Source organism: Ziziphus jujuba, chromosome 5 (genome assembly GCF_031755915.1).
Source record: "Ziziphus jujuba cultivar Dongzao chromosome 5, ASM3175591v1".
Classification (NCBI taxonomy): domain Eukaryota; kingdom Viridiplantae; phylum Streptophyta; class Magnoliopsida; order Rosales; family Rhamnaceae; genus Ziziphus; species Ziziphus jujuba.
Window position 1 is genome coordinate 25,858,646 of NC_083383.1, and position 72,089 is coordinate 25,930,734.

General features: G+C 32.8%; 5 protein-coding genes and 1 pseudogene across 5 annotated transcripts in view; 4 read left to right on the plus strand and 2 right to left on the minus strand.

Annotated features, from left to right (window-relative positions):
- The first annotated feature begins 10,227 nt into the window (after window positions 1–10,227).
- On the plus strand, window positions 10,228–11,281 carry LOC132803784 (probable leucine-rich repeat receptor-like protein kinase At1g35710). The gene is made up of 2 exons (XM_060817309.1): window positions 10,228–10,283; window positions 10,351–11,281. Exons 1-2 carry the CDS (start codon window positions 10,228–10,230, stop codon window positions 11,279–11,281), a joined length of 987 nt encoding a protein of 328 aa, XP_060673292.1.
- On the plus strand, window positions 11,282–13,138 carry LOC132803785 (MDIS1-interacting receptor like kinase 2-like; annotated as a pseudogene).
- Window positions 13,139–27,910: 14,772 nt separating this feature from the next.
- On the plus strand, window positions 27,911–31,348 carry LOC107421520 (probable leucine-rich repeat receptor-like protein kinase At1g35710). Its single transcript, XM_060817040.1, has 2 exons — window positions 27,911–30,472; window positions 30,792–31,348. The coding sequence occupies exons 1-2, from the start codon at window positions 28,072–28,074 to the stop codon at window positions 31,166–31,168; spliced, it is 2,778 nt and encodes a 925-aa protein (XP_060673023.1). The 5' UTR covers window positions 27,911–28,071; the 3' UTR covers window positions 31,169–31,348.
- A 3,588-nt stretch (window positions 31,349–34,936) lies between these two features.
- On the minus strand, window positions 34,937–39,850 carry LOC107421543 (ras-related protein Rab7). Its single transcript, XM_048474974.2, has 7 exons — window positions 39,591–39,850; window positions 39,459–39,485; window positions 39,133–39,232; window positions 38,828–38,974; window positions 36,376–36,456; window positions 36,154–36,299; window positions 34,937–35,403 (listed from the first exon to the last, which is right to left on the minus strand). The coding sequence occupies exons 1-7, from the start codon at window positions 39,647–39,649 to the stop codon at window positions 35,340–35,342; spliced, it is 624 nt and encodes a 207-aa protein (XP_048330931.1). The 5' UTR covers window positions 39,650–39,850; the 3' UTR covers window positions 34,937–35,339.
- A 2,864-nt stretch (window positions 39,851–42,714) lies between these two features.
- On the minus strand, window positions 42,715–45,819 carry LOC107421549 (uncharacterized). The gene is made up of 5 exons (XM_016030807.4): window positions 45,337–45,819; window positions 44,858–44,991; window positions 44,434–44,581; window positions 44,115–44,221; window positions 42,715–43,052 (listed from the first exon to the last, which is right to left on the minus strand). Exons 1-5 carry the CDS (start codon window positions 45,584–45,586, stop codon window positions 43,011–43,013), a joined length of 681 nt encoding a protein of 226 aa, XP_015886293.2. The 5' UTR covers window positions 45,587–45,819; the 3' UTR covers window positions 42,715–43,010.
- Window positions 45,820–71,193: 25,374 nt separating this feature from the next.
- LOC125423009 (protein DETOXIFICATION 54) overlaps window positions 71,194–72,089 on the plus strand; it is a 4,783-nt gene continuing 3,887 nt past the window's right edge. Inside the window, exons 1-3 of the mRNA XM_048475974.2 lie at window positions 71,194–71,523; window positions 71,823–71,912; window positions 72,056–72,089. The exon at window positions 72,056–72,089 is cut by the window's right edge and continues 920 nt beyond it. Coding sequence (XP_048331931.2) covers window positions 71,868–71,912; window positions 72,056–72,089 — 79 coding nt within the window. The 5' untranslated portion in view covers window positions 71,194–71,523; window positions 71,823–71,867. The remainder of the gene's footprint in view (window positions 71,524–71,822; window positions 71,913–72,055) is intronic.

Here is a 72,089-nt window from a genome sequence, read left to right on the forward strand (position 1 = left end):
AAATTGTAAAATGTGATTACCATTGGGGTTTCGGTAATACCGATGAAACCTACGCTAATTTTTGCGGAGAGTATAAATTAATTAGCGAGGGTTTCATCGGTAATTACCGAAGGTCTACAGTCATCGTAAGTTTTTGACAATATGAGAACATTTTAAGCAATTTTGGGCTTTTCTCTCATTAGGATCATTTTATAATCCATATTTTGCATGTTTTTGCATTGAACACACATTAGGGTACTTGTGGGGCCCAAAAAAATGTGTAAAATGTGATTACCATTGGGGTTTCGATAATACCGATGAAACCTAAGCTAATTTTTCCGGAGAGTATATGTTGGTTACCAAAGTTTAAATCGGTAATTACCGAAGGTATACAGTAATCGTATTTTTTTTTCCAATTTGAGAACTTTTTCAGAGATTTTGGGGTTTTCTCTCCTTACGATCATGTAACTATCCATATTTTCCATGTTCTTGCATTTAACACACATTAGGGGACTGGTGGGGGCTATAACATTGGTAAAATGTGATTACCACTGGGGTTTCGGTAATTACCGATGAAACCTACGGTAATGTTTGAAGCAAAAACAAATTGAACGTTTTCACTTATTAATGTCATTTGATCTCTTACTTTGTCAGAAGTTATCATTAGTAATCCTACATTTAGCATATTATTGGTTGGAACACACATGATTGAAGTTGTCAGATGGAATTGTGATGATTCTTTTATGACGGTGTAGAAATGTCAATTACCGACGATGCATCGGTCATTACCATTGGGCAGTAATATCATCCGTGCAACAGTCAGAAACATACAAACAACTAAACCAAAAACTGAACACAGAATGATATGTTATCAAAACAATACGACAGATGAATTTAACAACAAAAGAACACATAAAACCAACGTCTATTATGCCAAAACACATGTTACGCGATTAAGCAACTCATTGCATTCCTGACTACATTGCATACACACGCATACCGCATAACATGGCCCCATTATCTTAATATAGCATCACGCAATTGATGGGCCTTCTGTTCAATGGTGCTATTGGTTGGTAGTGTTATCAAGAGGTACGGCGGCGGAGCATGATCGGCTGCTGTGACCAATCTATTTGCACCTCCCGCATATATATTGATGACGCTCCTCTCCTTGAGATTGAATCGTCTTCTTTCTTGATCTTCCTGACTGTTTGCTAATTTAAGGTGGAAGTACAACCTGGTTTATGACATCATATGGAGCATGCCACTGACATTTATCTCCAGGTGGATATATGGTCTCCGAATATGCATCACAGAGTGAGTCAACTGAGTAATACGCCAAGCAAAGGATATATGGAGAATATGTTGATGCTTACATGCTGCAATTGCATGGACACAAGGAAATCCATCAATGTCAAATTCCTTGCATGACCACGTCTTATTTTCTAAGTTAACAACTCCAACGAACGTGCCATGGCCAACAACTTGAAACTCATATAAGTTCATTGGAATAACACGTAAGCCTCTACCATTATATGAGCGCTGTTGCATGATATTTTCCAACCAATTAGTAATAGGAGTTTGCATTGCAGCTGCGTTAGTTCGACATTCATACCAGCACCTTTGCAAGACATCACGAATGTGATCTAGTAATGGCAAAACAGGTTTATCCCTAGCATCAATAAGCACAGAGTTCATGCTCTCTGCGATGTTAGTTGTCATTATGTTGTATCTATTGCCAAATGTGATCTAGCCCATTTTGCAGGACTTGCATCCTTGAGATATTGTACAACTTCAATACTAACCCCTTCTAAAAGCTGCATGGGCTTATCAAAATCCTCAACAATATATGCTCTAACTGCATCATTAAAAGTTGATATAATCGCATTGACATTACCTTTAAACGTCGTAGCACCTAAATTTGTACCAAGATGATATGTGCAGTGGCCATGGTGATTATTAGGGAAAACTGTACGTATTGCTTTTGCAATGCTCTTGTGTCTATCCGATATAAAAGCTATATTTGAATCATCCCCAAACACTTCTTAAAGCTCTCAAAAAACCACGTGTAAGCCGCAACCATCTCCCCAGGGCCTATTTCTTAAGCAAGTGGATAAATTTGATTGTTCCCATCCAAACATGATGCAATATATAATAAACCTCTATATCTATTCTTCAGTGTAGTTCCATCGACAGCTACGACTCTCCGCATATGCTGAAACCCTCTAATACTATCTCCAAGTGCCATGAAAAAATATAAAAATCTGTTTTGATCGTCAGTTTCAATTTGAGTAAACGTGCTCAGATTTTTGCTTTTCAAAACGTGACTCCATAAAGGAAGTTTTGCATATGAATCTTCTGGCGTGCCTCACAAACCTGATAGTGCAACTTCCTTAGCGGCCCATGCTTTGTTCTAGCTTATGTTTACTCCATAATTAGAGTGAATGTCATGCACGATATCTTGAGGTTTGTATTGCCTTGAAATCCCATCAAACGTTGGCTGGATGATGTCTCCGATAACTAAACTTGTTGCTTGACGATGATCCTTTTTCATGATATTTAAAAAGTGAATATGCTCATCCTTGAAGGCCCTAACAATGAAGGCCTCTGTATTATCACCATGTAGTTTGGTAGCACGCATTCGCCACATACAATTGTCATTTGCACATACAACCTCATATCGGACTCTATCTGACTTCTTGACCTTGAATTCAAAATTTCTCCTTAGTGCATAAAGACTAATCTTCTTCTGTAGCGCATTCTTACTCACAAAGAGTTGGTTGATTCGAATGATTTCATGGGCATTGACAGATAAGAAGCGACGGTTAACCCTAAGTTCAGCCATGGATGCGGTAGAATCCTGTCGAATGTCCAAATGGTTTTCGGTACAAGGAGAGGCAAGCACATCATCATTCACATTATCAATTGGACTATTACCATAAGGAGACTCACCATGTCGACTATCACCAACTGAAAGTCCCGAATGTTGGGTCCAACAAATGTCACGTAACCCGTCTTCACTACAATCAGTGTTGACCTCAACCTCAAATTGTTCATCTTGATCATAATCATGTCCATGATATTCATTCATATCATTAATGTCGAAGCACTCATTATCATGATCATGTTCCACAGATTGCACATTGTTTTCATAAATTTGATTTTCGGAGAATCCAGGTTGAGTTTCTGGCACATGAAGTTCGGTCGCTAGGGACTGCATGTCAGCATCAGAGGTACAAGTAGCTGTCTCAGGAACTGCAGATAGTGGGGCAATAGTCATAAATCCTGAAATTGTAGGTATCCTATTCACAACACATCCAGCAGTATTAATACTCTGTGGAACCCTGGATAACACATCAACAATAAGTGGAGATCTGTCTTAAGGTCTGTGTGAACTATACTCTTCTATAAAACTTTGTAGGTCTTCATCATTTTCCACAACGTACGGCTCACATGACAAACACACCTGGTATATGAACTTGAAGATTAAGTGATGTTGTGTAGAATCTAAGTTGAGAGCATTGTAGACAACATCTTCAAGTTCTGCCAACGTACAATTCCTTTTGATACTTATAATCTTGGTTCTTTGACGTTGGTATCTCCAAGTACCTTCAGAATATACACTCCATGTTCCATCATAGAACAGTAAAACTGAAATTTGTGACATTGAGCACAAAGGGTTTACCAATTCAAAACATACTAAGTATCTCCTTGTCACAAACTTATGGTAATTCATGAGGTCGTGTGACTAAAAATAATTGCAATCGTAGAATCTTTGCTGGAAGGTTTAACTATAATCCTGAAGCAAAAGTAATGAAAAAATACAAATGCATTTTCAGTAAATGAGTACAGAAAATAAGCTAAACAATTATGTTATTAACGCCTAGTGGAATATCATTTTAAACGCAAATGAGTAGAATAGCATTTTAAATACAAATACAAATGCATTTTCAGTAAATGAGTAAAGATAAAATACAAATGCATTTTCTATAAATGAGTACAAATGCATTTTAAATGTTGCATATTAACACCTAGTAGAATAGCTACTCTTGACAGACATAATGGATCAAGTAGATTAAGATGTCAAATTTGTGGCACATGTGCTAAATCATAACATAACGTTAGCTTGAATGGATGCAATGTTGACAATGTGGTGTTCTGTGGATTATTTTGTTAAACATCATAAATATAGTTACATTTAGCATGTCATTCGTTTACAATAACATTAGAGAAGCGGACAAATTCGATTGTCCAATCGGTTTGCTTTTAGAAAATGGAAAAATTAAATATTCCGATGGAACCGCCTTTAAATTTCCAACAAGCAAGTGTTTCATAATTACTGATGGACCATATGTAACAAACAAAGGTTGTAATTTTCAAATGGAAATTTCCGAACCATTTATGGATTGTTTTACATAAAATAGCACCAATATAGAACTTGCACTTATATATCATGTCAAAACGTGACAAACAATGAATCCAATATAAGGGAAAAATGTATACATATCTGTACATATATTTATATATATATATATATATATTTATATATGTATATATATACACATACCAAAAAATCTTTAACTCTGATCCGCAGAAACGTACAATTTAATTATACCCTTTTGAAGTGTATGAGCTCCACAATGAAGATTTTCAGTCTTGTTGTTATCACAAAAGGTTGGGGGTATGCAAGGAGAGTGAACTGAATTGAAGGTGGTATTGTGTTTTCTGTAATGGTTCGTCAGTGCGAAGAAAGGCTGAAAGGTACGTAACCAACAAAAGAGAAAGAGAGAGGAAGACACACAGGATTCATTTAATGTGGTAGCAGGGAGAGTAAGAGAGAGGGATAGAAGTTAATGAGGGTAGATGAGAAATGAGAGATGGTAAAAAAATTTATTTTAATATTTTCCACTTTATTCGACAGTTAATGAGAAATGAGGGTAGATGAGAAATGGGAAAATGTTACATTTATTTTACACTTTCATATCCATTTATTTGAATAGTTTTCATAAGTGCACAATTAATTCCCTCCTAACAACTTTGGTTTGGACATACTACCATGGAGTTGCATTTTAAAAGTGATTGGAAGAAGCTTGCAAGCTGGGAATAGTCTACAATCTAAAACCACCTACATTTCAATGCATACCATTCAAACAAGTTCTAATGGTTAGAAACTAGAGAGCCAATATTTGAGAACTCAATTACGATCCATTTAAATTCTCATCCTTCTTATTTATTGCTTTTCCACATATCAAATAATATGGAGAATTTAATAATGAAATTGGGTCCTTACACATCATCTTGACATGAGAATCATGTATAAAAACTAAAAACAAAATCTGAATTAGCAAGAGGAAATTGTACAAGTGTTTTATGAATAAAAACTAGAGAATATTACAGCTCCTACAACAACCTCTGTTGGTATCAATCCCGAATTGACCTAATGTTCCCCATCAATGTCAAAATCTCGAACACCAACTGGCACCACAATTGGTATAATTCAAAACTTTAGTAACAGCATTGAAAGCATACGGGGCACCTCCACTAAAACGGAGACCGATTTGATACCTGGATGAAATCAAACGAAATATCTGCAGTTAGTTACAATATTTAGCATACAAGTTTCAAAGAAAATAATTAAGTACCTAGAGTATCCATAAAGAAGTATAAAGGTTCAAATCTAACAATTGAGGCAATAGCTCATACTCAGTAATATCCCTTACTCTCTATGAATTGTATAGACCAAAATCCAATCTCATAGACTGATTTGCTGAAGGATGCCCAAATCTCCAAAACAGCAAGAAAAGGAAGAATGTGAAAATGTTTTCCATCAAGTTCTTTTGCTACTTCCTTGTCAACCTCTGCCAACCTTCCAAAGTGCAGCATCAAATTCATCCACCAGTAATCTAACAAGTACAAAACATGTAGCAGAGAACAAACTACACACCACAGATGCAACAAATCAAACAAAACATCAACATGATCAACATTCAATAATGCTTTGGAATGCCAATAACCAAAAATTAATAAAAATTAATAAATAACAAACAGTAGAAGAATAAGAAAAAGCATACCATTACACAACACAACTACGGTAATGAAAAGATAAGCAATGACACCAGGCAACTAAGTATAGCAAAGACATACATTAAATAAGTATCACATGCAACTACGTAAAGCAATAAATTAAATAACTATCACATGCAAAACCGTGACTAATGAACAGTTGAAGTTTTACCCTTATTTTGCAAGAGCTCGTTTGTTCTATCTATGGAGAAACCACAAACATTACTTAAATTTAATAGCATCTAGCTACCATTTTTAGAGCTGTCAAGGAAAAGATTCATACAAATCTAAAAGACCCAAGTATCCATGCAAAACAACGTACACCTAAATACAGATAACAAAATTGCCACTACAGTATGCATCATATTTGCAATACCAAATGCAAATTATCAAACACGCAGGAACCTTAAAGGCAACAGATTTTGCATCATAATTAGATTCATAACCATAAGCAACTAACCATCATTACTTAATCAATTTTTCATACCAACCATAAATTTCCAATAAATGGACAAAATTATTCTAAATTTCATAAAATGTTTTAGAGCCTTTAGCATATATGTTGAAACATTCCTTACATAATTGCCAATGAAGAGTTCACGTTAATATCCAATTTCATTTCTGCTTTGTCATTTTCCAAATAGACCTTTCAACAAAATAACTAACAAATCTTGGGTTCTTATTCAACACATATTTTGCTCGTTAGCCTAAAGCCACTTAAAAAAATGATTACATAACCTGTTGCACCTTGATGTCAGTGGAATAGGGTAAGCCGTAAGTTTCAATAGCTCCAAAATTGTCCATGACCCTCCAAATAGAAGTTTGAAACATCCATCTTTCAGACTAACTATTCAAAGGGCAATCTTTTCTTTTATGGAGTTGGGGAACCGTATTACAAACCCCCAACTTTAACCAGTTCAGCCATCAAGCTCAATAGGGAAAAATGAACTCTTGTCCTAATAAAGTTAAAATTACTTTTACATATATATATATATATATATATAATGAACAACAGACAACAAACAACAAAAACCAAATGCAACCCCTAAATCATCATAGGAGACGCTTTTGATGAGTGAGAAATAAGAGATACGAGAATCTAAACCTTTTGGTCGTTGTCTTCTCTCCTGAGATAGAAGAAGAACTCCGTGTAAAGTGAACAGCAGACCCAATTCCAAAAACTCCAACGATTTCATTCACATACAATCAAGATTTTCTGTTTCTTTCGACATAAAAACAGAGGGAAAACCTCGCAAGACTCAGAATGACAGGCAAACCAATCCAAAGCTTTCGCACTGGAAGGCACAGCAACCTTTAGAAATCCTCACAGAATCACATATGAAATGAAAACCAAACAAAACGACATAGTATCAAAACAGCAAAGTCTTACGGAATTTTCCAGTACCTGAAACCGAAAGAACCCATTGGAGGTAGAAGAAGGATTCAGCTTCAACTTCCCCATAGCATCTTTGATACTCTCTAATCCTTTCTCAAGCGTCAATGTCGGGGGTAGAGTATGTGTAATGCAAGTCTCCACCATAAAATCCCCATCCTCCATTCCCAAATCCTTGCTGATTTTCATTATCAGACCGTTAAATCGCACACCGAACACCACCTAAAACAAAAATTACAAAAGCATAAGGAAAAAAATTATAGAAATAGCAAAAACAAAAAAACATAACCCTAATTTCGATTCCAACTTATCCCAAAAGCAATCAGAAAAAAAAAATAAAAAACAAAAAATCACACACCACAAATGTTTTAAATAAACCCTAGAAACCACTCAAATCGAAAAGTCAAAGGAAAAATGAAGCAAACAGACTAGGCATTTTATCATAGAGGCCAAGTGAAACATCAAGCTTAGGCATCTACTTCCGCCATGCAGTACCACCTTTAAGCTTCTTATACAAATCCACATCCTCCTTCTTCATAATACCCTAATTTCGAATTCCAAACCATCAATTTCTTTCTTTGTATGGAATTTTGGTGACCAGAGAGATGAAACAGGGCTGTTCAGCAAAAGGGCAACTAGGTGAAGAAAGCTTGATGGATGAATGAGAAGAGATGAGCCAGCTTTAGGGAAGAGTGATGAAGGAGACGAGAACAGTCGGGTGAAGAAAAGAAAGAAATAACATAAAATAAAAAAAAAATAAAAATATTTAATTTGGATATAAGAGTATTTTGGGATTATTAAAAATTGAAAGGGTAGAAAAAAAAAATAGCAAATGAAGGGGTAAAAATCGTGAAGCTCATCCCTATGGGGGCATTGGGCCAAATTCCCCGGATATTATTCATATCAATAATTGGTTGGTATTTACAATTTTTTTTTTCCCTTCGTATGGTTGCTCTCAATGGCGGACTCAGAAAACTTTTCAAAAGGCACCGTGATATATAATAAGATTTATATTATATTTTAATTTATGGCATGAAAAGATACAAAAGTATACAAAAATAAAACTTTTACTGTGTTATAAAAATAAAATTTTTACTATGTTGTAATCCAACTAATTATATTATATACTAGCTGTTAATTTTTAATTTTTTCTGAATTTCTTTTAGAGAAATTGAATCTCAATGTTCAGACAAAATTTATAAAAATAAAATAAGCATACTTCTTAAGGTAAAATACAAATAAAAATTTGATTTTGTTATGTTTAAGCAACTAAAGTAATTGAAAGCCATAAAAAAAAAAAAGAAGTTAACAACAAAAATATTGTGTAATAGAGCAAAAAAAAATTTGCAACTTAGATTCAATATAATTAAAAAAAAGAAGAAGCTAAGTTCTTGTATTATATCTTTATGTTATTAACAAAATTAATTGTGTTGAATTGTGATTCTAGTGTATAAATATTGTATTAAAAATGTTAATTAAGTATGTTGATTCAATAAATATGTTGTTAAAATATGTTGTTAAAATATCATAGATGAAGCGTAAATATTATACTTATTTTAGATAACTATTAAATATACGAGAAATGATTCAAAAACAAATATAAGAGAAATGGATATGTAATATATATATATATATATATATATATATATAGAGAGAGAGAGAGAGAGAGAGAGAGAGAGACGTGAGAAAAACTGTATACAAACAAAGAAACGAAAAAGGGGACAAATCAAAAGTGCACCAATTTTTTGATATGAGTAATATATGACATGCTCACAGTCAGTCAATCCCACGTCGTCAACACGGCAGCATTGATGTTATTGTTTTCTTGCATAAAAATTGGGATGCTTTAAAAGCGTTTTTTGATATTTGATAAACCAATAATTTGAAATGTTTCTATACAAATAAAGAGAGATTTGAAGCTTATCAATTTAATCCATTTTTCCATGTATCGTTAAGAGTAAACAAGGTATCTTTTATTAATTAGGTTTTGCTTTTTTTTGGCGACTAAATTGAATGTAACATGTTTACTTGAATGTTTGTTAACGTTTATTAGTAGTGATTATATATCTTAATTATTTATAAGTCTAAAGAGTAGAAAATATATATATATATATATATATAAACATCAAATGAAGCACAATTTAAAATTATATTAGTTTTTAATTTTTAAATTTTCTTATATATATATTTTTTATGTTTATAATTGATTGATATGTATAATAAACTCTAAAATTAGTAATTAACATTAACATACAATTGAAATAAGCACGTTATATACAATTTCGTAAAAAAATAAATAAATAAAACAAAAGAATTAAAAATTAAACACACAAACAAACAGCACTTAATTGTTTAATTATTCTAGCTCCAAAATCCAGTTTTCCACATCCAATCGCTTTTGAGAGAATACAAACAAGAACAGAATAAAGGGAGAAGGAAATTGAGGGGAGCACTAATTGGGCCCATAACCTTAAATGATGCATTCAAAGTTTGTATAATATTATTCTCACTTCAATCCAATTAATGTTAACAAGGATTATAAGTAAAAATTACACAAAAAAGAAAAAGAAAAAAGAAAAAGGCATAAGAGAGCCTACTATATATAATGCTTCTTAGAAAATTGCTTTCAAGTAAAGTAGATAGTTATCAGAGAGCATGATAGCATCCTCCATTTCCAATTCCATATCCAGTTTTGCTGCGGTAGCAGTAGCATTAATTTCCTGTGCTTCCCTTGTTCTGGGCTCTGTTGAATAATCTCCTAAACAAGAAGTAAAGGCTTTGCTTGCATATGAATGGTGGAGTCCTGCATATCTCAATTCCATAACCACAACTTCTTGCAAGTTGCCTGGTATCTCTCGCAATCATGCTGGAAGCATTACCCGTATTTCTATACATAAGTTTTTTCTATATGGAAGCGAACTTGGGAAATTTCTTAATGGCTCTTCGTTTCCGAATTTAATCCATCTGGATCTTGCTGCAGCTGGACTCCATGGGAGCATCCCGCCAGAGATCGGCACTCTTTCGAAGCTCACTTACCTCGACCTCTCTCATAATTATCTTTCAGGTGAGTTACCTCTTTCACTAAGAAACCTCTCCCAATTGGTGGTGCTTGACATTTCTTTTAATGATATTCAAGATTCCATACCGTCAGAATTAGGCAATTTAAACACACTTGTTGCACTAAACTTGAGCGTCAACATCTTGTACGGTCTAATCCCTTCATCACTTGGTCTTTTAACCAACCTCACTCATTTGGATATTTTTGCCAATCAAATCAATGGCCAGTTGCCACTTTCAATCACAAGCCTCACCCATTTAATGGAGTTTGACGCTTCTTCTAATGAAATTAATGGTTCCATTCCAATCCACATAGGAAAGCTGAAAAATCTTCAATTCTTGTTCTTGCCCAGAAATATGCTTGATGGACCACTTCCATTAAGTCTTGGTCCACTATCCAAATTAACTGCTCTCTCACTTGATTCAAACAATATCAGTGGCTCAATTCCTTCGGAAATAGGGAAAATGACCAACCTTACTTATCTAGACCTTGGTAAGAACATGCTTAATGGATCACTTCCATCAAGTCTTGGTCAACTATCCAAATTAACTGCTCTCTCACTTGATTCAAACAATATCACTGGCTCAATTCCTCCGGAAATAGGGAAAATGACCAACCTTGCTCGCCTAGATCTTCATGAAAATATGCTTATGAGACAGCTGCCTCCGATTCTGGGGCTAGTGAACCTGTTTTATCTCGACTTAAGTGTAAATATGTTCAATGGACAACTCCCTCCAGAAATCGGATATCTGAAAAATGTGGAATCATTGCTGCTTGGTGATAACTGATTAACTGGTGCGATACCTTCTACTCTATGTGATTTAACCAACTTATATTACTTGAGCCTCAGTCAGAACCAGTTAAGTGGTTCATGGCCTTCCCGAATAGGGAATTTGGAGAACCTGGCAAGATTGAAACTCAGTTCTAACAACCTCATGGGTCCTATTACTCCATCTTTAGGTGGTCTTCGGAGTATACAAGATATTGACTTGTCATACAACCACTTCAGCGGAAGCATACCGATTGAGATATGTTCCCTTTCTACACTCACTTCTTTGGACCTCAATAACATCTTGCTTGTTGGAGAAATACCGTATAAACTTGCTGACCTTGTAAACTTGGCCACCTTAAACCTTGCCGGTAACCATTTCAACTGCTGCATCCCTTGTTATCTTGGCTCTACCATAAGAACATTTGATGCAGAGGGATATTTATATAATAGCTCATGTTTGTTTCATGCTAACCGACCAAGTACTGGCATCATCAACAAAGTTAAATTGATTATTGTTTCCACCTCTGTTATTCTTGCGTCGTCATTTCTTGTGTTTATTATATGGGCAATGTTCTTCAAACGTGGGTGCAAAAATAAAAAGATCAAATCACTTGATGAGACAATTGCAACAAAGAATGGAGATATATTTTCAGTAAGGAATTATGATGGGAATTTAGTATACAAAGACATCATTCAAGCAACAGAGGATTTCGATATAAGGTATTGCATTGGCACAGATGGTTATTGAAGTGTTTACAGAGTGCAGCTGCCTAACGGCAAAGTGGTTGCTTTGAAAAAACTGCACACTTCAGAGGTCAAAGAACCTGCTTTGAGAAAGAGTTTTGAGAATGAGGTGAAAACATTGACATAATTGAAGCACCGAAACATTGTGAGACTCTATTGATTTTGTTTGCATAAAAGGTGCATGTTTTTAATTTATCAGTACATGGAAAGGGGGAGCTTGTTTTGTGTCCTGAATAATGATGTGGAGGCTATGGAATTAGATTGGAAGAAAAGGGTGAACATTATCAAAGGCATAGTGAATGCATTGTGTTATTTGCACAATGATTGCACTCCACCAATTGTACATCGTGATGTAACCACCAACAATGTCCTACTCAACTCAAAACTAGAAGCTGTTGTAGCTGATTTTAGCACTGCAAAACTCCTCGATCCTAATTCCACCACTCAAACCACCATACTGGCCGGTACTTATGGTTATGTTGCTCCAGGTAAAACTTTACACTCTTCCTATATAGTTTTCTCTCTGATCTTCAATCATTAAATTGTCACATTTCAGGGCAGGCAAAAAAAGGCTATTTATATCATCAATATTATTGATAAATGCGCATAATAAATGGAACACACTTCATGGTCAAACTAATTATTTTTAAAGAGAACTTCAAATTTTCTTTCAATGCTATATATTGAACTCTCTTTCACATAATTTTTTTTTTTAATTACAAACCAATTAATAAATTAATATTTAAGTTGTTTTGTGTTCATGTGAATTGTAGAGCTTGCCTACACCATAGCTGTAACCGTAAAATGCGATGGTTATAGCTTTTGAGTGGTGACACTTGAAACGCTGATCGGAAAGCATCCAAAGGAAATTTTGTCATCATTATCATCATCTTCAATGCAAAATCTAAAGCTAATTGAAATATTAGACCAACGCTTAGCACCCCCGAGACGTTGGTTGGCTGTACATAACGTTGCTCTTGTTGCCTCAATTGCATTTGCATGCTTAAATGCTGACCCAAAGCTTCGACCAACAATGGATAGTGTTTCCAAACAAATTGCTGAGCGCAGGACACCACTAGCAGATCATTGTTTCCATGAAATTATGATAGGACACCTCATGAACCGATAGATGGCTAAAATTTATTGAGGAGTCAGAAATTAGTTCAGTTCAGCTTTGTTACTTCGCATTTTGTGTTGTCCCCCCTGAAAATTTTCATTTGTGTTAAAATGCATGAATTTTGACTATCCTTTAGTTTTCAACATGTTACTATTGAAGGGTTTATGCTATTTGAAATGGTAAACATTATTTATATTTATTATGTAATTGTCTTGGAATGATGAAACTTTTAACCAAAAGAGCAAACTTTTCGGATCCTACTAGTAATTGTATACTGCGATCTAGTATCTTTGTATATGTAAAGCCACAAAAGTCCTATCCAAGCTATAGGCAAAGTTCTCTGAAAATTGGAGACATAGGTTGCTACTCCTTTAGAAATTGGAAATCCAAAACAATGATAGAAAACAGAATAAGGACCTAAAGTTGTTTCTCGGATGAGACCGAGAAACAAAAGATGACATTTAGCGAGATGAACTTACTAGACTGATGTCAACCAGCTAAGCCTTAACAGAACATGTGACATTCAAACAAGTATGAAAATGGCAAGGTTTGGAAATCACAAGAGAATTAAATGCTTTAAACTTCTAACTGCCAAACTTATACATATATAAAGCGATCATTAAATAATTGTGGGTAAAAACGATTTCCCATTTTGATATTTCTCATTTCTGATCCTCCCTTTTATTTAATTCTTTCATACTGCTGTCCAAGAAAGGAAATGGCCTTTTCTCCTCCCAGAAAACAATCTCATACAAATCCTTGTTGGAACTAAACAAAGAAAGATAGTAGATAGGGATACTTGACAAAATATATTGCTACCAAAGCAAGTCTTCTGCCCCTTTTAGGGGGGGGGGGGGGTGGTGTGGTGGAATCTCTTTTCCAACATTCATGGCGTTTGAAAACCTTTGAAAATTGTACCATTAGATCCCAAAAGAATAATTCCCTCCCATTGGGATACTTAAAAAATCTCATATACAGGTCATTCCTATACAACACACCCCTCCCAACAAGCTATGATTTGAAAATCATTAATAGAGCAGTTTCAGGTTTCAACTCTGGATGCTATACATTTTGACATGCTAATTTTTACTCCATAAGACACATTAAGAATCTGCAGCAAACCAAATTCTTTTCTTCTCCCAAAAATGAAAGCAGTGTATCATCAATAAACTGTAAATAGAAGACTTCTAATTTTATATTTTCCCATAGTAAAACCTTCAATGGACTTTCAATGTGATTGATTATGTTCCTTGTACATAATTTTCATCGATGGTTAATAGAATATAAGTATCTTAAAAGACCATGTTTGAGGGTGAGTGGATATTGAAGTGTCTAGTGAACCCACCATTTTTATTTTTGTTTTTCTATATTTTCTAAGACTAGTTACTCTATCTGAGATAACAGTCTTTGCTATGCACAAGAAGAAGAAGAAGAAGAAGAAGGTTGCATGAAACTGTTGCAAAGCTGTTAAAATTGTACATTGAACTAGTATATCAGCTCTAAATCACTGATTATGATGCGTGAAAAATTTACATTTCAAGAAAAGGGGAAATCAAAAGAAGCAGATATAATTAATGTCAAACACTACAATATAACAAGTTGTTCATAAGAATTTCTACACCACAAAGTGTCAATCGAATCCTTCAATAGAACAATGCTACTTATTCCCTTCACATTATCAGGACTGGGATAAAATGGTAAAGATGCACTCAAGCAACGACTTACGCAACTCATTTATACTGTAACTACTTTCATCAAGCTACCATGATTTGTTTATTAAGGATAAATAAAGGAATATACTATAACATGCAAAAGAAAAGAAAAGGAAAAAATATAAAGAGGAATTTAGTATAAGCCAAAACGTGTGTGTACTATTACGCCAGCTAATTCTAATAGCTACTAATAGGTGTCGGTTGCTTGTGCAAAAGTAGTTTAGATAAGCAATTTCATTACTTGTGCAAAATTCTGTGATTAGGTATCTAACAAAGTCATTCAAGAGTAAGTTGAAACAGTGACAACAACATTTAATAACTGGAATGTTCTTTTAATGCATCATGACAGAAAAGTCTAACACTGTATTTGTCTTTTACATTTGAACTGTAAGGGTGATATTGCGTTAAATATTTCAAGAAACAGAATTGATTGTTTCACCTGTTTTTATGAAGAATTGAATGGATATATAAGATGTTTATGGGAAAGGAGAAGAGTAGAACCACAGAAATTATGTCGAGTAAACACATAATTTACCAGATTACAAGTGAATTTATTGGTTCATGTTGGAAAATCAGAAAGCAAAACTGGAAAAAACTAAGTCACACAAACAACAACAAGATTTAGCGAGGTTCGGCCAAGATTGCATACGTCCTCGTTGCTCTTGTGAGAGCTTCTGGTATTTTATTGAACAGCTGCTGTCTAGGAAACAATTACAAAACTCAAACTATGGAAACACCCCTTTTACACCCTTTACACTCTATGTTCTTTACCAAACTCACAAAGAACTCACAAAGAATATCAGTTACACAAAGAAGAACACGAGGGAATGAAAAAGAGTCTTGGAGCTTTCCCGCCTTCTGCAATTTTTTGAAAATTTTATGTTTTTACTCTCTGTCAAGTTGTGAAGAAGAAAGCTATATAAATATAACAAGTGTTGCTCAAAACGACATCACTCTACTTAAGATGTGAGGCAAGGTGACCATTTTACCATTCTTTACTTCCAAAATAATGAAGTGCACCATTTTGACCTCCTAAAGCTTCAAAACACTCAAAACAGATTCTGCACCAGATTTTGCACCAGTTTCTGCACCAGTTTCTACAGCACATTACAGCAGCAATATAAGATAAATTTGAGGATTAAATCATCATATATCTCCACCTAATCCTCAAATTCAATTCAACAGAAGCTCATCACCAGCCCAGCAAAAATAACCATCATCAAATCATCCTACTCCAACTTGGAGCAGATTCTTGCAAGTATTAAACTTGCTAACAATTAGAACCTTTGTACCCATATCAGAAGGATTGAGCTCAGTAGGGATTTTCTTCAACTTAATCACCTGTTGAGCTGTCATATCTCAGATAAAGTGATACTTGACCTGAATATGCTTAGATCTTTCATGAAACACCGGATTTTTACACAAGTAGATTGCACTTTGACTGTCTGAATATAAAACGACCTCTTGATTAAGTGTTTTAAGTTATGTTAACAGACCCTTAAGCCAAATGGCTTCTTTTGCAGCCTCTATTGCTGCCATATACTCAGATTCAGTTGTCGATAAAGCCACCACAGGTTGCAGCTGAGACTTCCAACTTATACAATTTCCACCCAAAGTGAACACATAAGAAGACATAGATCTCCTTCTATCCTTATCACCAGCATAGTCAAAATCCACATACCCAATTAGTTCAACTTCACTTAAATTTCCTTTATAAGACAATCCTTCACTAATTGAGTGCTTCAAATATCGTAGAAGCCATTTCATCGCCTTCTAATGATCTCGGCTAGGATTAGCCATGTATCTATTCAAGACACTAATGGCATGAGCTAAATCTGGCCTAGTGCAGATCATCACATACATCACAGATCCCATAGCATTTGAATATGGTACAGCCACCATATCTTCCTTCTCTTGCTCTGTAGCTAGACATTGCTCACTAAATAGCTTGAAATGTCCACCAAGTGGAACATTAGTTGGTTTTGCACCTTCCATTGAAAACCTGGACACCACTTTCTGAATGTATGAAGATTGCAACAGCTTCATCTCATATCTTGGTTTGTTTCTTACAATGTCTATTCCCAAAATCTTCTTGGCTTGTCCAAGGTCTTTCATATCAAACTCAGACTTGAGTAAATTCTTCACAAAGAGTATAACTTTACCATTCGGACCTGCTAGTAGCATATCATCTACATACAACAGAAGATACACAGCTTTATCGGTCATAGTATCCTTAAAATATAAGCAACTATCAAAATTTCTTCTCACAAAACCATCATCCACCATAAAAGAATCAAATATTTTATACCACCGTCTTGGTGATTGCTTAAGACCATAAAGTGAGTTCTTAAGCAAACATACAAGATCTCCACCTTTTTTCTTAACCTCAAAACCTTCAGGCTGCTTCATGTATATTGTTTCTTCTAATTCTCCATGAAGAAACGCGGTCTTGACATCCATCTGTTCTAACTCCCAATCAAACTGAGTCACCAAGGCCAACATGACCCTAATGGTTATGTATTTAACCACCGGTGAGAAGATTTCTTTGTAATCTATGCCTTCCACTTGAGTGAACCCCTTAGCCACTAATCTAGCTTTAAACCTTACTGGTTCAGACTTTGACATTCCTTCCTTGACTTTGTAGATCCATTTGCAGTCTACAATTTTCTGGTTTGCAGGTGCTGGTACCAACTCCCAAGTCTCATTTTTACGTAAAGATTCCATTTCTTCAACCATAGCTTCTTTCCATTTTGCAGCTTCCTTTGATTTCACAGCTTCCAAATAACTTCTTGGATCATTATCTGTAAGATCTTGAAATGCCACTAAGGCATAGGCTGTAAAATCTGCATACTTGTACTTCTTATTGGGCTTCACTTGCCTCTTTGCTCTATCTCTGGTTAACAAGTATCCTGGCGAAGCTATATTTGTGTGTCTTGAATTTGAGGATTGCTGGTTTGCTTGATCATCTTCTGAATCCACATCTGATTGGGCAGGGGTATGCTTTTCAGGTTCATCAACTCCTCCAGATTCAACAGCAGCCTCAAGTGATACCTTATCACTTAGATTTCCATCATCTTACTTTTCCATCTCAGGAAATAAATCAAAACTCCTAGTTTCCAGCTAGTTACTAGTCTCATTACCTGCACTGTTAGTAACTTTACATGGCATAGAATTTTCATCAAAAATAACATCTCTACTTATAATGACTTTATAACCTTAACTTCCTTTATCCCAAAGTCTATAGGCCTTAACACCTAAAGGATAGCCTAAGAAAACACATTTTATGCTCCTAGGCTCTAATTTACCTTCAGATTGATGGACATAAGCAATGCAGCCAAAGACTCTTAGCTTGCTGTAATCCGTGTTCTTACCAAGCCATACCAAGCCACACATGTTTAGGGGTCTTAAAGTTCAAAACAGTAGATGGTGACAAATTTATCAAATGCATAGCTGTCATAACAGCCTCACCCCAAAACAATTTAGGCAAACCAGAAGAAACAAGCATACATCTCACCTTATCAAGCAAAGTCCTATTCATCCTTTCAGCCACACCATTTTGCTGTGGTGTGTACTTAACAGTTCTATGTCTTAGTATACCATGAGACTTACAAAAAATATCAAATTATTTATTACAAAAATCAAGGCCACAGTCTGTGTTCAAAATTTTAACAGATTTACTGGTTTGGTTTTCAACACGTAATTTCCATTATTTAAACTTAGTAAAAACTTCATCTTTCATTTTATTATATCTGGCTTAAGTGCACAATAACGCCACATGTCATCACCTGATTGGTCCACGTGGATGAACAGTGTCACCCACGGTGGCTTTTATTTGGCAAAAACGCTGGAAAAGAGAGAGAAAGAGAGAGAGGAGAGAGAGAGAGAGAGAGAACAACCGGCCGCCGGAATCGTCTAATTTTCCAGCCGATCCTTGCTACACGCGCTGGCCAGACGGGAGCGCCTTCCCATTTCCAGCTGAACCCTAAAATTTCACGACCGTTGGTCGCCAGACGCGCCCGGATCGAGAAGGCGAAGTTCGGCGGCGATTTTTCCCTCCACCGTCGGCCACCGCCGTTTGCCCAGTTTCTGGCCATTTTCAGGCCACACGCGCCAGCCACCCCTCACCACCTCCTCATTTCCGGCCAGCCCACCAAATTTCACGACCACCGGAGCTCCGACGCGTCGAGATCGAAGCGTTTTCCGGCGAGGCGCCGAAAATCTTCAAACCCCGATCTCTCCGCCGTCCGGCCTCCGTTTTCCTCACCGCCGGTCCCGTTGGAATCCTCTCCCCTCGATCTACAAAACCGCCAAAAATCTCAGCCAACGGCCACCGCAAGCTCCGCCGCCGGCGACAGTTGCCAGTGACCACGGCGGCTCGCCGGAAGTCACTGTTCTTGCGAGTACCTAGTTGCACCGCCGGTCCCTATCCACTAATTCCGACCTCCTGAATCCAAATCCGGCATCCTTTTCCTCCAATTCGCGATGGTTTGGGAGAATTGAAGAATCGAATCCCGAAAGCTTTCCGGCAAGATTCTGGCCACCTCGGGTCCGATCTCCGGGAAGTAAGACCGAATCCGTGATCCTCATCACTCAAGCTTCGATTCAGTATATTATTCGTAATTTTTAGTTGTCGTTTGTGTTCGTTCCCCGGGTACCCATTTGGGATTACCCGATTAAAATATTAATATATTTGGTTGGTGTACTGTGGATGTTTTAGGTGCGCGTGCGAGTAGTGGAGTTGATCCTGCGGAGGATCTTAGCTGATATACGCGCTTAAGGTGAGTGACCCACCTTTAAAAATATTTTGGGGCAATTAATTATGTTTAATTGGTGTTTAATTGGTATTTGAATTATGCTCATGTGGTGCGATTTAATTATGATTTTATTGTAATTTAATTTATTTATTATGCATGAGCAAAGTATATTTCAGTAATAATCGTACGTGATTTTAAGTATTATTTTTCTGGCATAATTGGTTTAAATATTTTGAGAAAAAATATTTGTTTAAATTGGTGGTTTAATTTTATAATTATGCCCACGGTATTTTATTTGTTGAACCTCGTATTATGAGAAAAATTATTGTTTTATTGGTTATCGATGTTTTCGTACCGGGTTGTTAAATGAAAATATGTGGGATGGTAATGTGAAAATTGGTATATTTCCCACGGTAATTTTGGAAAGAACGGTACGGTTGATTTAATAATTATTTTAGACGCATTCATACAGTATTGGTGTTCTGGTGTATGTGTATATGGTTAGCGCGTAAGTATTTATGTCTCCCGTGGTTGCCATTGGACCGTGGGTAGGCAAGTTTGATATTGGCCACAGCCGCCCCCCTCTTTGGCCGGGATGACGATTTCAGCAGCAGTACTGTTGGGACGCCAAAGTGTCGTTTGCAAGTTTCTCTTTTTAATCTCCCCGCCAGTCGGTGCTCAGGACGCTGGGTATTGGAGGGCATCACCGGTATATGGTGTGGTGCGTCAAGTGTAATTTTCAGATAAAGTTTCAAACCCCAAAGGTGTTCAAAAGTTATTTATTATGATTTATTACATTTTAATTATATATTGGGGTATTTATTTATTTATTGTTTATCAAATGGTTTGATCCTTTGGTTTTCGGGAAATACGAATATCGGGTTTTGTGAAATTGTTTTAAAAAGGGAACATTTCCAACGGAGTGATTAGTGAGAGTTTTGAGAGAAATTATTACTTTCAATTGTTGTTATTATTATTTATTTATTTAATTGTCGGTATTAAATTAAATTCCCTCATTTGTTATACTATTATTATTAAAAGTGTTCAGTAGCTAGGGTCACTCATTGAGATGATTAGCATCTCACGTTTTTAAGTTCCGTTCCCTTAGGTGCAAGGGGTGGTAGACGTTCTTCCGAGGCGAACCAATTCTCCGCCACTATCGTGTTTCCAGACGTACTTTTGTACTCGTTCATTTCAGTTGTATTATTTCTTTCATCCTTGTTGTATTTTCTATTGATTAGCACTTCATGAAGCTCTGTATACTATTTTGGACACCTATGTTTTATTTATGCACTGGTTTGCCGTTATTGTTGTGAAGTGCTGTAAAATTGTGGAATCAATTTGTAGTATTGTGGGAGGAATAAGGGGATGAATATAGAAGTGTGTTTTCAGTGCAGGTAATTTTTGGTAAGTCCTACCCTTAGGGGAGGTGCTGCCGAATTTTCCGTTGGAAGGTTCGGTGGTATTTCCCTAGGATCAGGGCTTGTCTAGGGTTCCGGGGAGGAATTCTGGACGGGTCCTGACAAACGCGACTCATCTGACATGCCAAGGGAAATTAATTTTCTCTTCAAATCAGGGACATGTCTTACTGAAGTAAAGGTCTTAACAGTACCATATAATAGCTGTAGTTGTACATTTCCAATGCCAACTACTTGACATGACCGGTTGTTTCCTAAAAGGACTTGACCACCCTCACACTTAGAATAAGAATGGAAACAACTTAAATCAGGACACATATGAAAGGAATAACCTGAATCTAACACCCATTCAGATTTGTCTTGGCTGGAAGACACAACCAAGACCTCTGCAGGCTCCAAACCATTGTAAGCCACTGGCAAGTCACCAGTTACTTGGCCTTTCTCTTTTTCATCTTTCGTTTTCTTAAAACAATTCTTAATGAAATGACCCCTTCTCTTGCAGTAGTAACACTTTCTGCTTGGAGTCCTAGACTTAGATCTAAAACTCTCTCTAGATTTGCTCCTATGGTCACCATGACCCCAAGTTCGTGTGGTGTTTCTACCTGTCACTGTAAGACCTTCCCCTTTGGATTCAGATTTCAATTCTAAATCTCAGGACCTGAGGGCACTCACTACTATTTCTAAGGACAAAGAGTCTCTGCCATACTTGATGGCATTCTTCACTTCTCTATAAGTCTCAGGCAAGGAGTTTAATAATATCACAGCATGATGTTCATCATCAAAAACAACATTACAGTTTGCAAGACTCAGTATTAAGCGATTAAAAGAATCAAGGTTAGCATCTAAGTCCTTAGTGGTATCCACTTTGAAACCAAAAAATTATTCTAATAAAAGAATTCTGTCAGGTAAAGATCTCACCAAGTAAAGCTATTCAAGTTTCTACCACATCTTTGAAGTAGTACTCACATCATCTACCTGCCTCAACACATTGTCAGAAAGATGAAGGATGATAGCACTCATTGCAATTTCATCAATTTCAAGCTTCTTTTCTTCGATGACATCTGCTGCATATGATCCATCGATCGCCCTTGCCACCTTCATCTGGACCAGGACAGCCCTCATCTTCTTGTGCCAGAGCAAGAAGTCTCCTTTGCCATTGAAAACCTCAATCTCCACTTTCGTAGACATCCTTGGGATTAGACAGAACCAAAATTTCTCTTCCAAGATTGTTAGTTACGAGCTCACCAGGAACCAAGAATTGAAGAAATACCCAATTCACCAAGAATTGAAAAATGCCCAACTCACCAAGAATTGAAAAAACCCAACTCACCAAGAATTGAAAGAAAAACCCAATTCACTAAGAAATTGAAAAGAAGAATACCCAACTCACCGAAAAAATTGTGAAGACCCAATTGCTCTCATACCACTGTTGGCAAATCAGAAAGCAAAACTGGAAAAAACTAAGTCACACAAACAACAACAAGATTTAGCGAGGTTCGGCCAAGATTGCCTACATCCTTGTTGCTTCGGTGAGAGCTTCTGGTATTTTATTGAACAGCTGCTGTCTAGGAAACAATTACAGAACTCAAACTATGGAAACACTCAGATATTCACAACCCAAAGTCCCTGTTACACCCTTTACACTCTATGTTCTTTACCAAACTCACAAAGAACTCACAAAGAATATCAGTTACACAAAGAAGAACACAAGGGAATGAAAAAGAGTCTTGGAGCTTTCCCGCCTTCTGCAATTTTTTGGAAATTTCGTGTTTTTACTCTCTGTCACGTTGTGAAGAAGAAAGCTATATAAATATAACAAGTGTTGCTCAAAACGACATCACTCTACTTAAGATGTGAGGTAAAGTGACCATTTTGCCATTCTTTACTTCCAAAATAATGAAGTGCACCGTTTTGACCTCCTGAAGCTTCAAAACACTCAAAACAGATTCTGCACCAGATTTTGCACCAATTTCTGCACCAGTTTCTACAGCACATTACAGCAGCAATATAAGATAAATTTGAGGATTAAATCATCAACGTTCCCTTAGAGAAAAGAAGCTTGTGAAATGTACATTCATTCTCTCTATTATTGAAAAACCACTGAGACAACATTCCAAAAGACAGAGTATACCCTAAGCAGAATTATTATGCTTGATAGGAGATTTGAATAATTTAGGATTTTTTTTTTTTTTTGGATTTAAAATGGTTTGGGCTTGATAGAGTTTTTTAAGTTGTACTAGTTTTCTTATTTTTTAGGAATTTTTTTTCAAGCTAGTTTATTGTTCATTGTATGGCAGAAAGCAGGCATGAGGGATCATTGTTGTGAGAGAATATGAGCTCGTGTTGGTGGCAGAGGAAGTTCAAGAGCAATTTGGTTTGTTTTCAAAAATGATATGTCAATTCTAATCATGAAGACTGCATATTACTACAAATGAAAACTTAAAAGGACAAGCAGAGTTGATATTATCCTAAGAAATTGGCACCATCAAAATGCGTTTTTCTTTTTCCCCCTTGAAAAAATTTCACGTATATTGGTGAAGTTCATGTACATTAACCTTGCTTGTTGGCAAATCAAGCACCGAAGAACTGTTTTAGCCAACTCTTTTTCTTCGTCCAATATGTTTTTCATTTTCTTTGGCATGCCATTTTTTATTGGTTTAGTGCAAATGAAACGGCAAGCGAAGACTAAAGTCATCAGAAGATGTTTTAAGTTTTGACGCAAGAAAACAGTAAGGTAAACGCTGCCGACTTGACTTGGGGATTGGGATGGACTATGATTTTGGTTATAATTCATATCAATAACTAATTGGTATTTACAATTTTTCTTTTTTCTCTTTCATATAGTCACTTTGGTCTTCGCTTGCTGCTTCCTAGCTATTTCGTTCGAACCAAAGTGAAAAAGAAACGCATGCAAAATAAAATGAAATACATATTCCTTTTTTTGCTCTGAATAATATATGACATACTCGCAGTCCGTCCCAAGTCAACACGTCAGCATTTACATTGTTTTTCTTGCGTCAAATCTCAGATGCCTTAAAAGCATTTTTTGATATTGATAAAGCAATAGTTTGAAAGGTTTCTATGCAAATGAAGAGAAATTTGAAGCTTATCAACTTATTTAATTTCTCCACATATTGTTATTTGTAATCAAGCTGCCTTTTGTTAACATGTTTAGTGTTTTTTTTTTCTTTTTTTCTTTTTTTTTCCCTAAATTGAGTGTAGTTTATTTGCCTAGTTTTTTATTAGTGTTAATTTATTGCAATGATATATCTCAATAATCTATAAACCTAAAGACTAGGGGGGGGGGGGGGGGGGGGGAAGGAGGGTGGGGAGGGAAAAGCATAAACATCAAATGAAAGACAATTTAAAATTATATTCACTTTGATGGAAAAGTTTAAATTAGAACACTTTGTTAGTATTCATAAAAGGGAACTAATGAGATCCAAATAAAATTGCGGATGAGATTCATAAATTATTAAATTTCAATTCTTTAGTTACTCATCGATCAGGTCATTAATGATCTTCTAGTGAAGAAATGAGAATTACTCATTGTTGATGGCGTTCAAAACTGTGTACCTTCATTCCTTAGATCTGTTAAATTATACATATTTATGAATTCATACATATAACATTTTCAGTTTCATTGATAGTAATATTCCCAAGTTGGATAAGCAATCATATTTTCTCTGTATGCATAATCAGGTTTGGGATGCCCATACAAGTTCAACTTTTGTTGCTGCAATCTTTTGGATAGTTCTGTTGATAGGTCTTGGCAGGTAATATATATTATCTCATACTATCTATGACAACTAGTGCATTTGGTCTGTACACATCTTTGCTATAATGAAGTTGACATATTTTACGCACATGCACATACATATTTTAGTGGTTACATAGATTTGTTATTTATCCCTAATACTGCACATCGTTAGGAACATTATTGGAATACTCGAGCGGTTGGAGAATGACAAGTAATGTGTTTTATCTTGCCACTGATTGGAAAAAAATTTATAATACATAACAAGTAATTAAAGAGTGTGACTCTCTCCGCATGCGGCTCTCATTTGTTGCTTGTGAAATTGTTTACTTCTAGAAATGATAATTTGTGTTTGTTATATTATATTTTGCAAAATTGAATTTCCGTTTGGTATCTTTACTCCTGTTGAATCTGTTAAAATTCAACATATAATGTAGCTGTTACGAGGCACCTACTCTGAATCTTATTTCTTTATGGTCTTTTATACAGCATTGCAACATGTATATCCATTGTACAACGACTGTTCCATTTGACAACCCAAGATCCAGTTTACCTTGTTTTATTAAAAAGCGAAGACAGGCAAGTCTAACACTATATTTGTCTTTCACATTTGAACTGTAGGGTAATTTTGTGTTAAATATTTCGAGAAACAGAATTGTTTGTTATTATGATTGATAAGAGATTTGAATAATTTACAATTTTTTTTGGGGATTTAGATTGGTTTGGGTTTTGATATGGTTTCTAAGTTGTATTAGTTTTCTTATTTTTATGAATTTTTTTATTCAAGCTAGTTTATTGTTCAGTGTAGGGCTGAAAGCAGGTATGAGGGAACATTGTTGTGAGACAATATGAACTCGGGTTGATGGCAGAGGAAGTTCAAGAGCAATTTGGTTTGTTTTCAAAAATGAAATCTCCATTCTAACCATTAAGACTCCATATAGTACAAATGAAAACTTTAAAGGGGAAGCAGAGTTGAAATTATCCTAGGAAATTGGGACCATGAAAATGTGTTTTTCTTTTCCACCCTTAGAAAAATTTCACTTATATTGATGAAGTTCTAGCTCATTAACCTTGTTTGTTGGCAAATCCAGTACCAAACAACTACTTTAGCCAACTCTTTTACTCGTTCCAAAAGATTAAAAAAGAAAAGAAAAAGGAATATGTGTTACATTTTCTTTTGCATGGCTTTTTCCTTGGTTTACTGCAAATGAAGACTAGAGTGAGTATATGAAGAAAAGTCATCAAAAAATGCTTTTAAAGCATCCCAGTTTTGACCCAAGAAAACAATAAGGTAGATGCTGTCATCTTGACTTGGGAATTGGGATGGGCTGTGAGCCTGGGATATTATTCATATCAATAATTGGTTGGTATTTACAATATTTTTTCCCTTGGTATGGTCGCTCTCAATGGCGGACTAAGAAAATTTTTCAGAAGTTACCGTGATATATAATAAGATTTATATTATATTTTAATTTATAGCATGAAAAGATACAAAAGGATACAAAAATAAAAGTTTTACTATGTTACAAAAATAAAACTTTTACCATGTTGTACTGGCTGTTAATTTTTTTTTTTCTGAATTTCTTTTAGAGAAATTGAATCTTAATGTTCAGACAAAATTTATAAAAATAAAATAAGCATACTTCTTAAGGTAAAATACAAATAAAAATTTGATTTTGTTATGATTAAGCAACTAAAGTAATTGAAAGCCATTAAAAAAAAAAAAGTTAACAACAAAAATATTGTGTAATAGAGCCAAAAAAAAAAATTGCAACTTAGATTCAATATAATTGAAAAAAAGAAGAAGTTAAGTACTTGTATTATATCTTTATGTTATTAACTAAATTAATTGTGTTCAATTATTATTGTAGTGTATAAATATTGTATTAAAAATGTTAATTAAGTATGTTGATTAAATAAATATGTTGTTAAAATATCATAGATAAAGCGTAAATATTATACTTATTTTAAATAACTATTAAATATACGAGAAATGACTCAAAAACAAATATAAGAGAAATTGATATGTAATATATATATATATATATATATATATATATATATATATATCTAGAGAGAGAGAGAGAGAGAGAGAGAGAAAGACGTGAGAAAAACTCTATCTAAACGAAGACAAGAAAAAGGGGACAAATCGAAAGTGAACTTTACGTGTGTTTTTGTTTTGGGGGTAGGTTTAAATATGTTAGGTTTAAATAATAATAATAATAATAATAATAATAATAATAAAAACAGAAAAATCTGAGGGGGCGACACCGGCCCAACGTGGGTACGCCCATGGTCACCCTCACCCACACTAAGTCTTCGCTTACGGCTTCCTATTTAAAAACGAATGGCGTGCAAAAGAAAATGAATATGATATTACATATTCCAATTTTTTGATATGAATAATATATGACATGCTCACAGTCAGTCCATCCCAAGTCGTCAACACGGCAGCATTGATGTTATTGTTTTCTTGCGTAAAAATTGGGATGCTTTAAAAGCCTTTTTTTGATATTTGATAAACCAATAATTTGAAATGTTTCTGTACAAATAAAGAGAGATTTGAAGCTTATCAATTTAATTCATTTTTCCATGCATCGTTAATAGTAATCAAGGTATCTTTTATTAATTAGGTTTTGTTTTTTTTTGGCGATTTTTTTTTGGCGATTAAATTGAATGTAACATGTTTACTTGACTGTTTGTTAACGTTTATTAGTAGTGATTATATATCTTAATTATTCATAAGTCTAAAGAGTAGAAAATATATATATATATATATATATATAAACATCAAATGGAGCACAATTTAAAATTATATTAGTTTTTAATTTTTAATTTTTGTTATATTTTTTTTATGTTTATAGTTGATTGATATGTATAATAAACTCTAAAATTAGTAATTAACATTAACATACAATTGACATAAGCACATTATATACAATTTCGTAAAATAATAAATAAATAAAACAAAAGAATTAAAAATTAAACACACAAACAAACAGCACTTAATTATTTAATTATTGTAGCTCCAAAATCCAGTTTTCCACATCCAATCGCTTTGAGAGAATACAAACAAGAACAGAATAAAGGGAGAAGGAAATTGAGGGAAGGAGTAATTGGGCCCATATCATTAAATAATCTATTCAAAGTTTGAATAATATTACTCTCACTTACAATGCAATCAAAGTTCATAAGGATTATAAGTAAAAATTAAAAAGAAAATGAAAAAGGCATAAGAGAGCCTACTATATATAATGGTTCTTAGAAAATTCCTTTCAAGTCAAGTAGATAGTTATCAGAGATCATGATGGCATCCTCCATTTCCAATTCCGTATCCAGTTTTGCTGCGGTAGCAGTAGCATTAATTTCCTGTGCTTCCCTTGTTCTGGGCTCTGTTGAATATTCTCCTGAACAAGAAGTAAAGGCTTTGCTTGCATCTGAATGGTGGAGTCCTGAATGTCTCAATTCCACAACCACAACTCCTTGCAAGTTGCCTGGTATCACTTGCAATCGTGCTGGAAGCATTACCCGTATTTCTATACATAAGTTTTTTATATATGGAACCGAACTTGGGAAATTTCTTAATGGCTCTTCGTTTCCGAATTTAGTCCATCTGGATCTTGCTGCAGCTGAACTCTATGGGAGCATCCCGCCAGAAATCGGCACTCTTTCGAAGCTCACTTACCTCGACCTCTCTCATAATTATCTTTCAGGTGAGTTACCTCTTTCATTAGGAAACCTCTCCCAATTAGTGGTGCTTGACATTTCTTTTAACCATATTCGAGGTTCCATATCGTCAGAATTAGGCAATTTAAACACACTTGTTGCACTAAACTTGAGCTCCAACTTCTTGTACGGTCCAATCCCTTCATCACTTGGTCTTTTAACCAACCTCACTCATTTGGATATTTCTGCCAATCAAATCAATGGCCAGTTGCCTCTTTCAATCACAAGCCTCACTCATTTAATGGAGTTTGACGCTTCTTATAATGCAATTAATGGTTCCATTCCAATCCACATAGGAAAGCTGAAAAATCTTCAGTTGTTGTTCATGCCCGGAAATAGGCTCGATGGACCACTTCCATCAAGTCTGGGTCAGCTAACCAAATTAACTACTCTCTCACTTTATTCAAACAATATCTCTGGCTCAATTCCCCCGGAAATAGGGAAAATGACCAACCTTACTCATCTAGACCTTGGTAAGAATATGCTTAATGGATCACTTCCATCAAGTCTTGGTCAACTATCCAAATTAACTGCTCTCTCACTTGATTCAAACAATATCACTGGCTCAATTCCTCCGGAAATAGGGAAAATGACCAACCTTGCTCACCTAGATCTTCGTGAAAATATGCTTATGGGACAGCTGCCTCCGATTCTAGGGCTAGTGAACCTGGTTGATCTCGACTTAAGTGTAAATATGTTCGATGGACAACTCCCTCCAGAAATCGGATATCTAAAAAATGTGAAATCATTGCTACTTGGTGATAACCGATTAACTGGTGCGATACCTTCTACTATATGTGATTTAACCAACTTACAATACTTGAGCCTTAGTCGGAACCAGCTAAGTGGTTTATTGCCTTCCCGACTAGAGAATTTGAAGAAGCTGACAAGTTTGAAACTCAGTTCTAACAACCTCATGGGTCCTATTACTCCATCTTTAGGTGGTCTTCGGAGTATACAGGATATTGACTTGTCATACAACCACTTCAACGGAAGCATACCGATTGAGATATGTTCCCTTTCTGTACTCACTTCTTTGGACCTCAGTAACAACTTGCTCGTTGGAGAAATACCGTATAAACTTGCTGACCTCGTAAACTTGGCCACCTTAAACCTTGTCGGTAACCATTTCAACTGCTGCATCCCCTGTTCTCTTGAATATACCATAGATGCAGAGGAACATTTACATAATAGCTCATGTTTGTTGTTTCATGCTAACCGACCAAGTACTGGCATCATCAACAAAGTTAAATTGATTATTGTTTCCACCTCTGTTATTCTTGCATCGTCATTTCTTGTGCTTATTATATGGGCAATGTTCTTCAAACGTGGGTGCAAAAATAAAAAGATCAAATCACTTGACGAGACAATTGCAACAAAGAATGGAGATATATTTTCAGTATGGAATTATGATGGGAATTTAGCATACAAAGACATCATTCAAGCAACGGAGGATTTCGATATAAGGTATTGCATTGGCACAGGTGGTTATGGAAGTGTTTACAGAGCGCAGCTGCCTAATGGCAAAGTGGTTGCTTTGAAAAAACTGCACACTTCAGAGGTCGAAGAACCTGCTTTGAGAAAGAGTTTCGAGAATGAGGTGAAAACATTGACAGAATTGAAGCACCGAAACATTGTGAGACTCTATGGATTTTGTTTGCATAAAAGGTGCATGTTTTTAATTTACCAATATTTGGAAAGAGGGAGCTTGTTCTGTGTCCTGAACAATGATGTGGAGGCTATGGAATTAGATTGGAAGAAAAGGGTGAACATTATCAAAGGCATAGTGAATGCATTGTGTTATTTGCACAATGATTGCACTCCACCAATTGTACATCGTGATGTAACAACCAACAATGTCCTACTCAACTCAGAACTAGAAGCTGTTGTAGCTGATTTTGGCACCGCAAAACTCCTCGATCCTAATTCCACCACTCAAACTACCATACTGGCCGGTACTTATGGTTATATTGCTCCAGGTAAAGCTTTACACTATTCCTGTATAGTTTTCTCTTTGATATTCAATCATTAAATTGTCACATAATTAGGGCAGAGAAAAAAAAAAAAAAAAAAAAAAAAAAAGCAAGCTATTTATGTCATCAATATTATTGATAAATCTACATACATGATAAATGAAACATACTTCATGGTCAAACTAATTTATTTTTAAAGAAAGCTTCAAAGTTTCTTTCAAAATTATATATTGAACTCTCTTTCGCATAGTTTTGTTTTTTTTTTTTATTACAATACAATTAATAAATTAATATTCAAGTTGTTTGGTGTTCTTCTGAGTTGCAGAGCTTGCTTATACTATAGCCGTAACAGTAAAGTGCGATGTTTATAGCTTTGGAGTGGTGGCACTTGAAACGCTAATGGGAAAGCATCCAAAGGAAATTTTGTCATCGTTACCATCATCTTCAACACAAAATCTCAAGCTAATTGAAATATTAGACCAACGCTTAGCACCCCCGAGAAGTAGGTTGGCTGTACATAACGTTGCTCTTGTTGCTTCAATTGCATTTGCATGCTTAAATGCTGACCCGAAGCGTCGACCAACAATGGATATTGTTTCCAAACAAATTGCTGAGCACAGGAAACCATTAGCAGATCATTGTTTCCATGAAATTACAATAGGACACCTCATGAACCCACTTGTACTCTGCATAGATGGGTGAAATTTGTTGAGGAGTTAGAAATCAGTTCAGTTCAATTTTGTTACCTCGCATTTTGTGTTGTCCTCCCTGAAATAATAATTTTCATTTGTGTTAAAATGCATGAATTTTGACTATCCTTTAGTTTTCAACATTTTACTATTTAAGGGCTTATATTACATGAAATGGTAAACATTATTTATATTTATGATGTAATTATCTTGGAATGGTGAAAATCCTAACCAAAAGAGCTCACTTTTCAAATCCTATTAGTAATTTTCTACTGTCATCCAGTATTTTTGTATAGGTTTAAAACCACAAACGACCTATCCAAGCTACAGGTAAAGTTCTCTCAAAGTTGGTGACATAGGTTGCAACTCCTTTAGAAATTGGAAATCTACAAGAATGATAGAAAATAGAATGAGAACCTAAAGTTGTTTTCTCGGATGAGACCGAGAACCAAAAGATGTCTTTTAGCAAGTGAGACTGACTAGACTGCTATCAACCAGCTAAACCGTAACATGTGACATTCAAACAGGGATGAAAATGCATACGTTTTGAAAACAAAAGAAAATTGACTACATTAAATTTCTAACTAGCAAATTGATACATAAAAAGCAATCTTAAAACAATTGTGCATAAACAAGATTTCCCATTTTGATATTTCTCATTCCTGATCCTCCCTTTTTATTTTATTTTTTCATACCACACGTCCAAGAAAGGAAATGGTCTTTTCTCCTCTCACACAGCAATCTCATACAAGTCCTTGTTGGAACTAAACAAAGAAAGATAGTAGATAGGGATGCTTGATAAAATAGATTGGTACCAAAGCAAGTATTCTACCCTCTAGGGGAAAAAATATATATAATTAAAAAAAAAAAAAAAAAAAACTATTTTCTAACCTTCATGGCATTTGAAAACCTTTGAAAATTGTACATAAGATCCCAAAAAAGAAGAGTTCCCTCCCACTGGGATACCTAAGAAATCTCATATATAGGTCATTCTTCTACAACACACCCCTTCCAAGAACCTATGATTTGAAAATCACTAATAGAGAAGTTCCAAGTTTAACTCTAGATGCTATACTTTTTGACATGTTAATTTTCACTCCATAAGACATACTAGGAAAATCCAGCAAACCGAATTTTTTTCTTCTCCCAAAAATGAAAGCAGTGTATCATCAACAAACTGTAAATAGGACACTTCTAATAAAACCATCAATGGATTTCCAATGTGATTTATTATGTTCCTTCTACCTAATTTTCATCGATGGTTAATAGAATATAAGTTTCTTAAAAGACCATGTTTGAGGGTGAGTGGATATTGAAGTGTCTTGTGAACCCATCATTTTTTTTATTTGTTTATCTTTTTGTTTTTTATTTTTCTATCTTTCGGAAGATTATAACTATTGTTACTCCATCTGAGATAGCAGTCTTTGCCATGCACAAGAATGCAGCATCCACACCGCAGTCCCCTTTTGCTGACGTCTCATAGTAAGGTATGCTTCCCCTTTGAAGCACACCATTCCTTTGCATTCTTTTTAGAAACCTGTACACAGATAACGATTATACAGATTTTTTCTTAGGGACAACAAATCTTTCTCAGAGTACAACAGCCTATCCTTTCCACTCTACTATTCCCACCATCAATGTCAACCTCTGTTTCTAAGCAATATAATGAAAATGTACAGGGATCTAAAGGGTTCACCTGGGAGATGATAAGAGTAGAACAATGTGAAAATTCAGAACAAAAAGATTAGCATTTTCAGTCAAATAAGAATTACAACTTAACTGCATGATATACATTAAAGAAGAAGAAGAAGAAGAAGAAGGCTGCATGAAACTGTTGCAAAGCTGTTAAAATTGTACACTGAACTAGTATACCAGCTCTGAATCACTGATTACGATGCATGAAAATTTACATTTCGAGAAAAGGGGAAATCAAAAGAAGCAGATATAATAAATGTCAAACCCTACAATATAACAAGTTGATCATAAGAAATTCTGCACCACAAAATGTCAACCTAATCCTTCAATAGAAGAATACTACTTATTCCTTTCACATTATCAGAACTGGGATAAAATGGTAAAGATGCATTGAACAAAAGACTTCCACAACTCATTTATACCTTAACTACTTTCATCAAGCTACCATGATTTGTTTATTAATGATAAATGAAGGAATAGACTATGACATGCAAAAGAAAAGAATGGGAATAAATATGAAGAGGAATTTAGTATAAGCCAAAAGTCTTAGAGTACTATTACGCCAGCTAATTCTAATAGCTACTAATAGGTGTCGGTTGTTTATGGAAAATTACTTTAGATAGGCAATTTCATTACTTGTGCAAAATTCTCTAATTAGGTATTTAACAAAGACATTTAAGAGTAAGTAAAAACAGTGACAACAACATTTAGTAACTGGAATGTTCTTTTAGAGCATCATGACTGGCAAGTCTAACACTGTATTTGTCCTTTACATTTGAAACAGGATTGGTTGTTTCACCTGTTTTTATGAAGAATTGAATGGATATATAAGATGTTTATGGGAAAGGAGAATAGTAAAACCAAGAAATTATGTCAAATAAACTCATAATTTACCAGATTACAATTGAATTTCTTGGTTCTATTAGAGAAAGGAAGCTTGTGAAACATACACTTATTCTTTCTATAATTGAAAAAGCACTAAGACAACATTCCAAAAGACAGAGTATACCTTAAGCAGAATTATTATGCTTGATAAGAGATTTGAATAATTTAGGATTTTTCCTTTCAGGATTTAAAATGGTTTGGGTTGATATTGTTATTAAGTTGTACTAGTTTCCTCATTAAGTTGTACTAGTTTCATTATTTTTTATGAATTTTTTTTTCAAGCTAATTTATTGTTCATTCTAGGGTAGAAAACAGGTATGAGGGAACATTGTTGTGAGACGATGTCAATATGAAGTGGGGTCGATGGCAGAGGAAGTTCAAGAGCAATTGGGTTTGTTTTCAAAAATAAAATCTTCATTCTAACCATTAAAACTGCATATTACTAAAAATGAAAACTTAAAAGTGGAAGCAGAGTTGAAACTTGACTTTATCCCAAGAAATTGGGAATGTACAAGTCCAGTGTTTGTTGTCTATGTCCCAGAAAAAATTTCATTTACATTGATGAAGTTCAAGTTCATTCAACTTGCTTGTCGGCAAATCCAGCACTAAATAACTATTTTAGCCTACACTTTTTTTATCAGATCCTTTTTTTCTTTTTTCTTTTTTTTTTTTTTTTCATGTAAATTGTTTGTGACGAAGCATACTTATATTATAGTTAGAATTGCTCAACGTCCCTAAACCTTGTTTCTGTCTTCATTAGCTGAATAAAAACTTGCGAATGCAAAGCCACCAAGAATGCATTTTTGAGAGTGATTCCCAGAGTTCTAGGATAAAAAAACTTGTTATGGTGTGTAGCAGATAACAAAAAACTAAAAGTGCTTCTAAGTGATTTATCACATATTATTAGGAATCACTTCTTAGACAGAAAGTGATTCCTACATAATCATTTTTAAACCAGCCCTAAACTGTCTCCAAGCGCATTAGTTTGCGAAACTCTGGCATATCCAAATTTAGGCTTCCTAGAATTAACCAAGTCCCAAAATTTTACCAAAAATGATTGATGGAAATTTTTTAGTTGATGAAACTAACCGCAACAATTATTAGATCCATGCAAGTTGAAAGTAACCAAATATAGTTAAGCTCTGTAACAAACCAGTGCTGCTATGGAGTTTTAAAAGGTTGTGAAAGAAAAGGTAAAAAGTAGTACCAAATAATAGCCTTCGCAATGGCATTATTATATTTAATACAAAGAGTAGAGAGAATAAAATCAAACATAATTATATCCCACATCCAACAGTGTTCATGACCAAATATATTGCTCCAACAAATTTAACCCAACATCTTCATGGCCAAAAATCGATGTTGAAAACTAGAAGGACAAAAAATTCCTAATCAAAAATTGAAAGCAACTCATGGTCAAACCCAATATCAGTTCCTACAATCGCAGTTCAACCTTACCAAGCAAGAGACTCGTTCCAAAAAAGCGCAACATTACAGTCTCTGCATACCTAAACAGGAAGAACATAGTATACAATGTCCAAAAAATTGGCAATGGATGAACACCACAAAGAATGAGAACTGAAGCAACCAAACCAATACAATCATTAGCATGCACAACCACCTCTTTGCTCAGACTCTGGAACAGCTTCAGGGATGCCCTGGAAATATCTGCAAGAATACAGAAATCGCAATAACAAATCACATCGGCAGTTCCATAATTTAGACACAAAACAGTAATATCAAAAGGAACGACCGCATGCATTTATAAATAGCATACCCAAACCTTTTTAGCTTGAACAAAAATCATAGTACCACAGGTTTTGAAGAGAATAGTTTCTTTTGGTAAATAAAAATTTATTCCATTCACTTCTAACAATCATTTCGATATGTAAGAGCAATCTTAAAATATATTATACATAAACGACTAACAGATTCAGAAAGATAATGAGCAGAATGATAAGATGCCCTTCACTGATTAAATCCAAAGAGGCCAAAGATGTAACTAGTGCGTCTCATGTAACATACAAAGACTGCCAACCATTCTAAGAGATTCACCCTGCATACTACAAAATAAGCATGCGGAAATTACCTAAGCGAATTCTTTTCTTGAGAAAATCTGCAAAAAAGCCGTTTACCCAACAAACCAAGATTTCTTTTTATATTTCTCATTCCTGATACTACCTTTGATTTTACTCTTGAAAGCAATAACTCAGATATCAAATGTTCTTTAAATTAACCACTGCTCTCCTCCCACATTACATCCCTCATCAATTTTCTCAATATTCTACAAATCCACTATTGTTGCTCCATCAGAATATAATGGCCATATAAACATAGTAAAAAACAATGATAATAAAAACTCAGCACTCAAGAAAACTTACAAATCCAACATTAAAAGAATAAATAAATAAAACTTACATATCCTGCTCATGCTCATTTGAGAGGGCAGTCTTTGCTATGCACAAGAATGCAGCATCCACATTGTAGTCCTCTTTTGCTGATGTCTCAAAGTAAGGTATGTTCCCCTTTGAAGCACACCATTCCTTAGCCTTCTTTTCAGAAACCTGTACACAAATAATAATTAGACTGATTTTTTCTTTGGGACAACAAATCTTTCAGACTAAAACTGCATATCCTTACCACTCTACTATTCCCACCATCAATATCAATCTTGTTTCCGAGCAATATAAATGGAAACGCCCTGGGGTCTGAAGGATTGGCCTGGGAGATGATGAGATTAGAACAATGTGAACATTCAGCACAAAAAGAAAAAATCAAAAATGTAAATAGGAAATTAGAATAAACCAAATCAGACTTGACTATTATGCAACCTAATTCTAATAGCTACTAACTGGTGGTCGTTTGTGCAAAAGCACTTTAGATTGGCAATTCCATCACCTATGCACATTGCTCTAATTAGGTATACAAAGACATTCAAGTAGAAACAATTAGACAACTGTAGGAGCAAAGAAAAGAAGTTCATGTCAAAGGTCATGAGCACTTATTGCCAGAATTTGAGAAACTTCAGACATGAAGACTAGGTTTATGTAGAATCATTAGTCTTAGAATATGTGAAATCTAGTTAATCTCCCACAGGATTTACAGTGGACATAAAATGAAAAAGAGTCAAATTGGCCATCAGAAGAGAGTCAATCATTAGGCCACTTCAACAGTTGAAAATCTAACCAGTCCAATAACTGAAACCTAAGGTTATAGTAACCAAAATACACCAATTCAAAGTTTCCTATCACTTTCTTCCAAAAATTTCCTATCACTTACTTCCTCTCATCTATCACTCAAAAATGTTAAGTAACAAAAATAAAATCAACACACTCCCTCGATCAAACTCTTCAACCTGGAAATATCGTATGAGATTCAGATGTTGAGCATAAATCTGCAATCAAGGAAGTTCAAGCTAGGTATTCACTCTTACATGAATTTCTAACTCTGTACCATATACCTTTTGAAATTTTCATAGCTCTAAATAATTGCATATTTGTTTTGTAAGAACTTCATAAGCATAATTTCTCTATAGGATACAAATTATGTGGTTAAATCAAAAACTTAATTTTAGTTTCTAACATATGTTACTCAAGTTCGATGGATTCTCAATAATACTAAAGGAATGTTACATAAAATCTTTTGGGGGTCACTTCTATACAAAGAGTCCATAGATCAACTTGGGAAAGAAAGTCTTAAAGATTTAGGAACTTCACATCTCATGACTGGCTTAGCATTTTCAATCTACAAAATACTTTAAATTAGTCCTAGGATACCTTAAGCAATCATAAGAGTAAACTATCACTAAATTTACTTAATTTATTCTTCCACCAAATCATAACAGGGTACTGAACAACAACAGGAGGCAACCAGCAGAAAAAGTTGAACAATGCCTGTATAAATGGGTGTCATTTTGGAATTTTAGCCCTAATCTTCTCAGCTGAAGGTGCAATAATAAAAGATGCGTAATGATCACTTAAAAGAAATCAGTACAAATTAAGAGGCAAAAACCAATCAAATCATATATACATACATACATACATATATATATATATATATATTCATAGAAAAGTTTACTAAATCACAAACCAATAATTACAAACAACCATACAACAAACTAGAGCATGATTTAGTAGTCAGAAACCTCCCATTATCATCAGCAAATAACACATAAAAAGCAATATCTTCCCAACTAAAGTTAATGCTCTCATAATAATAAATATTGGCAAAACAAGGATTTCACTCCACTTCAGTTTAGCCAAAGAATTTCCACATGAAATGTCATAATAATTTGTTTTCCAAGTGCCCAAGCAGTGCCTGGTAAGGTAAGATGCCTGAAGCTCCTTTTTGCATCTAAATTAAGTAAATTACATAATACTTGTTTTTGCACACATAGAAAGTCTACCGTAAATAATACAAGCATCAATTGCTACACAAGTTGTAGACTACTTGAATAATTCCATAGTCCAGATTCTAACTCCACTGTAGATCAAATTGAATGTTGAATGACAGCAACATTTAGCAACTGGAATGTTTTTTCAAAACATCATTCTACATACACCTTGCTCCAATGACTCAACTCCAATAGTCCCAAGAAACAGAAAATAGTTTTACTGAAGCAGCCACATTAAGATATACTAAATTGAATACTATGAATCAAACATCTGAACACCACAAGCACAATTACTTAACATGGCCAACATGAGCGAACGCAACAGGGACATATAAGCGACTAGGCCAGCAGGTCATGTCAGGCCAAGGATTTCAATATTGTAGACACAACATACAGTTACATGAAAAATAAACAAGCACAGGCTCAATATGAGCAGTTCAATAGACAAGATGATCAATTTGACATCTCCACCTGCGACTAACTAATTGTTTCATTAATGAGTAATTGAAGACTAGGCAACCAAGACTGAAGCCTATACTATCATCTAAATATTAAATATACACAGGAACACAAGGTTACACAAAAAATATACGGGGATAACTTATATATATCTCAAAGCATATTCCATCAAAAACAAGATGTCTCGAAGCATTAAAAATAAAAAATAAAAAATAATCTGGATGCGGAATAAAGAAGAACCTGCTTAAGAAACTCCTCATGCCAAGTGTCAAGTGTATCAAACGACCTCATCACATTGACATCATAAACCAGAACACAACAATCAGCCCCTCTATAAAATGCAACCCCAAGACTTTGAAATCTTTCTTGCCCAGCAGTATCCCATATCTACCAAAAGCAAATCATCAACAGTAAAAAAAATACCCAATACCCATCACACTAAATCCCAAAAGTAAGCCATTAAAGTAACTCAAAAGATACAACTGAACTTTAAAAAAACCAGGAAAAAAAAAAAAAAAAAAAGAAGAAGAAGAAGAAAAACCCACTTGTAGAGTAACGAGCCTGTCATCAATTTGCAGTTCTTTCGTCACGAAATCGGCTCCTATAGTAGCTTTATACTGCTGGCTAAACTTCTTATGCACGTATCTAAGAATCCACTTAAAGACCCACAAAATACTAATAATTCCCATAATAAAAGAGCATACATATCATATAACAATAAATTCAGTAAAAAGAAGAGAGAGTCTACAAAAAGAGAATTAAATCGTAACGGGCATTTAATAGATCAATTTCGAGAACATTTAAAAATCAAAACTTTAAAAACCAAAAAAAAAAAAAAAAAACCACGAATCATTCTATACTTGAAGGATACTGGTTCATCAAGGACGTCTTGCCAACTCTGAAATTCAGAAACAAGAATAAATTCCCCAAAAATAAATAATAATAATAACTTTTCGTAACAGACACATTGCAGAAATGCATAAACATATACTCAAGAACATACCCACTATCGCCGAGGACGATGACCTTGAGCAAAGTTCGCCTGCGCACTGACATGGCCATGAAATTGATAGAAAAATCAGCGACAAAAAAAAAAAAAGGTTGTATTTAGCTTTTATGTGTAATATTATTGGAATTGAACATGAAAAAACAGACAGAAAAAGCTAAAAGAAAAAAAGGGGCGCCAATAATCGACGATCGAAGTCCCTTTTCTCTCTTTCTGTATTTTTTTTTCTTTTTTTTTTTTTTTGGTCGAAAATGAAAAATGTAAATCTCTGCGTGCGAGTGGGTCACAATCACAACATTCACAATCAATTTACTCTCACTCTCCACTCTCTTTGACCTTGCCACCGAATTTTTAATTTTTATTTATTTATAATTAGAGTTTTTTTTTTTTTTTTTGGCTTTATTTTATTTATTTAATTTTTTGGGTTTTTGGCACCAAACTTCTTGAAGTTTCAATTTTCAATATTTTTAAAAATTTACCTTTATAGTTTCTGATTAGTATCAATATCCTTTTTTATCAAAAATATTAAAAAAAAAATAGTATCAACACCCCAATAAAATTTAAAATTTAAATTTGTAAATACTGTAACTTTCACAATTATGTTATAACATTCACAAAATTCCAACAACATTGCCGCTAATTAGATATTATAGGGGATAAAATGCAAAAATATTGATATTTACAAGGCATTTTTCCCCAAATAAAAAAAAATTACTTATTTAATTTATTTTCTTATTACCCAAATTTATAGATTTTATAAAATTATTGCTAATTTTTGTATCTTGCCCTCGAACTTTTGTAAGTTACTTATATTATCACTGTAACACATTCAATTAATTCACAAAAAATAAATAAATTATGGGATGCTATCCAGAGTGAAGCCATATCATTTTATTCATAATGAACACCATTTATATCAAACTGGTTGGACTTGGCTTACAATATAAAAACAAAATCCTCATTTTTTTTTTCCTCCCATTTATGTTACCAACTTTATAAGTTTCTTATCACTAGCACTAAAATAATATGGAAATAATAACTCATGGTGATGGTGTGGCATTTTTTAAAAATTTAGAAACAAAGTGCCAACAACCCAATAATTTAGAGATATAATGTAATTTATTATCCCATTTTATATGTCTTCAACTTCTAGTTAGTTTTATTTTGAAGTCTGTAAATGAATATTTTAATTAGAATATTCATTAAAAAAATAATAATACAATAAAATAAAATTTGAAACACGTCCAAAAGTACATATTCGACGTTTACAAGTATATATGCTTCACAATTCATACCGACATCCTGATTTCTCCTAATTATAATTTGGTTCCTCACCTTTTTCATGATCTGAAATTACCTTACACTATTAAAATCTATCTATTACTTTTAATGGAAAAAAGGATAACAAAGTAAAATCACATAAAATTTTCAATCATATCCCCAAGAATACCTTTTAATGTCCTTTATTTGTTTGATTTCTTTTTAAAACCTTGCAATAGCCATACATAATAATAAAGATGCAGCTTTGTGATTTTGACCATGGATTTTAAAAGTGGCGATTTCGGTTTCACATTTACATTTTGTTACAATTTAGACCACGTTTGAATTTTGACTATAAGAGTTCAAAAAACTATTTCACCTATACATGTTATTAGTATTAAAATGTATTAAATTTCAAATTAAAAGTATTAAATTACAATTTAATATTTTTTAATTTTAAAATTTTATAATTTAATAACCTTTATTTATTTTTTCTTATTTTAAAATTGCTCTTTGATACCCCAATTGTATGGCTGTTAAATATTTCATTGTCAAAAGTCAAATATAATTCAAATTGTAACATATTGTAAATTTAGAGCCTAAATTCAATTTTAGAAGTCAGAGCCCTGAATTGCTAAACCACAAAAATTGAGATATTAAAATGCAACAATCCCGAATATTAAAATAATGATATAACAATAAATAAATATTAATCAATAATGTTGAAAATTATGTTAATAATAGTGAATAATATATATATATATATATATATATATTGATAAACAATAGTGAATAATAATAAATAAAAAGAACGAATTTTTTTATGTTGATCATAAAGTAATGGTTAATTGTATTTTATACGATGTATTTGGACATAATTGCACATTGGACTTTTAAATTTAAAAATGTTCCACATCAAAACTTCAATTTATATTTTGTTTCATATTAAGCCTTCAATTACCAAATTCACTTGCAAAATGTTTAAAAATTAAGAAAACTGACCAGTTTTTCTAGTTTACAGACAATATAAGGAGAAAAATTAATTCATTGATTGATCAAAAAATTAATTTTTTCAATTTTCAAAGTTTTTGTTTGTCAATTTAGGAATTAAAGGCGGAATGTGAAAAAATTTTAATTTGAAAGTTAAATGTACAATATGACCAAAATATAGAATACTAAAGTATAATTAACATTAAAATAACCATCAAAATAGAGTGAACATAATAATAATGATGAAAATAATAATAACAATAATTGTTTTTTTTTTCTACATGGTTCCTAATACAGTATTATAGAATAAATTTTTGTAGAATTTATTTGTCAAATGTATCATTTGCCCAAAATTAGATTTTAGACGGTTTCATCTGAAAGTTCCATTAAATTCTCTAATGTATTTTGTATGTTTGGCAATGCTATATTTACCAAAATTTTTTATCAAAAATTTGTTAAACAATGATATGGTAATATATAAGTAGTTGATCAATTATTAATGTTCTACAACCATAGGTGGAAAAACCAATTATATAATGCCAATTTATTATTGGAAAAACCAATTATATAAGGCCAATTTATTATTTATGACAATTTTAATAAAAAAAAAAATTAGTAAGTGTAGATTATCCTTTGTATGACATAGGAGAAATAATTATGACAATCCTGCGTGAAATTTAAAGGGCCGCTATGCGAAAATTTTCAAAAGTTGAGCTAAATCATAACTAGGACAAACCTCAGGGATACAAATGTAAATATTTAATTATCCCTTTTATCTTCCTAAAATAAAAATATATCATTAAGCATATATACTATTCACATAAGAATGCAATAAAATCATTGTATTATTATTATTATTATTAGTATTAGGGGACAGAAGCAAGGATTTCATTTGAAAAATTGAAACCTAAAATGCATAATCATTGTTGAAATGAATAAAACAGTAATTACAAGTGCTACATTACATTGTAGTTCTTCTTCTTGGCACAATTATTTCGAAATCCCTAGTCCATCCTAATAAAATTCATTGAAATTTTGTTACAATCTACCTAATTTTACATCTTTTTAGAATGGCCTTGCTTGAGAGGGATTAAAAAGAATCTTGGCTGCCTTTTGGGAATGAATATGCAGTGTTTTCCCAATAGAATTTACACCGAACATCAAATATTAAAATTTGAAGTTGTCCTTGAAGTATGACACCAACTCTTGCTGTAAGATCAACAAAGAAGAGAGAGAGAGAGAGAGAGAGAGAGAGAGAGAGAGAGAGATTCCAATCAATTAGTATTTTTTTCAAAATAATATTACTAATTGCTGTAAAGATATTATTAATCAAACTTTATAGTAGTTCTAATGAATAAAAAGAGCTATTTTTAAAATTTACCTCTATTTTTTTTTTTCAATGTTTTATTCAATTATTGATTATAAACGCCAATCGGCCGGCCAATAATAGAATCAATTCCTTCATTTCAATCCCTACCACATGGTCACTTATAATTTTCCTCTTTTTTTTTTTTTAATATTTAAACTTAAAAATATAGTTGGCTTGAGGTGCTTTCTTTCCTTTTTAAAAAGAAAAAAAAAAATAGAAGCTTTCGTTTAATTATTTTTCTCTTCGAAGAACCTTCCATTCCCCCTAAAACAAACTTATTGACACCTCAAAGGGACAGCTATAGCCCCTATGTGATCCACATTTGGTTAGGTTTAGTTTATTCCGTGGCAAACATGTTTACCACGTGGCATATCAGTTTTCAAAGACAGAGCTATGATTCCTCGTCTCCAAAGTAACACTTTAAAAGCAAGTCACATCAATTAATAATACGCAACAAAAAATCTAAAATGAAATAATAAACCTTTTTAGAACTTGCTAGTTGCCATACAACATGGTTGCATCATAAGACGGGAATTTTTTTTTTTTTTTCCAAATAAATGGAAATTATATATGTTATATAGGAATTTAATACGATAGGGATTTTATGAGATATTAATATTTTTTTATTTCTCTTTTGAAAAACTAGATACGAACAAATTAATCTATGAGGTTTAATATTAATTATCATCAGCAGTTGATTCAATATTTTTTTAAAGTTGGATGGATAATTTTTATTCATATGGCAGTTTACTTAATATATCTTTCTCCACGAGCGTTTTATATCCTTACCATATAAAAATATATTATATTCCAAAAAATTTTCTTTATGTTTTTTTTGAAGGTTTTCTTTTTGCTATTAAAAGGTGTTTGTAAGAAATTTTTACAGAAAGGAAAGAACTTACAATTAAACAAAGAAGAACACAACCAGCAGCACCGGGGAACAATGTATACCAAAAATTCAACTGATGGAACTTTGCTCCATCTATGAACAATATTGGCAAACTTGCAGCTGCAACATATCCACAAATATATAATTTAAAAAAAAAAAAAATTGAGGGCAATTTGTAATTTTAAAAAACAATTAATTTAACAATTTTTAATCGAATGCAGAATTAAAAAAATATCGATTTTATCGTGTATATTAGATGCAGCAAAAAAATATTACTTTTGATGCGGATATAAGCGAATCATACCATAACTTCCTTCTATATATCTATATACCTGGTGGATGAGCGGAACGAGTGAAGATCATGAAGGCAATGGAAGCAGCAAGGGCAGTACTCCTAGCAAGCCATCCTGGTCCAAATATTGACAATGCCACTACTCCCATGGCTGCACAACCTATTTGAGCCACAAACATGTTGTATTTCTGCAATTTTACACCCCCCCACCCCCCAAAAAACCAACCAAAAAAATAAAAAAATTCAAATATAAATTTTTGACATACGACAGACATTTGCAACTCATTTGATTTTCAATTGTACCATATTGAATTGTAGGTCATAACGTATTGAATATAACTACTTGTAAGACTTTATATTATATTCCTGTGACCGGCATATTATTATTATTTAATGCTCCTAACATTATTATTATTATTATTTGTTTGAAAAGAGAGAGAAAGAGAGTGGGAGAGAGAGAGTACCCTCGCAGCAGGAGAGGAAGGGGTGGCGAAAAGGACGGCAGAAACAGCACCTAACGGAGCAATTGTCATTGAAATTCCTTTTGGTGCTAGCATTTGATCCATCTTTCCTAACATTGCCATTGCCACAAATGCCCCTGACATTTTTATTATTAACCCCCAAAAAAAAAAAAAAAAAAAAAAAGATGAAAACATAACATTATACTTTTATCTCAATATTTCCCAATAATCATCTAATAATAACATATCATCAAATTTTATATTTCTCCTTTTTTTTTTTTTTTTTGGGTGATAAATTGAAATTGATGTTTTGTTTTTGGTTGTAAATAGTTATTAATAGATTTTACCAATTCAACATTCAATGTGCAAAACAAAGTAAAGTATGTCACACTTTTTTTCCAAAATGCCATATGAAAATAATTAAAACATTTTCTTAGAAAAATAACAAACAAATGAATTGGAAGATTAATAAATCTGATTACCAGCAGAGGGCCAAAGTATGTCGCTGAGGGATGGAGAAGCAGAGGCTTTATCAGGTTTCCAACCATCCCAAAACGGAGTCGTTGTGGCGTTGCTTGACGCCGCGATTCTAAACCCATATCTTCTTCTTCTTTCTCCACCAACTAAATTGCTTCCTCTTTTTAAGAATGAAGAAAATGAGGTAATAGAAGAGGGGTTTGGAAGAGTAAGGATATTATTATAGAGATGCCCAGTTCTGAGTTGCATCCCCATTTTTCTTTCCTCTCTCTATATGACCAGATCCAAACAATCCCCTAAATTTTTATATGCAAATTCTCTCTGTTTTTCTTCCACTTTTTGTTGAATGTTTAGGAGGGTGAAAGAAAACACAGAAGAAATGTTGCTCATGGATATGTCTAAGGAACAAAGTGAGAGGTTGTGGCGTGGAGAAGACTGGGCTTTTGGGGTGCTTGAAAGGCCAAGTTTTGGATTACTTGGCACTTCGGTCCACAACCTAGACCAGGTCTCTTAGATATATCGCACAAAATATATAATAATAAGATAAAAAAAAAAAAGAATGTTAAATAACTTGTACTGGTAGTCTGACTGTCACACTGAAATATCATCTCGTAACATGAGCTCATTTTATTATTGTTATTCTTATATGTGTATATATATATATATATATATTGTTTTCCACAATCCAGCTATTAAGCTCTTTCCTTATTATTTCATGAGAATATTATATTTAAATCTTTTATAATTTATAAATTTACAGCTAACATTTTAAAAAGATTATGAATAATATTAGTTTAAAAAATATAAATAAAACAACAGAGAAAGATTATAACTTGTTTAAAATTTAAAAAAAGATTGATGATATTTTTACAATTAAATTGTATTTAAATTAGATCTTAAAAAAAATAGTGGATGAAATTAATCCCTATTTCATGGATTAATAAAATTTACATGTCTTCTAGTAGGACACTTTTTAAAAACCTATATCGCTGTTAGAATAAAGTTGGAAACTTTCCAACAATCTGTCGTCTGGTAGATATGCGGACGTGCAACAATCTGTCGTCTCCTAGATATGCGGACGTACCATTTCAAACCTGAAAAAATATCCTCAGACGATTGTTTTGATTATTGAAGAACAAAAATAATTTTACAATGTCTGATTGTCTTAATGATTAAAGTATTTTTAAAAAATAAAATTTCAACTAAAAATAACAAAAAACAATAAACTATAGAAAATAAATTCTAAAAAGAATAAACTAATTAGTCTAATATTTTGTAGTTGTAGTAGAGATATGTCGATACTTCCAAAGCTAACGAAGCTTCTATTTATACATGTAGAGAACTTTGAGTTGCTTCACACATTTATAATGTGAGATTTTTGCCAAAACTCCAACTTAAAAAATTTCAATTTATACATGTGACAATTACATGACCATTTAATCTCTAATCAATGTGTAACCACTACCAATAAATTAATCTATCAAAAACAATATTATAATAATTTAGAAATATTAATTTGGAAAATTAATATTTTGGCCCAAACATTGTCCCCTTACTTTGTAATTTTGCAGTAGAATGGAAAATTGCAAAGCAATATTGAACTAGCTCTTCGGCCTTATCTTTTAACTTTAATGCATGCCGACCACATTGTCTTGCCAAAAATCATCTATACCATTTTACTATTTAATTGCACGACCATGTTTCCTAGCACAAGAATCCCATGCAGCATCCCCGTACCAATTCCTTTGCTCATGTCATGTGCTAAATTACTATGCTCAAGATTTCATTAAACAAGAAAACTCCACGTTGCTTCTAAAATTGTCAAACCCATGCTCTCCAATTTTGGCAGTCACTCTTGCATATCATGAGTAACCAAAACTGCACCTTAGCCATACAAAACAAAATCAATTCAAATTCCATTACAATCTATGCATGCTAATTGTACACGCATCCCTGCTGCACTTGTTTCATTTATTTACTTTTATCTCTTGTTGATAAGCTTCTCCATCTCTTCATAATGGCAGCCAATACAACCCCAAGTACTGCCTTTGCACGGAAACAGCCTTCCAAACAAAGAATTTCTTCTTCCTCCAGACGATGCTGACAAAGGAAATAAACCGTCCATAGAAAGGTAAGCCCATCTTCTTTTGCTTCATGCTTTCAATCATGACCAAGCGTTAGCCTTTTACTGTTTAAATCCATATAAAGCGTGATGATACTCCAAAATATATATATATATATATATTTTTTTTTTTTGAAATTCTCACGCCACTACAACTCCCAAAACAGCTTTGAAGCCAACTGCTTTCTCCTTTTGCAACCGTGCCGACAGCGGAATCGCATCGAGTATCGTACTGTTAGGTCCTCCATTATTCGGCCTCTGTGTCATTTATTCTTTTGAATGCTTGCAACTGAAATAACGTCCTAACGTCAGACCGAATTATATCTATATATGACTAACCGCACGAAGGTTTCATGGTTTGCTTTCTCTTACAGGTTGCAAACTCTACATGTATATCCAGTCCGTTGCAAAGCTTTTGCTTCTATTGAACCGTGCACCAAACATTCTCCAGTTATCTGGTAATTACTTCTTCTTGAACCCATTTAATGCACCACTTAGCATATCTTGCACAAAATGCCATTTGTCTATCATCTGGCCAGTAAAGCATCCTTCATCCTGATATATGTACAGCAGCACATCATCTACTAGCTTACGGGTTAACATATATGAATATATATATATATATATATATATATCATCAAAGCACCTTATTTTAAATATATATATATATATATATACACGAATGAAACATGAAAGTAATCACAGGCCCCCCTTTTATATTATTCATATATATATATATATATATGTGCACGGTTTCATGTGTATATCAAAGCATCAAAGCATTTCAAAAAGGTGCACACATATCTTTATCCGGCCACACATGCACTCTCTCGGTTCTATATATATATATATATATATATTGTCACACATCTCGTGCTTTGTTTTATATATATATATATATATATATATGAATATAGCATTAAAAACTTGCAAGTAGCTCTCCTAATTTTCACCTCATGGATGTTTAAACCTTTTCAAGCTGTTAAATTTTTTCTTACGTAATCGGCTCAACTATTGATCATAAGGACACAACTTTACCAAAGCCGTAATACAAAAAATAATAAGGCTCACGATATATCTTCATAACTAAAGGTACTAGTGGTCTTAATTTAGCATACTAAATATATATATATATATATATTATTTTTTTATTTTTTTTTTAAATATGCTTTTTATATATGGCAGGCCACCAATAAAAATAAATTGTCATATGTGGAGTAGCACAACCATGCTATCAATCACACCAAAGATGCTATTGACGATAAGATTTTGATCAAGAGAAACCAACTCTACAAGGAATTTAGCTTTGGCCTTCGATTCAAAGACAAAATACCTTGTGAAGTTGAAGCTATATTCTAAACTTGCTCGGATAGAGTTCTACCGTTCTCTTCAACATCCTTGGATTGGGCTAAGTGGGAAGATTCTAAACCTTTCAAGTCGTGGCCGCTCACACCTCCGGAGTGGATTACATGGGTTGATCAATTGGACACCTATTATGGTAGTACCTGGAAGAAATTTGGAATTCATGCCGCGATACATCTATCCTATCTTATCCCATGCGACAAAGGCTTGATTGCAGCTGCACTTTGTTTTTAGTCTACTGTTTCCAATGTTTTTTATTTCAGGTTTGGGATGATGGCATCTACCTTAATGGATCTAGCTGTTTTGCTCGACCTTAGACCTCATGGCAAACTTCTATCCATTATTGCTCTATCTCGAGATGACATGCTGCATTATGGAGAAGCCAACCTCCCAAAGCATGAATCTTCTCACAACCATTTCCTAAAGAACATCCAAGGCAAAGACAAACCACCCTCGGATCAAGAACACTTTTCTGTTCTTCTTTTGTGGTTGTACAGATACATCTTTTGCATGCCTTCGATGCAAGGGATGAAAGGGTACATTCACATAGCTGAAGCTATTGCTGTTGGTTCACCCTATGCATTTGGACCATGTGTTCTTGGTCATCTATACCAAGGAATCAGCAATGTCGTCAATGCTAACATGGACTCGCATCATGCCAGTTTTCTGTGGATCTTGCAGCTTTGGCTCCATGCCGACTTTCCTAAGAAGAGGCTGTCTCTATCCACAAGCCAACCCAATACACTCCTAGGCAGTCAAATCCTACAAAATGGTTTGCAGGGACATGCAGCCATAGATTGCTTTGACTTCTTCTACTCCACAAACTATCGGGCTCTGGAAACTTTTTCTATGCAGACCAGATATCCTTTTCTTCCTTCTTGGTTGAGTACTGCACTTAATCCTTGCCAGGGCATAGAGAAATACCTCCATTACTGAAGACTTTGAAGATTATTTGGTCCATCATGCTAATAAATTGAGATCTTCCTTTCGGTCCAAAATTCAAATCCAATCAATGAGGTGTAAAAGTCTACTGTCCAAACCTCGTGGCTCGACAATGGAGTACTGTCCAAACCTCGTGGCTGGACAATTTAGTCTTTGCCAAGCTATTCCTGTCCCGTGGGTGTCTTCCTATAATCTTTGTTTCATAGATCGGCCATCCTTTTCCTCAATCGACAAATTCATGAAATGCAATACTACCTTCATGCAATCCTGTTATTCTTTCAAGTACAGTGTCTTCTTGTCTAATCACAATACCACTTGGAACTTCAATGAATGGTGGACCAAGATTGTCAATGCTGTGTTTAGGTGTCCTGTTGAGGATGTTGCTATCTGTGTCTTTTCCAAACATAATCCAACACCAAGGCTATTGATGGTCATTCTACGCAGATAGTGGATTCATTTTTACCTCCACATTCCAACCAATCTCTAGACATTAGTAAGTTTTATCCATAAAACAACCTTCAGTAAATGTGATTTTGCTTGAACTAACTGTTTTACTTTTATAGGTTATTCATCTGATGTTCAACTTTTATCCTCTTCATCTGCCGATGAAACCACTTCCAAAAAACAAAAAAAGTGGGACGAACCTATACCCTCAAATCAGGTATAACTTAGCACCGTTAATGTGGTTTTAATTTTATTTATACTAAAATTAACTTTTTCGATAAATACAGAAAAAATCACATCAAGCACGCAAAGATAAAAAGGCTATCGTCCCATCTTCTCATTGTGATCAATCTCCAATAAATGACATGCACAGTGATATTATTAATATGGAGGTATATCACCTTTGACCTTTTCTTCCTACTATTGATACATGTAAACTCATTGAATTTCTTTGGATCATGACAGAATGGCCAAAGTTTGGACCAACACTCTCCTTTGGTTGAATCTTCTACTTTGCCTTTGGTGCCTTTGGCCTCATTTACTATCCCAAATCTCCCTCCATCACAGCAGGAAACAAATCCAAGGTGTGTATATACATATATATATATATATATATATATATATATTTTTTACACCTTAAGTTATCTCAAATGTTGGAATAATTTCTTTATCTATTATTTTATTTTGCAAGAATCTTTCATTTTTTTGGGCTGAATTTGACCTTGGAGAGAATACTTTTCTTGACGTTGATGACCTTCTACTCCAGCTGTAGAAACTCTAGTTGTCACTCAGACAGAAGCAGACAATTTCGAAGTTGAAAAAGTCAAAAAAGCTTTTGACGATATTGTTAGCTTTTTCAAAGGAGGTTTTGAGGCCTTAACTAAATATGAAGCAAGAGAAAAACTAGGCAAGCCATTCAACACCATCAACAATAGGATGCTAGCATCCGTTCTTGTGGCTCTAAGATCCATGGCTCTTTTCATTAGGATGTGGATTCCTTTTTATCTGCACAGTGAGATATTTACGAGGCCAAAAAACTTTCACTTTTTTTTTAACCTCCAAGCTAATTTTCCTTCCTTGCATGCTGGCCATTCTGCAAAAAAGCAAGAAGCTACTGCTCTAGGTATTGAGATCAAAGAGTTGACGGAAAAACTATCCACTGCAGAAGCTAATCTTAGGGAAAAGGTTAATCATGCCAAGAATTTGTCTACTCAAGCCGCTTCCGTCAAAGAGAAAATTATCAATACCAAAGAGAAGATCAAAGCAATTAGAAACAGGAGATCTCAAGCTGAAGAAACTATCCAATGTTGTAATGGTTTATAGGAAGATTTCAAAAAAACAACTTATGATGTATTTGGAGAGCAATAGCCTTTTTCTTTTATTATTTTTTCCTTCTCTAGATATTGTTTTATTTGTTTTGTTAGACCAGTCTATTAAATTTTATGACTCCTTAACAAAATTTATTCTTAGCTGCTTGTCAACCAAACAATTGTATCTTCTCCAAGTTATTGTCTTGTTTGAGATTGGCAATGAAATTCATCATATGCCTAGGTTTTTCAAACTAGGCATATAACAATTATATTTTACGAGCGGCCAAAATTTGCCAAGCCATATACAAAAAAATAAAAAATAATGGCCTTGAAAATTTTGGCCCTAAACTTTATTAATACACAATGATATAATGAGCACAAGACTTAATCTCTTATTTACTACACCTAACTTGTTTCTTTTGCCTTTGTTGTTTCATGAGCTTCCCAACTAGTTCGGTAAAATTTCTTTAAGAAGCGGTCATTGATCAGGTTGCAATGCTTTGTAATATCCATGTCCTAAAGTTGATATGCTCCCTTCCCTAATATTTTGGTGACAATGAACGGTTTTTCCCAGGTAAGAGACCATTTGCCATATTTTGGATCTTTGGAACCAATTGGTAGCATTGCTTTCCACACTAAGTCCCTTTCGCCGAAGTTCTTGAATCGCACTCTTTTATCATACGCTCTTGCCACAATTTTCTTCTGTATTTGGAGATGATCCAAATGCAGCCAATCTTACTTCGTCCAATTCTTCTATCTCTTGCATCATGGCTTGACTGTATTCGATCGAAGTAAGATTGTGTTGCTGGGCAATTTGTAGAGATCTCACAGCTATTTCCATGGGTATAACAGCATCGTGTCCATAGTTAGTGCGAAATGTGTGGTTCCATTACCATATCTCTTTGATTTCCGATAAGCCCACAGAGTTTCAGATAGCAAGTTGTGCCAATCCCTCAGATTGTCATCTACCATTTTTTCTAAGATGCCTTTCAGGACTTTTTTTGTTGCCTCGGCCTGACCATTGACCCAAGCAAAATATAGGGTTGAATGAGTAAGCTTGATCCTATATTCCTTGGCGCATGTTTCAACTGTTTCACCAGTGAATATCATTCCGCGATCGACAGCAATAGTTTTTGGTATGCCGAACTTGTGGATTATATATTCTTTGATGAATTTAATCACATCGGCTTGGTTCACAGTTTTCATCGGTCATGCCTCCATCCACTTAGTAGGGTAGTCGATGGAGACGATGATGAACATATGTTGCTTGCTTGATGGAGTATACACCTTGCCAATCAAATCCCTAGCCCAACCTCAAAACGGCCAAGACTTAACTATCAGGTTCAATGGTAAGGCCAAAATGTGCTGTACTGGACCATGACGTTGACAAGCCGTATATCCTTTGGCATAATTTATGCAATCAAATAGGATAGTCGGCCAATAATAGCCGTGTCTTCTTATCAACCACCTCATTTTTGTTCCTGCTTGGTGTGCACCACAGATACCCTCATGCACCTCGGCCATTGCTAATGCTGCTTCATGTTTGCCCAAGCATCTCAAAAGTAAGTCATTCTAGCATTTCTTATATAACTGCTTGTCAAATAAGACATTGAACTGCTCTTAGACGAGCTTTTCTGTCATTCTTTCTACTGGGATTCTCTAAGTATTTTACCAAAGGAAATCTCTAGTCATTTTCATCTACCTCTACATAAAAGATATCTCCCATCATAAATCTTTCCCTCAACATTGAGAAATTCCTCTTCCATATACTTATGACCTTCTCTGTCAACTCAGCCAGAATGTGTACTCTTGATGCTATCTGAGCCATCTCATTGACCTTAAAATTCAATTCTCTTGGCACATGTTGAAAGATTACATCATTAAAACATTGTATAAGTTGATTTTCCACCATGTAATATTCAGATAAAGCCAAACTATGACAACTATATTCACTCGTCAAATGTTTTAGAGCCAACATTAAGTCGCCAACTATTTCAATTGTAGACACTTCTAATTCCTTCAAAATTTCCAAGCTGATGATTAAAGCTTCATACTTGGCCTGATTATTTGAACATTAAAATGCGAGTTGGAATGAAAATTGTGTCTTTCATCCTTTAGGGGAATCAATTACAATTCCCACCCATGCTGAAGTCTGTGTCCTTTATCCATCAAAACTCAATTTCCAAAGTGTAAGGGAAATTGAAGCTATCTCTACTGGATCCATTTTACCTTCCACTTCTAAACACGGATGATCGGCCAGAAAGTCTGTGAAAGCTTGTCCTTTCACTGATTTTTGGGACACGTACTTAAATGCAAATTCCGACAATGCTATTGTCCAGTTTCCAATCTGCCCTATGATAATGTGTTTTGACAACATATACTTGATTAAGTCAATTTAAGAAATAATAAACACCACAGCTGGTAACATGTAGTGTCGTAACTTTATTGCTGCAAAATACAGCGCCAACCATAACCTCTCTATAGGAGAGTACCTCAGCTCATTTGGCATGAGAATTCTACTCAAGCAATATATGGCCTACTCTTTTCCAAATTCATTATCTTGGGCCAGTAAACAGCCAACAGAATTTTCTGTTGTCGAAATATAAAGTTTGAGCTGCTGATTTTTTCGTGGAGGCATAATGACAGGTGGTATTACCAGGTATTCTTTTATTCAATCAGATTCCTCTTGGTGATGACTTTCCCATTTAAATTCTTCTTCATTCTTCAATTTTAGTAACTCTGAGAAAGGTTGAATTTTCCTATATGTGTTAAAGATGAATCTTCTAAGGAAGTTGATATTTCCAATAAGACTTTGCAGCTCCTTTTTATTCCGACGGTTTGGCTTCCAAATTTGCTCGAGCTTTATTTTTGTCAACCTCAATATGTCTTTGATGGACTAGGAATCTTAAAAAATTACCTGCAGAGACACCAAATGCACATTTCAGGGGATTCATCTTCAACTTATGTTTTCTCATATGCTCGAATGCCTTTCTCAAATAAGCCATATGATCTTTCATGACATCCGATTTCACAACGACATCATCAATATAAACCTCTAGAATATGCCCAATCATATCATAGAATATTGTATTCATTGCTTTTTGGCATGTAGCTCTTGCATTCTTAGACCAAATAGCATGAAAACCCATTCGAATATGCCTATTGCACTTGGGCACCTAAAAGCTATCGTTGGCACATCCTCTTCTATGATGAAAATCTAATTATATCCCGAATGTCTATTAGTGAAAGAAAAAATTACATGCTTGGCCACTCCATCCACAAGTAAATCGACCACTAGCATAGGATACTCATATTTGGGTGTAGCCAAATTCAAATTTTGGCAATCAATACACACTTTTAGCTTTCCATTCTTCTTCACCACTAGGACTGCATTAGATAACCACTCTACATATCGAGCTATCCTGATGAAGCCAACATTGACCAATCTCGATTTTTTCTTTCACCTTAAGTGTGACCTCTGGTGACATCTTCCTTAGTGGTTGTTTATGTGGCCGAAATCCTTCCTTGATTGGCAAACGATATTCTACCAATTTTCTATCCAAGCTAGGCATCTCATGGTTATCCCATGTAAAACAATCTTTGAACGCTTTAAAAAGTTCAATAATTTTGTTTCGTAAATCAGCTTCTAATAAGCTACTTACAAATGTTGGCCAAGAATTCTCATTAGTGCCCAAGTTTAATTTTATTAGTGGATCCTGAACCTCCACCTTGGAGTCGTCCATCCTAACTGGTACCAATTGAATCTCATCGAAGATAGACTTATCATCAAGACCGGAATCATCCTCCATAATACATTTGGCCAAGTCAACAGTCGAATTAACTTCAAACTTCTTTTCTACCATATGCGCCATTAACTTCCTTATGGTGGTTTGAGTTGCCACCATCTTTCCTTCCTCTTTTTAGTGTATATTCATTAAGAACTATTTATATTAACCTTTTATATTTGGGCTACTATAGGTCAAGCCAACTCATCCCCAAGCTCTTTTGCTACCTTACACGACCCTTTGATATCTTTTCAAGCCATAACTCCTGCAAGGCGGCCTTGCTTATCACTGCCAAAAAATTGAACAAGACCGACTTTATCCTCATAATACTAAGCTTCAACTATATTGGCACTAACTAAGAAGGGTCGACTATCGGCCTGAACAATCTCAACCTCCTCGCCACTCCAAAACCACAAAGTTTGATGTAGGGATAATGGCATACACAAACTTGCATGGATCCAATCACGACCAAATAAAGCATTGTAGCTGGATTTGGATTCCACAACAAAAAATGCAGTCATGATAAACTTGCCCCCCACAATAATCTCTACCAGAAGAATACCTTTTGCCTTTATGACTCCTCCTTGGAAGTTACTAATTGTCAACTTGGTTGGGATAAGGTCATGTTTGCTTTTAGATAATTTAGCCAACATGGAAGCAAGCAAAATATTCAGTCCACCAAAACTCTATTTACAGGCATGCCATCAAAATGAGTATTAATATAGAGTGGCTTCAAATATTTGGCCATTTTTTCTGCTGGCTTCTTCAAAATGATCTCTTAAGGCTGAGAATGATCTAACTCCTTCCTTAGAGGATCAGTGTTCTCTACAATCTCTACCTTAACATCTCTGTTTTCCACAACAACCCTTTCCATCACAGTTACTTGGTTAGGGTGAGTTTCAAATGCTAATAGTAAGACAACAACCATATAACAAATCACTTTATCCATGATTCCAAATTTGACTTCAACTTCTTATTGGTTGAAGAATTAAGTATGTCTTCTTTTATAAGGTCGTCATCCAAATTCTTTATGCATGGGATACCTATAACGCTTTATTTCCTAACCCATATCATAGATTGCTTCTTCATTCCAGAAGGGACAGATCCTGATGAGACAGCGGCCTTTTTAGCTGTGACTTCAGCCATCTTCTTTAAACCTTCTGGCCTACCTCTGTACCGCAAAGGTATAACTCAAATTCCTTCAATATATTATCATCTTTTTGATTTTCAGGCCGATTTAATATTTTCACTAGCCTTTTTTTAGCAGCCTTCTCGTGAACCTTTACTTCTTCTACCAGTCTCCTTGCCACAGCATGTTGCCTTTGCATCCATCTCTTCTAAGTCCTGGTGAGCGGCTAATAATTCTTATGTTCCGCACCGTACCAGTGGCTGGAATGTCCTTGGCTTCTCAATTTTATAAGAAATCAATCTTGTTCGATTATCTCTAAAAAATGTAACCTGAAGCTTGGAGTCAAATTACCCCCCCCCCCCCGGCCCGATGTTAATGGTTCAACTTCCAATGCCCATCTCGCTTTTTTGGCCCTAGGCACTGAAACATTGACTTTGGACTATGAGGTCCGTAATTCTCTAGTGGTGAGTTTAACATATTCTACTCACATAACTCTAAAGGTTGCTTCTTCCCAACGTCAACTTCATGTTTACAGCGGGTACAAAGCACTTTAATGGATGGTTTCGGCTCTTTCGGTCAAATACTCCTTTCTTGATCTGTTCTCCCTTTTCCAGACTCTACCATATGAGGGTTGTCCTAGCTTGACCTTAACTCTAGGTTTAGTCAAGTTTACAATGTTGGTCGAAACCATGTCCACTTTAACCGATGGGAAAGGATTGCTATCAACCTCCATTACATCCTTTCCTTTTTCCAGGAACTTCAAGGTGTCCTTGTCAATTAGAGCTTGAATTACATTTTAGAATACCACACAATGCACAGTTTGATGCATCCACATATCATGCCACTTGCAGTACGGCTTCTTTTTAGTTTCTTCAGCTGTGGGTAAAACATGGCTGTCAGGTAATTTAATTACCTTATCGACCAACAGATAGTCCAAAATTTGGTCGGCTTTGGAGATGTCAAAACTGTAAACCTTCTTTGGATCGAGCCGATTCTTCTTCATATCCATGACTAATTGAGAAATCTTCTGATTCTTTGCTGGTCTAGCTAAAGCTTTGTATACATATGGTCTAGTGGCAACTACCTCAGCAGCATCGATTTCAGCCAAGGCATCCTCGATTCCTTGGTCTTCAGCTTCGACTGAATAAATATTTGTATTTGTGTCTCTGGAGTATGATCCCGAGATAAGTTCTTCCTGTGATACTCTTCCTTTAAAATACTTTCATATCTAGATGCTCCAGAGACTAACTCAAACAGATCATGAAACTCCGTCCCCTCAAACTTCTTCCGAAGCTTATAACTCAGTCCACTTTGGGATAGCTTGTCAAACTCTCTTACCAATATATCCAGATGACATCTAATCTTTACCCTTTTGAACCAGGCAATAAAGTTCTCCATTAATTCACCTTTCATCTGATGCAAACGCAACAAATCATCCATGGAGATCTCCGACTCAATCCTGTAAAATTGCTCATGGAATTTCTGCTCTAACTCTTGCCAAATATGAATTGAATTTGGTTGCAGATTGATGCACCATGAGAAAGCAGAACCTGTCAAAGAGTTAGCAAACAAACAGAGCTTTAAAAATTCATTGACCGCAGCTTCTCCACACTGAATAGTGAAGTGGCCTATGTGCTCCACAGTAGACTGATTCTCTTCACCTGAAAACAAAGTGAATTTAGGAAATCTGAATCCCCTTGGAAATTCTATCCGATCAATGGCCTTTGGGTAAGGCCTTCTGTAGGATGGTCGGCCAACTATTCTGAATACAGAGCCAATCATCTCCTGGATGATAGTCTCAATGGCCTCTCTATCTATGCCATGGCCGTTGTTCATCCAATTCCGGGCATTATGCTCATGTCTCCATGCCGGATCGTGGTCGTTGGCCTAGTGGTGATGGTCTTCATTTTGGCCATACGGAAAGTTTTGGCCATATTGTTCGGCATGCCCCTCACCATAACCTTAATTTTGGATAAGTGGAAAAACATGGGGTTGAAAGTTTGCCCTTCCTCTATGAACATTATTTGCAGCTTGAAGAACCTGCATGCCATAAGGTGCGGCTTGAAAAGCTCGTACTACATGTGGTACGACCTGAAGGGCCAATACAATCTGGTCTTCCCAGCCATTTTGGCCTTGATTCTTAGTTGGTCCTCCACCATGAATTGAGTTCCGAGCTGGTGGGGGAATATAAGGTTTTCGTTCTAGTGTAACCATCTTTCCTTCATTTTCATTTGTTCTCACCAGAACAGTTGGTGATCAGTCCTTGACGTGTTGCTTTCAAGTACGACCGAAAAGGCTCGCACCTGTTCTTCCTGGCCAGTAAATGACCTTGCGCCACTCAACAAGGCTTGAGAAACCTGCAATTGTTGATGCAACAAATTTGTAATGCTTTCCAACATTCGTTGCTGGGTCTCCTGGAATCGTTGTTGGGTTTCTTGGAACACTTTCATCTTCCTTTGACCCTCCTTCAGATCTTGGGATAGTTTACGGATCGACTCCTGGGTGGACATCTCCATCGAGTCGAGAGTCTTGCCAGCTCCTAATCTTTGTTGTTGTTATGGGTGTCGGACTCCAGAGACCTTGATCAAGTCTGAACCATTGTCCTTGGTTGAAATTTTGTGTAAGTCCCACCGGGTGTACTAAAAAGATTTGTTGGAATAAAGTTTAAAACTTTCCAACAATCTATCGTCTCCTAAATATGCAAGTATGCCACTTCAAACCTATAACAGTTCAAAGAAATAAAAGAAAATGTAAGCCGATTGAATCAAACTCCTTAAACGATTGTATTGATTATTGGAGAACAAAAATTATCTTAATAATTAAAGGACTTTTGAAAAACAAAATTTCAACTGGAAGCAGCTAAGAACAATAAACTAAGAAAGTAAATTCTAAAGAGAATAAATTAATTAGTCTAATATATTATAGTTGTAGTAGAGATGTGTCGATACTTCCAAAACCAACGGAGCTCCTATTTATACATGTAGAGAACTTTGAATTGCTTCACACATATATGATGTGGGACTTTTGCCAAAACTCCAACTTCAAAAAATTCAATTTATATATGTGACAACTACATGATCATTTAATCTCTAATCAATGTGGGACCACTACTAATTAATTAATCTCTCAAAAACAATATTCCAATAAATTGGAAATATTAATTTGAAAAATTAACATTTTAGCCCAAACAATAGCTAAATCATAATTAATGTAAATGACAAAAAAGCTTATTGAAAATTTTCAAAATAGAAGAAAACAAATGAAAAAGAAAAAAGGAAAGGAAAAAAAAGAGGCTATAATGAAATTAACCATTCTATTAACAAAGACGACTGGTAATAATTTGTTAACCAATATTTTAGATGCTAATGGATATGATAACGTGCTAATAATTTTTAAATTAATTATTATGGAACTCGTTTTTAGAACCTCAAAATTACAAAACGCTCAACCCTATTATAAAATGCTAAACAGTTAACTTCGAACTAGTTTCTAGTTTGGGATTGATTTTAAATTTTTTAGAATCAATTCTTTCATAATTTTAGGAGATGAAAGTGTTAATTTTTTTTAAAAAAATATATAATTCTCTAAGAATCTAGATATTTTAGAAGCTCATTTTGAGAAGCAGTTAGTGCGTAACTTTTTAAATTCTAATTTTAATTTCTTCCATTGATCATCACCAAAAATGCATTTGGGTTGCTTTTTGGATTATGAAAGAACTTTCCATAAAATAAAGTGTTTAGTAAATCTATAAAATTTATATTCTTCAATAGTCTTCCCATCCAAAAGCTAAAATTTGAGGAGTAATAAGTGGTAGCTTTTAATATTTTCTTTCTGGTGCAAGCAGAATTTTGTTATTAAATTATTATTATAACCTTTTATTAACAACAAAATTCCCTTTTAGTTATATGTAACTTTAGGTATTATAACCTTTTATTAACAACAAAATTCCCTTTTACTTTTATGTAACTTTAAGGCCTTTCTAGGTGGTCGATTTCTTTTGAATATTATATAATTTTTATGTTCATCAATTAAATAAATTTAACATTAATGTAGTTAGGGAGAGAACACAACAAAAATAAATATTAGATATGTTATTAATTTTATTATTTAGAAAGACAAATAAATTAACTGCAAAATATATGTATATATATATATATAATTATCATTCATGTCTACTTTGATTATTATATATAATTACAACAGTTAAATATGTTATTTATCAAATATTTAAATTCTAATTTTTGTAACTTTTAACCATATTTGATGTAACAATTTATCAAAAACTTATCAAATTGACGGAAAAATTTTATTGCTTCCATAAAATTTTTACTAATTCTTTAATAATCTATAACAACTAAAAAGTAAAGTTTAAATGCCACTTTTGATCCTCGTTAACAAAGCTATTTTTTTCTTTTTCAATTTATAGGTTCATAATAAATAAGCTTTGATACATCAAATATTTTTCCCTCCTATATAGTTGTGCTAAATAAAAAATAATAATTGTGTTAAATAAAATATTTAATTAGTTAATTTTTTATGCATAATCTAAAGGGTTTGACTAAATCAAAATTCATCCCTCAGATTTAAGCTAGCTATTTCAATTGCAACCCCTACCATCCATCTGTTTTTAGGATATGTTACTCTCTCTCTCCTGAGTGGTAAGTTGAATTATTTTTTATACCCTTAATAGTGACATATCAAACTACTCTTATGCCATTATTAATGTTATCATGATTAATTGGAAATATTTCATTTACACCTTTTGAGATTTAAGATGAATACAAAAACATCCTTTAAGTTCATAATAATATAACTAGATCTATTGAAGAAGTCTAAATTACACTTATACCCATATTTAAGTTAAATTACATTCAGAATTCCTTTTATTTCTTGTTCTTTTTTGCAATTATTATTTTTAAAACTTCAAAGTTTTTTAATTTATATTTTAATGAATTTTATTTAAAATAACTGACAATTTTTTAGTTAAAAAAAACATTTTGTGATGATTTTAATAAGATAAGTTTTTTATAACTAAGTGATAATTTATCAAACATATTCTATTTAATTTATTAAAATGTTTATAATTTGTCAAATATTCAACTGAATATATTATAATTTTTCAAATATATTTATCAAATATATAACTTTATCAAAAAAGATTATGTAATAAAAACTATCTAATATTTTTTATAAAAAAGTTGAAAAATTATCACATAACTTAAATAAAAATTAATTAAAAATATAAAAAAATTGAAAATTTCAATTTAGTTATTGCAAAAAATAATAATAATAATAATAAAAGTAATTTTGAAAGTAATTTAACTTAAATAAGGGTATAATAGTAATTTAGATTCCTTCAGAAAATGCCGATGATATTATTAGAATGATGATATTATTAAAACAAAACCTAAGGGATATTTTTATATTTGCCCCAAACCTCACGGATGTAAATAAAATATTCCCTAACTAATTTTATTAACTTGATATGTTTAAATTGGAGATGTTACATATGAATTTTATATAATAAAATTAATAAAATTCAAAGAGGTAAATCAACAAAACTTAAGTATTAAATTTGAATTTTACATAATAAAATTATTAAAAACAAAAGAGATAAATCAAAAAAATTTAAATATGATTTTTCTATAATAAAATTAATATACGTAAAATAAATGAATCAATAAAGTTAAATTATTGGAAAAATATATAACACTAAATTTAAAATTAACCTTAAATTTGTCAAATAATTAAAATTGTTGAAAAAAAAAAACTAAATGAAAGGTATAATAATTTTTTTAAAGAAGTGATAATACGAAGTAAATAGGGAAAACAAAATGAAGTTTTGTTGAAAAAATAAATGAATTTTTAAGAATAAAAATTATACATATATTCATTAATTTAATTTATAACAAATTCACACCCTATATATATATATATATATATATATATATATGTGTGTGTGTGTGTGTGTGTGTGTCGAGGGAGAGAGAGAGAGAAGTGATATTACGTTAATAAATTTACATAGTAGTTTGCTAAAAGTGATATTACCATTTTTTTTTTCTGTTATTTTGCTTAATATAAAATTAATTATGCAAAATAGATAAGTCAATAAAATTACTTTATCAAAAAATATATAAAATTAATTTTAAAACTTACTTAAAAATTTTCAATTAATTGCATAAATTGTTGGAAGAAAAAACCAAATGAAAGATATAATAATATATTGCGAAAGTGATAATATGCTGTAAATATGGAAAAAAAAAAAAAAAATATATATATATATATATATATATATATAGAACTTCTTAATTCTTTTAGGATTAAGATGAAATTCATTTCTTAGTTATTTCGAATATTAAATAAATTTTAAACTACAGGGAAAAAAAAGTAATGGTTTTTAAAATAATTTCATAAATGAATATAACTAAATGAGTTCAAAGAATAAATTTAAAAAACTATATACATATCGATTCATTTTAATTTATAATATATGCTCACCCTATATATATATATATATATATATATATATAATTATAAACGGCCGTTTTATATTACCAGGGTGGCTACCCGCTTCACACATATCCGATGTGTTCTTAGTGTTGGACGTTCACAGGTTTCCCATCTCAAATTCTCTCTTTTAATGTAGAGAATTAATATTTCTCAATTAACGTGTATTATGATATCTGAAATACACCAAAAAAATTAAAAAAATAAAAATAAAAACCCTATCTAAAACTGGCTTCCGTGAATTATTATTATTATTATTATTATTATTATTATTATTATTTGCAATGTCCTAATCCAACTTATGTCATTGGTAGGTATGATTATCATTATTAGTTTTAACAGACATGACAACAGTTACAGTAGAATTCAAAATGTTAATAAATTAAATTTTTTTTTTTAAAATTAGGATCTTTAAATTAACAAAAAACTAATATTTAATAAATATAATATATATATATATATTTTGTTTTGTTTTTATGAGAAATTAACCATCAAAGATATTTAATTTGATGTCCTAACAAACAATAGCATTAGTACTAAAATATAGAATTGTGATCAATTTTTATTTTGTAGATTTTTTTTTTTGAGTAATTTAAATGATTAGTCTCTAAACTATACCGCTATTTACAAGTCCGTTCTTAAAAAAAATTTCTTTTGGTATTTTAGTCTCCAAACCCATCAAAACATTATACCATTAGCTGGACATTATTCTATTCAAAATCTTATTCTTTTAGAGACCAATTTATAACATAAAAAATAGTTTAAGAACGCCTCATATAATTTAAGAATTAATTGTGATAATTGATTAAGTATACATTTAAATCTCAAATTATATCATACATTATATATTAATTTTTAAATTATGTTTTATGTTACAATATGATCCTTAACACAAAATTTGCATGTGCATCTCATGGTGAATTTTGAATAGAATAATATCAAAAGACTAATGGAATAATATTTTAATGAGGTCAAAGACTAAACTAGTAAAAAAAAATTGTTTATGGATCGACTTGTAAATGACAATACAGTTTGGGGACCGACTATGTGATTTTACCCTTTTTTTTTAGTGAATAATTTTTAGTTCTTAGTTAACTCAACTATTTATATCTTATATCTTAGTCTCCCCAACTAATGTATATACCAAACATTCGCTATATAGTGAGGAAGTAGCTATACAGCTAGACATAAGAAAGTTTGCATCGATTCATATCTTGGTACAAAATAGGACATGTACAAGATGATCAATTAAGTGAGGCCGTGTGGTAACCTTTATGGTTCAGAGATACCAACATCTCAGCCTATGAGCTGGTTCGAGCCTCATCAGTTAAAAAAACATAAAAAAATAAAATAAAAAAAAAGAAAGAAAAAAAGAAAGAAGATGATCAACCAAGCACATCAACACTGCCATCTGAAATAATCTGTAAATTATATATAAAAGGATTTGATAGCAAGCGACTTAAAAGTCTTAATTGTACGCTACAAGAAATTGATTTATTAGCTAGCAACTTAAACATCTAAATTTTAAGCAAGAAGTTAACGAGGTCAATTTCTTTGCTCCTTTTCTTTTCAATCCCCAACCAAAAAAAAAAAAAAAAAAAATTCTATTCAAACCTGCCATCTGAAATAATCTGTAAATTATATATAAAAGAATTTGGTAGCAAGCGACTTAAAAGTCTTAATTGTACGCTACAAGAAACTGATTTGTTAGCTATCAACTTAAACATCTAAATTTTAAGCAATAAGTTAAGGAGGTCAATTTCTTTGCTCCTTTTCTTTTCAATCCCCAAAAAAAAAAAAATTCTATTCGAGATAATTGAAAGGAGAAACAAACAAAACCAATAATCATTCAAATACAAAACAATCCCAAAAAAACAAAAGTTGCTCATATCGTTAAAGATAACTCGTGATGGAAAGAAAGCTAAGCATGAAACAAAAACATCCATATATATAAGAGTTAAAATTGAATAAAATGATCAAAAAACAAGTTAGAGTCATTTATGATCACATATATAAAGGACAAAAATGTAAAATTATAATCAATTAATTGGAGTTCAAGCAAGCTACAGCAATAAGCTGTTAAAAAAAAAAAAAATACTCCTAACATTTGGAAAAAAAAACTATAAAAAAGACATTAGAATTGTAACCTTTAAACGTCAAAATTAAAATATATAAAGAAATAATCGTATGAGTAGTGAAATATAGAATAGCAATCAATTTTTATTTCTTAGTGTCTTTTTTCTTTTAAGCGAATAATTCTTATTTCTTAGTCAACTCAACTATATATATAATAATTCTTATATCTTAGTCAAGCCAATTAATGTATAAACCAAAATTTGTTATATAGTTAGGAAGCAGCTTTGCAACTCAACATATGAATGTCGGCATGGACTCGTATTTTGGTACAAAATAGGACATGTAAAAGACCACCAACCAAACACGTCAACATTGGTGCAATACTATTCTATCCTATGTAAATCTGCCATTTGAATTAATCCATAAATTAGATAAAAAAGCAATTGGTAGCTAGCATCTTATACATCTAAATTGTAAACTACAAGTTAAGGAAGTCAATTTCTTTGCTTCCTTTCTTTTCAATCCAAAAAAGATGATTCTATTCGGGAGAATTGAAAAGGAAAACAAACAAACCAATAACCATTCAAATACAAAACAAATCAAAAAAGGAAAAAGAGAAATACATCTCGTTAAACTTGAAGATTACGCAGGATGGAGAGAAAGCAAAACCAGTAAAAAATAAAACCATCCATGTAAAAGAGTGAAAATTAAATAAAATGACCAAAAAACCAAGTTATACTCACTTATGGCCACATATATAAAGGAAAAAAATGTAAAATTATAATCTATTAATTGGAACCCAAGCAAACTACGATAACAGGCCGTCCAAAAAAATGCTCATAACATTTAAAATAATTATAAAACAGACATTAGAATCTAACTTTTTAACCCTTAAAAATAAAATATATTACGAAATAATAGTATTAGTTAAAAAACATAGTAATAACGATTAATTCTTATTTCTTAGTCTTTTCTTTTTAGTAAATAATTCCTATTTCTTAGTCAACTCAACTATATATAATAATTCATATATCTTAGTCAACCCAACTAATGTATATATCAAAATTTGCTATATAGCTAGGAAGCAACTCTACGGCTAGACATGTAAATGTTGCATCGACTAGACATATGAATGTTGTGTCGACTTATCTTGGTACAAAATAGGATATGTACAAAATGGAAGCAACTCTACGGCTAGACATATGAATGTTGCATTGACTAGACATATTAATCTTATCTTGGTACAAAATAAAATAGGACATGTACAAAACGATCAAGCAAGCACGTCAAAAGTGATGTAACTTCATTCTATTTAAACCTGCCATCTAAATTAATCTATAAATTAGATAAAAGGATTTGGTTGGTAGCTACTTATACATCTAAATTGTTAGCTACAAGTTAAAGAGGTCAATTTCTTTACTCCCTTTCTTTCAATTCAAAAAAAGAAGATCTATTTAGAGAATTGAAAGGGAAAACAAATAAAACCAATAAACTAAAAAAGAAAGAAAAAGGCATACAGAGCTTGTTAAGATAACTCACAATGAAGAGAAAGCAAAATCTATAAGAAACAAAACCATCCATATAAATAAAAGTGAAAATTAAATAAAATGACTAAAAAAATCAAGTTATACTCATTTATGACTACATATATATAAAGGATAAAAATATAAAATTATAATCAATTAATTAGAGCCCAAATAAGTTACAGCAATAAGGTGTTTTAAAAGAACACTCCTAATACTTAAAAAAACAAAAAAAAAAAAAACAAAATTAGAATCTAACTTTTTAACCCTCAAAATGAAATATATTAGGAAACTATCATAAGGTTGGAAATTTCAAAAATTAGGCAAGTGTCACCAACCATTTATTCTCACTTAAAGTACTGCTATAGATTATTAAAAAAAGAAAAAAAAGAAAAAATAAAAAAAGTACCACTATAGATATTTAAAAAAAAAAAAAAAAAAAAACTATAGATATAAACAACCATCTCTCTCTCTCTAATGCCCTTCCGCCATCTCCACTAGATTTTCCTTTTTCATAATGGATTCTTTTTTGTTTTGTTTTGTTTTATTAAGTGGCACATTTTGCAACATAATAACAAAATATATTCCAACATAATTTGATGGCAATGTATGCAATTACCTTTGTATACCCTCTAGATGCTAATTTTAACAATCAAACTCACGGCACGGCCTACAAATGAAATGATTGAAGCCTGAAGAATGAATTTCGATTTACTCCAAAATTCAAACGTCACGGATGAAATGAGCTCATATTTAATAATATTACATATAGTGATAAAAATAAGAAAAAGATTTAAAATATTATTATGATAATGCTACTTAAAGATATAATAATCCATCTACACTGATTTTTATCTGACCCAAGCTTGGGCAACCCCACGAAATAGCCAAAGCTGAATTTCGATGATTCCAAATTGTCCACGAAATACACATGAAACATTCTTGTTCCATTCCACTTTGGGAAACCAAGAAATAATTAGGATCATTATGAGGGATGAGAAGGGATTGTTGCTTGCTTCTATGGCAAAATCTTTAAGGTATCAATCTTCATCATTGGCTACTAAGTTAGCATGCTAAAGTTGCTATTGATTTGATTAATACCTCTTCTAAAAAGTTTTGGTGCCTGATTGTTTTTCAGTTCAAGATATTTGGGTAAGTGTTAGAAGTTGGAGTTTCAATTGTTCTTCTAATCCCCAAGGAGATCAATAGGGTTGCCCTTGAGTCGGTAAAGTTGGGGTTTCGGTCTGACTTTATGTACACCTGGCTTGAGGAAGGTCCTTCGTGGATTCAGGATTTAATTCTTGATAATCTTTCTTGATAACGAAATGTCCACTTTTATATAATAATAATAATAATAATAATAATATCAATGTCCTTTTTAGTTATTATATTATATTATTAAACACTGATATTAACCATTATTAATTTTAAAATTTATAGCAATTTTCATCACATGTTTAGCAAGCACTAGGTTGATTTTTTCTATAAAGTGTTGATTCTTTCTATAGCTATTTATTTTTTCAATACAAATAAAGCTAATTGTTTCAAAAATTACAGTAATTCCACACCAAGCCTAATTGTACTGTTAAGCTTTTGGCTTTGGTTGGTAAGTATTCAACCTATCAGAACTAGCCGGGATTGAGAAAACAGAAAATGGAGCCATCTCAGCTGTCCCATCATTATGTAAAGTCAAGAGTAATTCTTTTTATTAATATATTTTTCATGATTTTTTTTTTTTTTTGAAAATATTGTTGTCAGATGCAATACTTATTACTATTTTTTTTTCCCTTCAGATTTTTCTGTATGGAATGGTAAACTATAAACTTAATAACCAAATTACACACTCCTAAATAGAGAAAGAGTCAAAAACCAATGCCTTCTTAAATTTCATCCTCCTCATTTTTGGCTTTTGTCAGCATTTCCTTTAGTTTCCTGCTTCAATGTCAACATAATTTTTTTTTGTTTTGTTTATAGAATATTCAACTACCGTTCAACTACTAGAGTTATCTTTTTTTAAAATATATATATATATATATTTCAAAAAATTAATAAATAAAAGTTATCTTTTAGGGTTTGCCTAAAGATAAAAATGCATATAATATTCTATTAAATTGGTTTTTCAGGGTTTGCCTCCACTCTTACTTTAGTTACTTTGTAAAGTAAGTAATAATTTTTTTTTCTTTTTTTTTGTGGTGAATTGTAAAGTTTGTAATAATAATACTATTGAAGAAAAAGAAGATAATATTCTTTACGCATATGATTAGTAAGCGATATGAACATGAAATACTTTGTCTACTGCCTTATGAATTTTTTTATTGAAATATGTCATAAAGACAAAATTTTGTATAAAAAGAAAAATAAATAAATAGTCATAGAGGTGCATGCGGATATAGTGCATGCTGATAATGAAAAGTAAAGTTCCATATAACATATTCCATTTGGTAACTTAAAAAGTTTGGATATTTTAAAAACAATTTAATAACAAAATCACTATAATTTTTTTAGGCAAATTTTCAGTATCTAACCTTTAATATAAAAACAGGAATAAAATAAAAAGTTAGAAAATATGGATTTATTCCTACAAATTCACATGTCAAATTAAAGTAGTGCAGTTTACAACTTTGGAAACACTATTTTCCAAAAAGAGTTGGATGTTGTATGTATTTTATGTCAAAAACAGAATACAATGCATATGGTAATCATTTGCTTTTGACAAATTTGATAAGTGGGACTTGACCCCTAAAAAAAAAAAAGGGTTGGATAAGTGGGAAAATGTTGTCGAATGATTTTAATATTTTCCAAAATCATGCATTTTGATCATGTTCCAAACTAGATTCATCATAAAATTATACTCCAACAAAGTAATTACCTACTAAAGTCGCAAAGTTGTTTATACAGTGCAATTTAAAATTTTATTATTTATTATCATACGTGAACAGAGACATTCTCAAATAAATACTCAAATACAAATTCAAAAGGGGATTTAACAAGGTTTATTCATAAGTACATTACACATTAAATCATTAAGATAAGATCACCAATATTAGATTCATTTAAAAAATGTTAGGTATGGAAAATAATGAGACATTTGGTTTATAGAGTTATTATTTTCATAAAAATGGGATGTTGGGAATTCTTCCAAATTATATTAATGATCCAAATAATAGAATAGCTATTCATGAAAATAAAAAAAATGGAATATCGATTTCTATTTATACATTTGATAATGATAAAGAGTTAGATTCAAAGTTTAGTATTTAAAAATACCAAATTTGGTTCAAATCAATAAAAATTCAACACTTATATTTATTTATATATTTTGTAAACGTTATAAACTATCTAAATTTAAATATATTATAAATATCGTAAATATATATATATATATAAAGGTAATCTAGATAAGAATACGAGAATAAAAATACTAAATTTTTTAAAAGAGTAGTTATTCTTTTAATAAGAGATTATTTTATTTTATTTTAAATAACCATTTTTTATTTAAAAATATAACAAATATAAAAAAATAATATTCTAAAATAGCTATTCTATTTATATATCCATTCCGGATACCAAAAACTCTAAGTTTTTTTTTTTTTCCACTATTTAACAAAAAGGAACAATTTTATAGGCTTCAAAATTTTACAATTCAAAGTAGTTTTAGTATTGTATAAGTAAGAATGATTAAACCATATATGTAGCCGCATGTTAAACTACTATAAACATATTGCATGAAATTTTATAACTTTTAGGTCTCAATTAGTTAAGTTATGCACCTATGCAAGGGGATATATGGGTTTCTTTATTACCAAATATATATATATATATATATATATTTAAATGGGTTTCTTTCTTTTTTTTTGCTGTTTGCTTAAACTAATTTTGCATATTAAACGCTAAAAACTAAACCTGTAGTATCACCAAACAAAAATAGGCTTTTACGATGGTTGTAACTTTGTCTTTATCGATGAACTCTTTAATGTTCATCTTCGAAAACACATGAAAGAAAAATCAACACGAACATTGAGACCATCGAAGATGATTTTGAATAGTCACGAATGGCGTTAAAGAAAAGCTTTGTCTTTTACAGTTATAAAATACATGATGAATTTCTAACACCAAAAAAATAATCCTTCAAAGAATAAACTTAGTACATGTAAATTTTATGTATAAATCATGGATAAACTTTACGTATAAAAATAATAGTTAATGTTTTTTTTTTTTTTTGGGGGAAGTTAAATATTTTTTTAATATTAAAATGATATAAATGGAATGTGATCCAACTTTTAATGATTTAAATTTTGGAGAGAAATGGTAATTAAAGTTAAAGATTATTAAAGTGATATAAATATGATGATGATTTATCTTTTAAATGTTTAATCTTTTGGAAGATGTGTTAATTCTTTGTTTTGTTATTTTTTTATTATAAAGTATTGAAAACAAATGCATCTATTTTTTATATCCAAAATTTACCAAACAAAAGATGAGTGAGGATTTAATGTTTGATTTGAAAGCAAAGTGACTGTTTTCCTAGAAAATGATGATGAATCCAACTCAAAAAATAAATAAATAAATAAAGTAATTTTAGGATTTAATTGTAGTTAAACAAAATAAATTTCCATTAAGTAAAAGAAGAAGAGATCCTAATAAAACTGGGCAGCAGCAGCAAAAGGCAAATGAACCGACCCCAATATTCTCTCTCTCTCTCTACTTTCTAGCTTCACCTTCTGTTAGAAGAAATTTTTTTTTTTTTTTTTCTGAAAACAAAAAGGTTGAAAAAAGCTTAAATATTTTCGCTGTCTTTACCTCTGTCACTCTTCCTCTGCGCCTGTCACTTTCTCTCTGTTTTTTTCTTTCCAGTAGCCGCCATTAGCCAGTCATTCTGCAGCAGCTTCGCTTCCTAACAGTCTTTACTTTTTCCATTTATATATACAGAGATAGATATATTATATATACGCTGCAAGAAACTAGCAAGAACGCAGAGTATTATTGTACAAAGTAATCCTTATACTTTGTACTTCATTTTCCTTATTCCCTCACTCTACAATTTACTCAAAATCTCTTTCACTGCCTACTCTTCATTTATTGCTTGCCCTGCTCTGCATTTTCTTTACTCTTTCCCACTTTCTCTGCAGAACCCAAAAAAAAAAAAAAAAAAGGGTTGAGTTTGTAGGTTATTTAAAAAAAAAAAAAAAAAAAAACAGCATTTTTTGGATTCCTATTTTCTCTTTGTTTTCATTTCTTTTCACTGTTTGATTGAAAGTTTCTTCCTTTTTTTTAATTTTTCTTCTCTACAGATTTCTTTGCAAAAAAAACCATTTTGTTCGATCAGAAAACTTCCCATGGCTGAAAAAGAACAAGATCATAAATCATCCTACACTTCCCAGGTACTAAAGAAAACTAAAAATAACAACAATAATAATAATTACTCTCCTTGCCTTTTTCTTTCATTTTGTTGACTTTCTATCCATTTTCCATGAAACTCTGTTTTTTCTTCCTCTGTTTTTCTCTGTATCTTTTCGTTTTCCAGGTAGTAGAAGAGCTGAGAGAGCTATGGAGCATGG

What these genes read in the sequence shown, in the direction of transcription:
- LOC132803784 (XM_060817309.1), top strand. Translation starts at nt 10,228, where the DNA reads ATGGTGGAGTCCTGCATATCTCAATTCCATAACCACAACTTCTTGCAA. An exon ending in AACTTCTTGCAAGTTGCCTG is followed by an intron (nt 10,284 to 10,350) that starts GTATCTCTCGCA and finishes TCTATATGGAAG; the next exon opens with CGAACTTGGGAAATTTCTTA.
- LOC107421520 (XM_060817040.1), top strand. Translation starts at nt 28,072, where the DNA reads ATGATGGCATCCTCCATTTCCAATTCCGTATCCAGTTTTGCTGCGGTA. An exon ending in TTATGGTTATATTGCTCCAG is followed by an intron (nt 30,473 to 30,791) that starts GTAAAGCTTTAC and finishes TCTGAGTTGCAG; the next exon opens with AGCTTGCTTATACTATAGCC.
- LOC107421543 (XM_048474974.2), bottom strand. Translation starts at nt 39,649, where the DNA reads ATGGCCATGTCAGTGCGCAGGCGAACTTTGCTCAAGGTCATCGTCCTC. An exon ending in ATCGTCCTCGGCGATAGTGG is followed by an intron (nt 39,486 to 39,590) that starts GTATGTTCTTGA and finishes TCTGAATTTCAG; the next exon opens with AGTTGGCAAGACGTCCTTGA. An exon ending in AATGAGCATGAGCAGGATAT is followed by an intron (nt 35,404 to 36,153) that starts GTAAGTTTTATT and finishes GTATTCTTGCAG; the next exon opens with ATATTTCCAGGGCATCCCTG.
- LOC107421549 (XM_016030807.4), bottom strand. Translation starts at nt 45,586, where the DNA reads ATGGGGATGCAACTCAGAACTGGGCATCTCTATAATAATATCCTTACT. An exon ending in CATACTTTGGCCCTCTGCTG is followed by an intron (nt 44,992 to 45,336) that starts GTAATCAGATTT and finishes TAAAAATGTCAG; the next exon opens with GGGCATTTGTGGCAATGGCA. An exon ending in TCGTTCCGCTCATCCACCAG is followed by an intron (nt 44,222 to 44,433) that starts GTATATAGATAT and finishes GATATGTTGCAG; the next exon opens with CTGCAAGTTTGCCAATATTG.